At 40.7% G+C, this 72,089-nt stretch overlaps 1 protein-coding gene across 2 annotated transcripts; it reads right to left on the bottom strand.

The window, feature by feature from the left end:
- Positions 1-18,817: 18,817 nt before the first annotated feature.
- Positions 18,818-59,559, bottom strand: DUSP10 (dual specificity phosphatase 10). 2 transcript variants are annotated; one of them, XM_079106793.1, is made up of 4 exons: positions 59,400-59,559; positions 56,286-57,137; positions 24,074-24,445; positions 18,818-20,950 (listed from the first exon to the last, which is right to left on the bottom strand). In XM_079106793.1, the coding sequence occupies exons 2-4, from the start codon at positions 57,094-57,096 to the stop codon at positions 20,685-20,687; spliced, it is 1,449 nt and encodes a 482-aa protein (XP_078962919.1). In that variant the 5' UTR covers positions 57,097-57,137; positions 59,400-59,559; the 3' UTR covers positions 18,818-20,684. The 2 variants fall into 2 exon arrangements, with proteins under 2 accessions (XP_078962919.1, XP_078962920.1); XM_079106794.1 differs by lacking the exon at positions 59,400-59,559 and adding an exon at positions 59,146-59,345.
- Between the last annotated feature and the right edge of the window lie 12,530 nt (positions 59,560-72,089).

Genomic DNA, 72,089 nt, shown 5'->3' with positions numbered 1-72,089 from the left:
ATAGAAAGGTGCTTGATAGGGATTAGAATTCTAAACCTTGCCCTCACTCAGTACTTCCAGTTGTATGGTCTTGAGCATGACCCTTTACCTTGAAGGTCTCAGGAGTGAAACAGAGGTGTTCTCTAGTAATTTCTAACTCCAACTGTGCTGTAGGATCATCTACAATACCTTCCAAATGCAGGGTCTTGGTTCCAGCCAATATAACTGCATCAATACTTCTAGAAGTGGAGTCTTGAAATACATGTGATTATAAAGTAGCCCAGGGGATTCTATCTCTAATTATAGATCAGTGTTTGGAGATGGTGACCTTGGAATTAGGCTCCTCTGATTCATGATTTTCTAGGGTTCCATTAATGCAACTTCTGGATGAATTACCCCCAAAATATCTGATAAAACATCTCTTTAACAATGATGTGTCATTCTGAGGAGGACTAACAGACAAAAAAAAAAAAAAAAAAAAAAAAAAGCAAACTTCATCTTCAGGGTAATAGTACTTTAGTTTGGTAATTGAATTTACTGAACTAATATTGATTGGCAATCTACTACATGTAAAATAATGTTCCAGGTACTAAAGATAAATACGGACAAGGAAAACGGATCTTATATTTGCTGGGGGATACATACCAGTAAGTAGAGAAGCTGCTACAAAGCAAAATGATAAGACTATTTTAAAAAGCACAGGATGCAAACTGGGGATGTGGGATGGGATATGACAGAGTTCAGAAGATCTGGAAAAGCTTCCTGGAGGAAGAAACATCTAAGTTGAAATTTGAAAGACAAGGAAAACTTGAGAAGTGTTTCAACTGGAGGGAGCAATTTGGGGAACTGCAAGGAACTCCATGCCTGTATTTGGTAGGAGTTGAAGGGTATGGATAGAGCAGGAGAGGAACTGAGGAGGGAGAGCAAGAGATAAAGCTAGGTAGAAGGAAGGGGGAATTATGGACCAAATCATGAATTCTAGTATGAGTTCTCAGCAATGACCACCCATCCAGAAACCTGTCAAATCCTAATCTGGAGTCTGGTATATGTACCTGGGGACCCAGCTGAGTTTGCAAGTATGAGCCCAGCTTTTCCAAGGAGTGCTCTCTCATCTTATATCAAGTGGAATGAGAAAATACTGTTTTCTAAAGTGGTCTCTTTCCCTGAAACTTCCTTAGATTTGGAACTCTGACTAAAGCTCTAGAGAGTGTGATGGAGGGATAGGACATCTCAGCTCAGGTTTAGGCCCACAGTCAATATGTCCTGAGAGATCAGAAAGAGAAGGTCCAGGTAAGAACTGTCAATTGAGCATGCCAAAAGGATTGAGGACAAGAGAACTACCATGGCAGTGCAACACACTCCTTAAGCTACTTTGAGTTATCAGAAGATGTGTGGTCTTCAATGATCCCAAAGGCCCATGGACTGAAAACTTGATTATTGCACTGTGGTGCTATTGGGAAGTGGTGGAGCCTATAATAGGTGGGGCCCAGTGGAAGGAGTTGGGTCATTGGGAATTATGCCCCTCCTCACTCTTTCCTCTTTCTCTTTCTCTCCTTCTCTCCCTTTTCTTCCTGGCTGCCGTGAGATGAACAACTTTGCTCTACCGCATGATGTTCTGCCTCACCACAGGCTTTAAACAATGGGGACAACTTACCATGGACTGAAACCTCTGAAATTGAGTGCCAAAATAAATATTCCCTTCTTTATAAGTTGCTTATCGCAGGTATTTTATCACAGTGACTAAAAGTTAACGTAGAAGGTATGCAGATGTCTGCCTTATACAAGACTACTTTATTTTTCACTTTTTGTCATTTTATTGTGGTATAGTTTCAAAATTACAGAAAAGATACAAGTACTTCCATATACCTTTTATCCAGATTTACCATCTAGTAAAATTTTTACCATTTAAACAGTTATCATGTAATAATATAACATAACATAGTTATTTGTATGTATCATTTATATTTCATGTATAATTTTATCATTATTATATATAATACATAAGTTTGAAACATAGCTTTAATTTTGTACTTTTATAGTGTACTGTATATTATATAGAATACTTTTATATTACATAGAATAATTGTAAATATACATATTTATTTTCTGAAACATTTGAAAGTAGTTTCATAAACATGTCCCATTCCCCTTGTTTACAAATTTATTTTCTTACAATGTTCACACATAATCTCCATGCAATTATCAAAATTTAAAGCAATGAACATTGTCACAAAACTGAATCTGTAATTAAAATTTGCCAACTGTTCCCCAAATGTCCTTTATTGTACTTTTCCCCAGTAACGAATATAAGCCAAGATTATACATTGTATTTAGTTTCCTTATTTCTTTAGTTTGCTTTAATAAGAAAAAGTTTCTCAGTCTTTGTCTTTTATGACTTAGCAGAGTTGAAGCTATTATAGGAATATCATGTTGGGTGATGTGCCTCAATTTGAGAATGTTTGATCTTGTCTCATGCTTTCACTGAAGTCATACCTCTTAGTGGGTATAACACAAAAACCTTCATGCATCACATCAGGAGGCACCTGGGGAAGGAGGTTTGTCCTGTATTTTGTGAGACTAAGTCCTCTTTAAATATTCCATTAAGCATTACTAGATCCAATTTTTAAAATTTAAAATACAAACCCACAAATATAAAGGTATTCAAGAGGACAGAATATACTACATCAGGAGAAAAACCAACATCGGTTATATATTTACCATGTGTCTTGGATCTGCACACCATATTACTTCCATCATCTTAATCTTCATAGAAACTCCCTGAAGTTGATAGTATTGCCCCTAATTTAACACATGAACAAGGTCCAGAAGACCAAGTCAAAGAAACTTATAGGATTTGAAATCCTATATATCTTGCCTTAGATGAAAGCTCATAATCACCCTATTAAACAGCCGGATTTAAACTTTTGAGATAATCACATTGATAAAGGCAAATGATTTCACCATCTACCATCAGCATTTTGATCCCAATGCCGAGTGCCTCACTCCCTACTCAATACCTTTAGGTCACCTCTTACTGACTAGTTCCCATCCACAACTCTCCTTCAGAGAGAGTTTCAAAATACACACAATGATTTTTTGAATTCCAGGTTCAGCATTTTCAATTCTCTCAGCAGCTTTAGAAACATAGCTGTGGTTTCCAAACCACTGAACCATTCATCCTCTTAAATTATCCTTGGATTATGACTCTTGAAGAGAAATTCTGTAGTCGTCTCTTCTTGAACCTGGCTCCCCAAAGTGAACTGAATGGTGTTTCTCTCCTCTCCCCATGAAAATATCAGGCTCTAAATTCCAGGAACCCATGATTGCTACCCTATATGGTAGTTTGCAGACATGATTAAATGAAAACTCATGAAATGAGGAAATTATTCTGAATTATCAAATGGGCTCTAATGCTTCACCAGTGTTCTTACCTGAGACAGAAGAAGATAAGATGTACTCAGAGTTGAAGGTAACAAGGAGACAAAGGAGTTCTACAGCTACCGGATGCTGGAAGATAAAAAGAACAGGACCACCCTCCATGACTGGATCTGAGAGGTCATGTGGCCTTGATAACAAGTTGATTTTGGCTCCCAAACTGTGAGAGAATAAATTTGTATAGCTTTTAGTTATGAGGGTTTTGCTGTGTTATAGCAGATAGAGAAAACTAATACATTTCATAAACAGCTGTGGAGGTGACCTGTTGAGTTGAATGACCTACAATGAATAAATATAAAGAACTTATAGCTCTCCTCACAGGAATTTGCCCTTAACAGGCCCTTGTCCAAAAGAGTATCCTTATAACACAGCCAGGCATCACAGAATGCATCAGTTCGGTCAACCCGTGGAGGTAGTATTTTGAGAAAGTCAATTTTTAGGCAACTTTACATGACCACTGAGCCGGCCAGCCATCTGGTTGTTGTTGAAGACCCATCACAGTTGATGGAATTTGGGTGGTAAGCTAGGAGAATAGAAGTGTTGGAAGTGATAAGTTCCTTCATCTACAGTCATTCAGACATCCTCTGCCCCTTTGTTCCTTCTTTTACTCATTGATCCACTGTCCAAGCAGCCAAGGAAACCAAGATCTGCTTCCAGAGGAGAAAGTTTAGCATTGAGATTAAAGGTCTAGGTTTAGGTTAGAATGAGAGGGCTTCCAATTTGTGCTCCCAGGGCTCTCTGCGTGGCCCAACCCAATTAGGTACTGGACTTTGCAAAGGTTCCATTCACTACCCATAAAATGAGAGTAATACGTCTACCTTCCAGAAAGGTCATGAGAACCAGATGAGAGTGTCTATGCCACGAGTTTGGGGCAGCGCCTGGGCCATACTGAGCACTCAATAACTTTGAGGTATTCCTCTAGAGTTCCTTCTCTCATCTTGAAGTGGGCTGGTTTCCTCCAATAACTTTTTAGTTGATTTATCAGTCCTCTTAGGTGTCATCCCTCCAAAGCATTCATAATACATAGATGAGGCGTGAACTGTTAAATTAAAATACAGTGATTCAACGTGGGTACGCTGTGTGTATGAAACGCCATGGGAACACCGTGGCAGAGGCCAGTCCAGCTGGGCAAGGGTAAGGGAGAGGATGAGGGAAGTCTGGCAAGGTTTCCACAGACAGTGACTTGTACATCTGGCCTGGAAGGCTGTGAAGGACTAAGTCTCCTGGAAGAGAGAGCAACTATATTGTGCCCCTGAGGTCTGAGGCTATAGATCACAGGTCTAAGTTCACAGGTCTAAGTTCATTTGCATGGGTGTATTTGTTCATGAGCAAATCTACTGTCTTTGCTTTGCATCTGCATTTTTTTTTCTTTCCTGATATCAGATGCTAAGTTGAGACATTATCACATCTTCTTTTAGTAAGGCATTTGTAACTCTCCTTTTCCTCTATAATGTGAAGGATACCTCATGGGGTTGTTCTGTGAAAATAAAATTAAAAGTTTATGCACACACCATTTTAACAATGTCTAAAGCAATAGCTGCTCAACAAATTTTACTCATCTTTTTCTGTATTTGGCTCTTCTCTTTTTTCTCTACATTAGAGGCAGTTGAATAGAAAGGATAGTTAAGTATAGTTGATGGGTCTAGAACTTCAGGGAAATTTGACTTGCAATTTACTGTACCCCTTTATAGGCTAGCACATACTTGGTCAGCTTCATTAACAGTTGGGGATGGAAGGGAGTGAGGGAGAAGAGTCAGAAGGGAGAGGAGGAGGAAAAAGAGCAGTCCGTATGTTTCCTCATGGAAACCTGTGCTCCAGAAGAGGTACCTCCTTCACCATGAAGGAAATTATAAAATAGCTTCGTTATTATGGAAATAGGGTTTTCTTCTTCCTTTTCTTGCTTGTATTTTGCTCTATGTGCCTTATTTTGTTTAATTCTTATAGCTGGGCTCAGAGGTGTTCAAACAACTTGCCCAAAGTTGCAAAGATTGAAATTCCAGTCTGACCCTAGGAGTCTTCCACTGCACTATCCTAACCATAAGTAAGATACTCTGTTTCTGTAAGAATCAAGTGCCTCTCAGAAGTAGCTGAAGAAAGAGCTGATCATTGTCTCTTAGAATTGATAAAAGAGCCAGCCATTTCTTAACTACATATAAACCATCACGTGCTGAGCTTCACTTCCCTACTTGTAGGATGAGAACAAGGCCTACTCTTGCTTACCATACAAGGTTGCTGGAAGAATCTAACAGGAAATGACCTTTGTCAACTGTAAAACTAGAGACATGTAAAAATCTTTTAGTGGTGTATTCTCACTAAGGTGTAAATGACTGATATCAGATCCCACATTTAGTAGAGACAGACATGACAGAGCAAGAACTAAGAGAGAAAAGTGTTTACATAGAAAAGCAAAATACCATAAGATAGGCAGAGGACATTTGAAAGACCTGTATCTGCTATTTCATAAGTTTTGAGGATTAATCCTGCTCAGATCCAATGTGACATTTACATTTTTCCATGTCCTCTCCTATGTTTACCTAATATTCCAGAATCCATAGACTGCTCCTCATCCCCAAACACACTCACACACTTACACACATTCTCTCTCATTTTCTCTTTCTCTCTCTCTCTCTCTCTCTCTCTCTCTCTCTCTCTCTCTCTCTCTCTCCCTCTCCTCTCCATCTCTGGGGAGGAGATATTTCCCTCTCCAAATATGTACAAAACCACCAGCCCTATGCCGGCTGTGGGCTGACTGAGATCAGGGCTATTCTGGGGCAGCCCGTTTGCACGCTGATAGGGGAGGATTAATGAGACAGTCTGCTCATCCATTGCAATTAGAAACAACACTGGAACTATTCTGGGGCTATTTCTATGCAGGGAACTTGAACTGCTCATCAGCCCTCCTCACTCAGAGACCTGTGGGTAATTAGGGCCGTGTTAAATATAGGAGAATCAAACCCAGAGCAGCCCATCTGTGCTGGCGCCTTTAGCTCTGAGGATACACCGTGCCCTCAGCTAGCACTCCAAGAGCAGTAGAAAGGGGATTGAGCTGCAACCTGGAGGATTTTGGTGTTGCTTAACTCAAGCTAAAAATGCCTTGGCCTTTTAGCCCCACACGGGCTGTCAGATACAATTCAGAAGTGAAAACCACATCAGCCCCAGCAAAGTATCCTGACATTTATGGACCCTAATTAGCCAAGCCACAGGTTTGCCACCAGCCCAATAAAAGGACAATCCAGCTCAGGATGAGGCTACAGAGGGAGTGCTGCATGTCAAAAATCTTATATTTGAACAAGAACAACTAAAAAGAAAGAAAAGAAATAAGTAGATAAGGAAGACAGCCAAGTAATAAGACCACCCATGACTCCAAGGGGTTATGGGGACATTCAGTCATTATGAAGCATTTTTCTGTCCTTGTGAAGAAGTACTCCTAAGGAAGGAGCACATAACACCCTGGATTTGAAAATGCCTTGTAATCATTAAATTAATTTCTCATGATATTGCCGGGGAACTGAGAAAGCACAAGTATTATTAGCATAGCATTATAGATTTTATCATCATCTTCATGTTCTAGAAATTGAAGGGGGTTGTGTAGGGAGTAAAATTAGATGCATAGACAGAGCTTATAGTGGGTCCCAAAGAGCCATTCTGACTTCTTCTGTTGCCTGGTCTTCATGGCAATTACCTCTTTCTGAAATGCCTCCTCTGAGGCCTGCTACTCAAAATTTAGTCCTTGGATTGGCAGTTTTGGCATCCCCCCTGAAAATGTGGTAGAAATGCAGAATCTTGGGCTTCATCTACTATATCAAAACCTACCTTTTAATAAGATCCCTAGTGATCTATATGAACATTAAAGTTTGAGAAATACTCTCCAGAAGCCTCATTGCCTTGTATCTGAGAGGGAAGTAGGTAAAAGTAGACATTTTACACAAGCTCAGTGATCAGTTTGAGAACAATGTGAGGCCATCTGTTGCAATGCCCTAGCTATTTGTCATTTTCTTAAGTTTTTCTAATGCCTAATAATCAGAAAATTATATAACTTCTCAGGATCCCAGAATGGCATGTGGACCAACTGAGCTCCTCTGATATCCAGTCTGGAAGACTTTTACTGTCTACAGTTTGACCTCTGGTATTGCCCTCAGTATGTGCATTTGCGAAGTTTTGTCTATCCATCAAACTTCATAAAAGATGATGACTCAAAGGTTCTAGACTTGAAGTTTCTTTACCCTAACCGATTTAAGATAGTCAATTGTTTTTGTGGTTACTGAATGTTACACAGTTTCATCTTCCACTTATTTAGAGCTAGATGACTGTCAGCCTCAAGAAGGGGAAGTGACTTGGTATGTTCCCACAGTTGTACACTTTGTCTCCAAGGAATCCATTTTTCCCCCTCTTTTTGCAGTGCAGTGAGAGTTTTGTTCATGCTAAGCAAAGGCACTAGCAGTGAACTACATCCCCAGCCGGGAGCACATATTTTATATATCCAAGCCTTCCTGGCCCTGCCAAACCTCAGGGCAGTAGCAGGGATCATTCTATCTTAAGAATATTCAGGGGCTTTGCTTTTTTGAATCAAACTGGCTCCTACTGAGGTCAACAGCTCCAAATAGGAAAGAAAAATCTTCACTTTTTAGATATTTAGGGGACTTGCTAGCCATGAAGGTCACTTTCAGGACTGAAAACACCAAGACCCAGGGAGCAGGTACTCAGACATTGCACTCCAACTATAGAGACAGATCCAGATTCTGCATCTCTGACAAGCCATTTGGGCTACGTATTTTGATTTCTTTATATCGTCCCAACTCATGAGCTTCAAGCAATTGCAGTCACCCAGGTGACTTTCTCTCACAACTGCAAAGTGCCCAGTGGTGGTAGACACTGCACTGCCCTGGAGACACATTCTTCAGGCAATTTTATAGCCACTTAGCCTCCTCTGAAATTGATTAAAGTGGAGTGGTACAGGTAGCAGAGGAATATAGATGGTGACATCTTTGGGAGCTCTAAGGCTACATAAATTACCAAATGGACAGTTGCAATAAACTAAGAGGCTGCATTTCTCCAAATCTGGATGGTGGACACGCATCATCTTTTTAACCAACATGATCACTCAATTTCTATGGTTGTCAGAATCATCTAATGATCCTATGTCAAAAACTGCACCACCAGCTATCATAGGACATATAGAAAGGAGTTTCAGACAAGGAGTGTTAATATTGTCTCTACCTCTGTGACTCTTGAATAATTCTTTTCTTGCCCAAGGAAGTAACATAGATGCTATTTGTCAGTCTCCTTCCTATGCTGATTTGTTTCTTTAACAGATTTAAGGCACCAGGCTAGACTTTGTATTTGGTGCTGCAAGTATAGCAGTGAACAGGTAGACATGACTCTGGCCTCATGGAATCTACAGCTTGGTGAATGAGGCAGACCTTACAAAAGCGAGCAGAGAATTAATTTTATGTTTAAAATTATGACAGTGTGACAGATAAAATGTACAGGATGCTATAACCAGTTTTCAAAAAAAAAAGAAATCTGGGTTTATAGCATCTGCCAATTTCCATAGTGTAAATATTTCTGCCATAGTTGATTATAAGCTACCAACTGTTGCTAGCTCACAAAATTTCAGAACATTTAACGAGCAGCTCACTTTAGACAGTGTTAGCCAACTCTAGCACACCACTGGGTCACATAGATCACAAAAGAGACTGCACTGAATTATGGGGGTCATAGTTTTCCTGATGTAGTAAAATTTGAACTGAACTTGGCAAGATTATGTTCACTGGGGAAAGAATGAGAGCAAAATACTTTTCAAGCAAGGGAATAACTTGGGCAAAGACCCTGAGGTAAGAGGAAACATGCTGTTTGATGTAAAGAGAGAAGGTCATTATGGTGGAGCTTATTATGCCTCCAAAGCAGATGAGATAGTAACTATAGTTATTATTATCATTTCAGATGTAAGAAAACTGAGCTACAGAGAGACAGCAAATAAGCAACTTGCTTAAGGTCACTCAACAACACCGTGGTAGGGAATGGATCTGAATCTAGGAAATCTGTGTAAGGCTGTCATATTATCACAACTTTTTGCTGCCTTTCAGCTGAAACTTTAAGGAGTGAGCAAGGACCAAACCATGCAGAAGCTAGTGAAATTTGTGACTTAGTTCTAAGAGTAGTACCAACTCCATTTCTCAGGGCATCTCTCTAGGCTGGCAGTTCTTAACCCATTTGATTGAGAGAACTCTGAAAAATTTGGCAAAAGGTATATAGACTGTAATGGCTAATTTGAATTGTCAACTTATGGATTAATAGATGCCGATGATTAAGAGGCTTCTGTGTGTGTCAGTGAGGGCGTGTCTAGGAATGATTTGAATGTGGGATAGTGACCTGAAGTGGAGACCCTCCCTAAGCATGGGCACCACTGCCCAATGGGATGATTGGGCTTGGATGGAATAAAGTTGGAAGAACAAGGAAGCATATGCAAATGCAAGCTCAACTCTTCTTGAATGGGTTCTTGATTGCAGTTTCCATCATCTGAGGATATCGCCTCTTGCTTCTTCACTCTTCCAAAGCAGACTCTGCCAGTGATTCTCCAGGTAGTTTCCAAAAGCCTTGGTCTCAGACAAGGGTAACACCGTTGATACTTTTTGTTCTGGGGCTTCCACTTCTTGGACTGTGCAGCTGCTGGATCTTCCAGCTCTCCAGCTGCAGGTGGCCATTGTGGACTATCCAGCTTCTGGTTGTGTAAACCAATCTAATAAATCCCTTTTTTATAATCATACTTCCTATTGATTCTATTCCTCTACAGAACCTTGACTAATATGTAGACAAACTCCTCATAATAAGTGTGTTCAAATCCAAGCACAAATTGACATATGGTTTCTCTAGGTTCACAGAAACCTTGAAGTCTATTTGCAATCTCATTAGTCATTCAAAGGTTATAGGAAAAGAACCTGTTACAAGCAGTGGCTTCTCTTCCTGCTTGTCTTTCGCCTGTTCTGTCTCAAATGTTCCTGTGTATGTAGGTCTTGCTCTCTATCTTACTGCAATTTTCTAGCTTCTCTCACTATTCCAGGAACCAAACATTTCATCTTTTATTGGAATCCTGGAGCCACATCATTTAAAATACCTTAACCAAGTGTGCTGGGTTAGGATCAGATGTTGATTTTTATTTCAACCTGCTTCCTGACACCTTTGTCCCCTGATCCCCTAACCATTACCTGATAGCTCCTATTTTAGTGTTTTCCTTAAAGACCCACACTTTAGACATCCTTTGCAAAAAGTATTCCCTGACAATATCCATATGTCTTTCAATAATTCAATTTTCAATAAGTCTACTTGGCATGTATTGAATTTTATTTCAGAGTAAAATTCTAATACAGTTGCTCTTAACTGTTTATAAATACTTTGGGGTTTAAAAGAGATATTTAAAAAAGTGTTGTAAGACTTTTGAAAAGAAAGTACCATTGAAATGCAGAGCATTATAATTATGACAATCATTATTTTGTTGCTCTTCCACTATTACTTCCTGATATTGTCCCTTTTCCCAGTCCCAACTCTTCCATCTAAAACAAGGAGAGAAGGTTTAAGTCAAATAAAGACAGAAAAAAAAAAATAGATCTTTGTGATGTCTATTATGGCATCCTTATGAGGTAGATGGCAGATTTTTGTTTTGTTTTACCATCACACATAAATACAGTGGCTCAGAGAAATCTCACATAGCTCATGAGAATTGTTTTCTGAAATTTTGTGAGCTGAAGACTTTTTTAGATGGTGTACACATGGGATAAAAATGCTCTGATTAATCAGTAATAAGACACTACATGCAATACAAGCAAGGCACCCAGTTGGATGCTACTGGACAGACCCAATGGCCTCTTTGCCCTGCAGAAATTTACAGTCTGAACACTACTTGGGATTCTACCCCTTAAGAGTGTAGTCTTGCCATGCATTGGGTCACTGCAAGAAGTAAATGTTTATTGAATGAATAAATAAATGTTAAATGTAAGGCACAGTGCTGCCTGGCATTGGAAAAATAAATTCCCTGAGCATTCTAGCCACTCATATTCAAATTAGGAGAAGGGAAATGCCTTTCTGATGATCTTCTTGGAATAGACACATACTGAGCAAAACCAAAGAATGGATAATTGGATTCTTTGCACCTTCAGTTCTGTCTCTCTAGTTGCTTCTCCTGCTTAGAGAGCATTATTTATATGAATTATTGCTCAGTGGACCCCCAATGACTTAGTAGATTTGTGAAATTTGGTATTAATTTAAAGAAAAAAAAAACCTCTCATCTGATGGAAGTAACTTTTGTCAAGACTCTTGGTTTTGTATCATTTACATCATGGTGAAAGCTAGATGCTTCGCCCACATTAGTCCATTTAATCTTCACAACAAACATGTAAAGTAGGAAAATAAGACCCAGAGAGGTTAAATTACTTAGTTAATGTCATATAGGACTCATAACTACTGTGTTTCCACTATATAAGGAGAACCCTTTAGAAAAGAGTGTAGTGTGAGTGTGTTATCTTCTAGGATATTTCAGTTGGTGTTCATCCAGAGGAGAAATGTCCCCCACTATAGGATAAATGCCATGATTAAGGAGAAGATGATTGATTCAAGCACTCCCTCCCTACTTTGAACTTCAGATTTATCCAATCATGAGGCCAAAGGAAATATCATAATTCCATCATTTCTTAAGGTAATCATGTGTCAGATAAGCCCGAGGAGTACTCAGAAGCTTCATAATAAAAATCTCAACCTTATTCTGTCACCAAAGACAAGCAGTTTTTAGAAAATTCCCTTTGATTACATCTCCCCATTTATCCTCTTTCCACAAATACACTCTATCATGAAAGAATACTGTTATGGATGAACAAACACACAAATCCAAGGTGCTGTGTATGATCGTGTTTTCACTGCACAAAAGGAGTAGTTATAGGAAGAGAGAGAAATTGCAAAGTTAGAAGTGTTGGGTCTGAATATATACCAAGTCAATCATCAGAGAATAAATACCCTTTGGAAGCAAAGCAAGTTTAGCTCTCTCAGGGAGAAAGATGAGGGAGGAAAAGGAAGTGAAAGAATGATTTGGGATCTGGTTAGTAAGAAATAATGGCAATGAATGGAAAAAGACAAGAAACAAGAAGATGTTACAGATTTCCTACCCATGTAGGGAGACTTTGTCAATCTCTGAATGTCTATTTTCACCAGGACTAGAACTGGCTAAAGAGGCATGGGATGCCAAGGAACTCCACCAGCTGTGCAGCCTGCAGCACATGGAGTCCATCCTCTGTCTTGCTCCCTGTTACTTATCATTTGCAAGACATACTGGCCTGTCTTGAAAAAGCAGGACCTGTAATTATGTGCTTGAGAAATTTGACCACTCTGGCTGCCTCTAAGAAGACTGGAAATAGCTTGGAATTGGTGCTTCTTCCCCTACCTTATCTAACAACTAAGATAAATCAGTAAATAATAACACCACCTACCTCACCCCTTGGATTACTTGGAATTAAACTCTGAATTTTCACAAAGGTTACTTGTCAATAACTCTATCGATAACAATTGTTTATTGGCTTCTTTCCCTAAACCCTGCTTCCAACCCAATCTCCAGTACCAGTTTTACCAAAGATTACTTCATCAATTGCTTATTTTAGAATTCCTGCTAATAGTCTGCAACTGAGAAAACCAAAGACAAGGCAGAATCTATTTCCAACATCCCACAGTTGACTAACAAAGTCAAACACCCTCTAGAAGGCATAAGTATGAAAGTTCATGCTGAGTGTAACCAGGCGGGACATCCATCCTCCCCATGGTGAGAGGTCTCTCCCAATGCTAATATCAGACCTGAATGTTGGTCACTGATATTTTGGACATGATCTCATTCTTTGGATAGAACAAGTAGAGGTAGGACAGATAGGATCCACAGATAGGATCTGTGGAATTTCTTCTTCAGGAGCATTCCGGTTTCCTTTTGAAATATATCAAGCCAAAAGGAGGGAATAAAGTACAGATAATTAGCCTTGAGTTATGGAGTATAAAATGTCTCTGAAACCAACAGTTTTAAAAATTCACTACATCACTGAAGTGTGATCTGGATGAAAAAAAAAAATGGTGGGTGATGTTGTTCTTAGGAAGATGTTCCTATCAGAACAAAGAGTTGAGTCAACCATCAGGAAGTTCTACCTCTGCCCTTCTGACCTCTATCCCCATACCTCAGGGCTTGGTTTGGAGGATGGAGGAAGATAAATCCTTGAGGCCAGAGAGGAGTTGAGGTGCTAGGCTTGAATTGCTATACCATTTGAAGCAGTTTTTGGAGCAAATTAATTTTGTTATTTTCCTTACAGTCATTCCAAACCTACTCCCTCCTGTATGTTCTTTTCCTCATGTTAGTTGTAATATGCAAAGTGAACTGTGGTGGATTAAAGATGGTCACAAATTCCTTGCTACCCATTCTATTGAGGGATGGAGTTTAATTTTCCTCCCCTTGAATTTGTGCTTGCCTTAATGACTCATTTAGTACACATAATTCCATGTCATTCCAGTGATATGGAATTTCAGAGTTTATGGGACCTAGAAACCTTCAGCTATTTTTATATCTAGAGCTAGTATATTCCATGGCACTAAAAGTGTAGTCAGGGATCCTTTATAGAGCCTTTCATCCAATAAGTCAATTAAAGAATTTCTCCTGATGGACTAAGTGTTGCCGATCCAGCAAATCTAGGCATGAATGACAGCATTCCATTATCAAGTGGAAGTGTAATATATGAGATTAAGCACAAGCACATTGAATAAGTAAGTGACTCAGAGTCCCATGGTTTGCTATAATCTCTTGGAACATACATACATAGACTCATGGGAACATACATAGACTCATGGGAACATCTCAGTGGACTTGAAAAATAAATATTTGACATTTTTTAAAGAAAATTTCACATAATATCTTAGTATCATCCAAAACCAAATGGCTACACCACTGCAGTCCTACTTAAGTGTGATCCAGGAAGATAGGTGAAGGAATGTTTTTTCCCAATGGACAGAACTTTTCATTAGTGTACCTGACTATTTTGCCTGAAAGGAGAGAGAGACAGTGATATGAATCTACATTGCTTCATGGGCAGTAACTGATTGTTTGGATGGATAATCAGGGACTCAGAAGTAACATGATAGAAATTGGTCAGAGGAAAGATTGAGAAAGTAGTAGATGGACAGACTTCCTTGAATGGACATAGAATGGCCAATGTGAATGCTCACCACAGCTCAACCTCGGGATAGATACCATTTTGTGGACCTCTGTCAGATCTCTTTTTCCAGTCATTCCCTCTTTTGTTTGATTAGTTTGTAAGCAAAGTGGCTCTAGTAGCAGATGTGGAGAGTTTGAGTTCAGCAACATGAACTTACACTCACCAAGGCTAATCTGACTATAACCATTGAGAAATGGTCAGTCCAACAAAAGTGAGACCAACACTGAACCCCTGAAAAAGTACAACCCTCTGGAAGAATCAGCCCCTATCTGACAGTTGGTTAGTTACAATGGACTTTTCTTATTATAAAAGGGCAGTGGTTTATTTTCAGTCCATAGAAACTTAATCTTCATATTGTGTTTCCTACCTGCCATACTTCTGCCAAAAAAGTGCAACTGTGAATTTATAGAATTCTTACATCTTATTTATCATCATAGTATGCCATAATGCTTTACTTCTGACCAAGGAATTATTTTGCAGTAAAAAAAAGTTGGAATAGGTTCATTCATGCTCATAGAATGCATTAGTTTTACCTTGTTATCCATCATTAGAAGGTGAAATGGTTCTTTTGACAATTTCCTTAGTGTGTTAGATGGAAGAAAGTTTTTTTTCAATCAGGCTAGATAATGTCCTGAAAGATGCAGTGGATTCTCTAAACCAGCAACCAATATATGTTACTATTTCTTCATTACTCCTGGGTCCAGGAATCAAAGGGTGGAAATAAGAAGAGTTCCTCTAACTGTTAGCACTAGTGATCCACTTGCAAAATTTATTCTCTCCACTCTCAATGTTATGCTCTGCTGGTCTACAAGTCTTAGTTATCAAAGGAAAGATGCTTCTATGGGAAATGCTATAGTAACTCCATTAATCTGGAAGTTGATACTGCCTGCTGGCCACTTTGGGCTCCTCATTGATAAAAAATCAACAAATAAAGCAGAGTTTTGCTATATTGGTAGGAATGACTATGACCTTCAAAAAGAAATAGGGGGCTGGGGATGTAGCTCAGTGGTAGAGTACTTGCCTAGTACATACAAAGCCCTGGGTTCAATTCCCAGTATGGGGGAACATGGGGGTGGGGAACGAAGGAAACTGGACTACTATTAGACTATAGGACTAAGAGCTATGTTTACAATTCAAGGATATCTCTTTTACTCTCATGTCCTGTGAGAACTTTTCTTACTGTAACCAAGTAAATGGAAAATGCCCCATACAAGTCCAATTGCCAAGGCCTGGATCCTTCAAAAATGAGGATTTAGGTCACTATGACCAAGTGATATGTTTACTGAGGACAAAAGATATATGGAATGGGTAAGTGACTGAAGAAAGTTATAAATATCAGCTACAACCACAAGATATCATTGAAATTAAAATGGTAAAAGTTATATTACTTTGATATAAAATGTATTAACCAATTCTTTTTTCTCTCCTATTGTCCATCTACTATGAAATGTGATAAATGCAATTATCTTTTGTATTAGTTCCCTAGGGATGCTACATAAAGTACCACAAACTGTGTGGCTTATAACAGCAGAAATTTATTCTCATGTAGTCTGAAGGCTATCAGTTCAAAATCAAGGTGTTGGTTGGGTCAGTTCCCTTTGAGAGACTTTAAAGGTGAGTCTGTTCCACCTCTCTCCTGATTTCTGGTGGTTGCTGGTAATCATTTGTGTTCTTCAGTTTAGAGATAGGTCACTCCAACCTCTGCCTCCATTGTCACATGACATTTTGGGGGCATGTGTGTCCAAATTTCTCTCTTCTAATAGTTATTGAATTAAGCCCATCTTTTCTTAACTTGGCTACCTCTACAAAGACCCCATTTTCAAATTAGATCATATTTATAATGCCCCAGGTTTTAGCCTATCATTTGGCAGACAAAATTCAAACTTCCTTATATTTTAGGACTTCAAATGGAGACTGGATCTCAGTTAGTTGAGGATTTAACATCACCTCCAAATGAATAAAGTGACAAAATGGGCCCTATATACTGTGTGAAGGAGAGGGCGAGTGTGTTCTCATCTGTAGAAGTGACAGATGCATCTTATTAGTTGTTAGCATCATTGAGCTCATGTCTTTATTTGGATGTTACATTTGGTTAAAAAAAAAGTAGAGTTGGCAAGGGATGGACTATGGTGGTTTTATATAGTCTCACCTCCACTCCATCAAAACTCCATTTCAGAACTCCATTTCCTGGTTCACACTGGATTTGCCCTAAGGGAAATTTGATTGAGGCTGGAAGCAGAATGGAAGCAGCAGCCATTATATTTTGAAGGGAGCACCTGGAATCATTTTCACAAGCACACATTTTCGCTGGTCCCATGGCTCACTTTAGGTCAGAAGCTGTGATTGCAGCTTCTAAAGCTGCCCCTAGATCTCCATCTTCAGACTTACCAAGTCTTAGGCTACGTTCGTTTCCGTAGCAAAGGACACTAGGTTCTTCAAATAACTCACATTGAAGTTGGTTAAGGGCCGTTGTGGGCTCCAGTTTGTCTTCCTAATTCCTTATTCTCTGCTATTTCATATCCAACTTGTCTCCCCAGTGACCTTACTGACCCAGGATATTTCAGGTCATCAGAGTCAGAGGCAATCCTTTCCCTTGGATTTCACTAGATTCCATACTTGCCTGAGGTCTGCCCCTCAGAATAAACTCCATGTCTTCCAATGTTTTCACTTCTGATCAAATCCTGATACATGTGTCTTGCACCAAACATTGACAAATGTGGTCACAGAGGAGGAAATCAGAAGCTGTGGACAGCGTTGCATTCATATCTTACCAACTCCAAAAGGCTGAATGTCTTCTATAGACAAGTGTCCTTTTAGACGCTAACTTTTCTAAATGTTTTATTATTGCTTATCCTTCTGGGCACCAGTGCTTAATTTTCTACTATTCCTTTCCTACAATGCACATACACAATTATGTCTGATCAGAGCTTAAACTTGAACACCTGAAATTGAATGCTACATGTTTGGGGAGAAAATCCCACAAATATGTGCAAATGTGCCTTATTTCAAGTGCCTGTCCAAATATAAGGCAAAGGTCAACACGGATTGCTTATTCTGTCCAGCTTGCCAGAATTCTTGCCTTCCACAAGGGAGGATCTAGTTAGAGCAATTTATTAGCATGCCTAGTCCACTTTTGGAGTGTGATCCAAGTTCTAGCTCCTTACCAGCATAGCTTTTTCTTTTTTTTTTTTTATTCTAATATTCTGTTTCTTATATTTCATTGCTCTATGGAAAGTTCATCTTTCCATATATACTGCCCACATGTGAGTGCTGGGTTTTGTCTTTCTTCTTTCATACCCCTTTGTGTATGTCTTTTGTTGTCATCTTCCCCAACTTACCTCCCACACTGCCCATCTTTATTCAAAAAAGTAGCTGACATAAGCTTCCACAAAATGTGAACTGTTTATTCTGGTTAATATTCACTAATTGGAGAAGTGTCAACTACTGAAATAAATGTATACAGAGGTGATGGAGCACCTGGTCTGTCCAATTTAAGTTAATGATGTCTACTGTAAATGCTTTTAATTATTCTAGTAAATGATTAAATTCATTTGGCATAAAGTAACTCTTGCTATTCTCTGAGAATGATACATGCATTGGTCAGTGACTCTGCTTTCTCACAAAAACATGATGATTTCCTAGCTTAGTACTGAAGTTCCCAGCAACTAGTGAGGCCTAGAAACCTGTGAAGTCTGGTTTCTAGAGCAATGGTTTGGTTAATCCATATTATTTTCATGAAGTGGTAAATTCCTCTTAAAAAAACTAGACCCAAAGCAGATTAAAAGACCTGAGTCCCTTTCAGAATTCTTGGTATGCTGGTTGGCAAGATTCCTGTCTTCCCCAGGACACATTTTCTCTTAAATTTGTAAACTTCCAAAAACATAAATCATTTTCATGTAGCTTAAAAACAAACTATATTCTTTTTTTTTTTGAAAGAAAGAACTTTACACACTATGAGAAATTTAACATTTGGACTTAAGAGAGTCTGGAAAATTACTATAAATTTTAAATCATTAATTATATATCAAAAGTTTACTCAAATATGCTCCAACATCAAGAAAATAGTCTGCTAATGAATTAAGTATAAATTCTGTAACAGATTTACTTTTAACCTGATTAATACCTTATATTAAAATAATCTCAAATAGCTGTTAATTACTGTTAAATTCAAGCTCCACTTTAATAAAAGAAAAATTTAATCACTTTAAGCAGAAATCTACTAAAAATAGACATAAAAATATTTTGTTATAACATTTGTAAGCAAACGTACACAAAAATATTTACGTCAAATAGAGTCTCATAGCATCAGACATGCCAGAATCCTTCAACTCCTACTCAGACCTGGAAAATTTGTTTATTGCAAATCTTCCTTGTGGCTAAGTCCCTCTAGACATAGACTTCAATAAAACAGGAAATGTTTGGATTGTATTTTTCCCCTACCCCCACCTGTCTGTGGACTTATAACCCTGTGATATATTAACCAAGTGTTGTCATAGGTAAGTTTCACTTGCCAAACTGAGTCCACTTTGCTAAGAGCGGAGACAACAAATGTTGCAAATGCACTACCCAATGAATGCCTCCAAAGATGTCAATTGAACAAGGGGCAATGAAGGCAATGGGGACAGTGGAGACAGAAATGGCAGATTGTCACAGTTATCAAGTAGCCATTGGGAGATCACTGACTTATAACCAATGTGGCAGTGATTTGATTATCAAGGCTCAAAGGCTGAGAAGAACCCTCATATTCTTAAGGTCACCTTAACTAGGGTTTCCACAATGTAAAAGGAATTATATTTATAGATGAGGATGACAGTAGAGGATTATAGGGAAAGGAGGAGACAATAACTGGGCAGATCAACCCTGGAACTCTTGGGCTTCCTCTTAGCTTCTCTGCTTCACACCCTCATCTCCTTCTGCCTATGTAAAAACATGTGCTTTATGTCTATGTTATGTGTTCAAGCTTCCAGAGGTAAGAGAGGCTTGATCTTGAGTTGAGGTAAAAGAGCGGGCAAAAACCACACATCCCAAAATGAGTTTCATTTATATAATGAAAATAAATTTTTACACAATCAACAGAAACACACAAAGGTTTTTTTTAGCGAAAAATATTTTTAAATAAATTTTTGTCATTTTTTTTTACATTCTGATATACATATGTAACAAGGTTTATGGCACTGTAACCAGAATCAAATCAAAAACAAAAAACAAAAACAAAAACAAAAAACAAAAACAGGAAAAAGGTGGGAAGGAAAGTAATTGGTTTGTTGAATTTCTTTCTCTCTCTCCAAGCTGGCAAATTTGCACTATTTGTCTATCATTTACTTGCCAGCTCTAATGTGTTTGCACACTCAAAACACCATATTATTGCACAAGAGCCAGTGAAGGCCTATGGTATAATGGTCAGTCAGTTCCTCGCTATTTCAAAATGTCTCTTAGACCCAGAGAGGGTGAAAAGAAAGTCCAGAGCATAAACACTTTTCTCTATCTCTTTAAAGAATGTGTGAAGTGTTCCTAGACCACTCAAGTAGCCCTGCTCTTCTCTTTACACCAAGGAGCACAGCAGGGCTGGGTTTGGTTGGGTTTTTGTTTTCCATATGGATGGCCTAGGTAGCTCCCAGATCTTCATGATCCAATATCTTTTCTACTTACTTTTGGTTCTTTTTAAATGGTTTATATGGTATCTTAGGTCTATGAACCTGCACAGACTATTTAGTCATAAACTCTACAAAAAGCTTAAAAGGAAAAGGGAAAGAAACAAGTTTTACTATATTTTTATTGTTGGCTTAAAAAAAATGACCTCTTTAGCCTCCCTGCTTTGTCAGTTTGTGGGAAGTAAATCTCAATGGCATCAAAAGTTAGAGTCTTCTCACACTCATTAAAAATAAAGTCTTTAAACAAGTTTGTTTCCATTCACAAACTTTACCCCCAACGAAAAAAAGAAAAAAAAAAAAAAAAAAAAACAGGAAAAAAAAAAAAAAACCCCATCCTCCTTCCTTTTCACCCCCCAAAGGAGAGCAGCAATCCTTTCCACCCTGACCACTGTCACACAACCGTCTCCACACCCATCAGCTTTGGTGTAAGGATCCGCGGTGTCACACCATTGTTTAGGTCTTCCTCAAACTCCAGCAACTGCCCCATGAAGTTAAGGTTTGGGGAAATAATTGGTCGTTTGCCTTTGACAAATTTGTAAGCATCAGTCATGGTCATCCGTGTGTGCTTCATCAAGTAGGCAATGACGATGGTGGCAGAGCGGGACACGCCAGCCTGGCAGTGGATGAGAAGCCCCTTCCCACACTGGTGAGCTTCCTCTGAAAAGAGAGAGACAGAGGTAAAGGGAAGGAGAAAGAGAGATGGACAGAGACAGGTTAACGTGGAGCTGAACTTGACAAGGCTTCATTTCACAGAGGAAGAATGACTTTGAATGGTTTTTAAAACCAAGTGCAATATAAGAGTCAATTCTGCATGCTTAGGTCCCAACTTCCAGATCTGGCTAAAATCAATATTAGATGAGCTAGAGGCTATCTATCTACAGTTAGAGAGGAGACGGAGTAAATGAAACACTCCTAGGAACGGTATTTCACAGCAGGTCTGGAGCTGAAGCTGGACCTCCAACACAAGGGCTTATGTGTTAAGCAAGCTGCAAATCAATTAGAACATCTGTCAAACATCTTACTCCTTTTTATTATTATTATTTTTTTTGGAATCATTATTGAAAAAAAAGAAAAAGGAATGAAGGAAGGGAAGGAGGGGCAGAGAAGATGGAATAGAAGTAGGAAGTAGAAAATTATACACACATATACATAAATATATGCATATACAATTTGAGTATATATAATATAGTCCTCCTAATTAAGGACATTAGTTCCAACTGCCATGTTGTGGAATTTATCAAAACTACAGTCATTAACAATGTCCCTTCTCACCTGTGACAAAAGAAAACAATTCTTTTATTTGTGGGGGAGGGTTCTGGGGATTGAACCCAGAAGCACTTTCCCACTGAGCCACATACCCAGCCCTTTTTATTTTTTTTATTTTGAGACAGGGTCTTGCTAACTGGTCTAAGGCCTTGCTAGCTGCTGAGGCTGACTTTGAACTTGAGATCCTCCTGCCTCAACCTCCTGAGCTGCTGGGATTACAGGCATGTGCCTCCATGCCTGGCACCTTTCTTTCTTTACACTATAGAATTTCTTGGTACAGGAACTGACATTAAATGGATGAGAGTTTTTAATACTAAACTCTGATTAGAGTTAAGGAATAAAACTCAGCTAGAATGTTGTGATGGTTAGAAAGTCAATCGTAGCAAAGTTTCAAAACTTATGGTTTAGCCAGTGTCACCCTCTTTTTAAGTATTCAATCCCCCTTGCATTCATGGGGGCTGTTCCAACATGGCAAGGATCTGCAAGATGGAGGAATCCCCACTATGGCTCAGAATCTGAGTACTCAGAGCTCCAATCCTCCTGTCTGAATAATGGGAACAAAACCAGGTATCTTGCCTCAGGGAATATGGGAATATTATCACTTGATTCAGGAGTATGCTGGCACAGTTAAGCTCTAAACCTAGGCTCCACCTAGTTTGTACTAAACTCTCAGTGGTTATTATGTTAAACATCTTCTGTTTACTGAAAGCAACACTATGAGATTTCAGTTTATCTGATCACAGTGAAAATAAAATTGTGCCATGCAGGTTGTGACTCTGAATTGTCTTCAGACTAAATGCCATTTGTTACTGGTTTTGTTTGCCTTCTAAAAGAGCATGTAAACCTGAGTAATCTATAAGGAATGCGAGTACTTTGGTTGAAATCCTCTCAGGATGAGTGTATCTTACGCTACTCATTAAATGGGAAGTAGTTTCCCCAACGTCCTCTGCCTGGAATGAAGTCAGGTGGAATAGTAGTCATGACATCATATATCAACCAGGAATGAAGTCAGGTGGAATAGAGGTCAAGACATCATATATCAATATTTATCTACTAAGGGACAAATATTTCTTCTTTTCTTCTTCAGGACTCAAGGATTGGCTCAGATTTTATGAATAAAGACTCTGAAACATCTTTACACACATTTGCTGGGAATTAATTAATAGGGAATTATGAACACTGTCCCAGTGTTTTGTAGAAAGGTCTATGGCCTGGGAGTCAAGAACCCTGGATCTCTGTCCCTCCTCTGACACTAGAATTCTGAGAACTTGGAGAAGTCACTGTACTTATCTGAGGTCAGTAACCACTCTAAATTTCCTTCCAAACTGAATATCCCATGGTCCTACACTGAAGATACAGTTAGCAAAGAGCTGAGCAACATGAACAAAGATTGTCGGCTCTCCAGCAAATCCACCACGCTGTTAAACCTGAGGTCTTTTTTTTTTTTTTTTCCTGACAAAGGAACATCAAACATGATAGGACAGAGGCCAGTAACAGCTTGCTGCAATAATGAGGAAAAGTACTGGGCTACCCCTTTGTAGAGATAACAGAGTCACTTGAAAAACATTGAGTGTCTGCTATATGCTGGTGTTCTCCAAATGATCACTTGAGTCTTACAACAGTCCAACACTGCAGAAGTAACAAAATTTAATTAGGATTAGGCTGATGGTTGCTTCCTTTTAAAAAGGAGAGCCTTCTATTACTATAATTTTTCTCCTTGGGCTACGTAACCTGATCTTTCTTGCTTCAGTTGAGTTTGGGACAAACTGTCATAGGAAATCTTATATCATCTCACTAGTACTAACATTCACTCCATATTGTTATCTAGTGCTTAAGAACTGAAACAAAGCAGGAAGAAGGGAGAAACCACTTAACCCTTTCTCCTTCCTCTACAATGATGCAATGCATAAAGAGGTTCCCCATTGCATTACCAGTCTGAAAAAGTTTCTTTGGACCAACCCTTCAGCAAATGCTACCTGTGCCTCAGTCTCAGGTGAAGAGATACCAATTGCAGATTAGTTTGATTCAAGGTAAGGAAATGCAATCACCTCTCATGCTGGGTGAATAGGATATGTAGGGTGCTAGGGAGTGATGGGCATTTAAAAATTATGTATTCACTCTATATCATGTCCTACAGGGCTCTGAGGGGAGTTAGCAGATTAGGTAGCAGCAGTACCAGCTCCAATCCCCAATTCCTTACTTTCCCTCCATTCTTCTGGTTTTAAAGCATGTAAATGCTAACCACTACCATTTTTTCATTGAGAACTTGAGGGATGAGAATTTCTAGTTGAACAGATGTCAACCCAGTTATTCTTTCACGTCCATCCTGATGACTCCGATACATCTGAAGGGTTATGAATCAGGAGGACACTTTGGCTGCATTAGGTGACAACCTGAAACACCTCAGAGCAGCTGTTTTTTGGTAACATAGGAATAAACCTTGGACTTGATTTCAAAGCAGAAGCCAGAAGGAAAGGAAGGCGGAGGACAAGGACTCCTGTGGGAGATTCTTACCAATGAACTCAAAAGCCTCTTCAAAGTACTGCCGCAGGTTCTGCTTGTTGCTGTCAGTGGCCGGCAGCCGCTTGTAGTTGAAGAGGCCTTTCTCATAGTGGTAGAGGGGAAGGTGAGTGGTGACATTGATGACATAGCCGATGTTCAGCCGCTGCATGGTGTCCAGGTCCTGAGCGTCCTGCTCATTGCCAAGGAACAGGAAGGGCAGGATGGGCGTCAGCTCTGCATTCTCGATGTCAGGGGTGGTGGGGACAGACTGAGGTAGCAAGCTCGAGGCCGCAGACGCACTGCCCCCCACCTCCCGGCACTCTTGGAGCTGGAGGGAGTTGTCACAGAGGTTTTCATGGTTCTGCTTAAAACTACTAAGTCCACCTGGAACACAAATGCAGAAAGCAAGAGAGACTAAGATTTCAAAGCTGCCAGAAAAATGCCAACTTCACAGTAAGAATCAGAGTTCATTGTTGTTTATGTACATGTTTATATAAAACCAAAACCAAAAATGCAAGTCCATTTGGGGAGCTTCCAGGACCAACTTCAGAGGGTATCTCTGCATGGAGGACTCTAGAAACATGCTCCTTATACAAAGTGGGGCACATGATTCAGGAGTGAGATTCACATAGCATCAGGTAATTTCATCAGCTGCAAATGTGATCTGCCTCAAAGAGCCATGAGCCATATGCTCAGTGGCCTACATAGAACCTTGCATGTTGGGAGCAGAGGAAGGCATGGATGGCGTCCTCTGGCTGAGAACTGCTTGTAAACCACACCTTCATGCTCACCTTACTGGAAGGCCACATTTGCTCCCAATACAGCGGGTTGGTTACAACAGGGACCATGGCTCTAATCCCAATGCCACACTTTCCTGGCTCTATGACTTGAGCAAGCTCTTCTCTCTCTCTCTGTTACTCTTCTGCTAAGATAAGGGTAATAGCATTATCTCTGAGTGTGACCATGAGTCTAAGAATAAATACATGTAAAGAGTTTAGCACATTGTCAGCCACATACTATTGCTCAGCAAGTGTTAGGTGGAAGCAGCAGAGAAATGCTTGGAAAGGACAAGACAGGGCCATGTGTGCAGGGTGGGGGGTAATCCTTAGGGTCTCATTCTGATGTTCTGCCTGTATGTTCCTGACATTTGTCAGCCTTGATTCTGGTAGAAGGGAATTAGAGCAGCCTAATCCCTTGCACTTGAGTTTTGAGGGTTTTAGGTACATAAACCCATCAGGAAAACTCTAATGGATCTAATATACTTCAAACGTAAGGCCTTGCTCTGCCTCCAAAAGTTATGGGTCTACCATAAAAAGTTTAAGCTTTACCTGTTTTCCCAGTTTCTAAATGCAAACATTCCCCCACACATTTCACTTATGAAAATGTATCTTAGGAAAATCATTTAACCAAAGATATGTGAAGACATTCACTACAGCATTATCAGTCTAATGGAAAAGGGAGAGTAAACAACAAAATAAAAATTTAAAAGATGAAATTTATTTTATTCATTCCATGGATTATAATGCATTAGTTAAGTGTATGAACAAATGTTTAGTATTAAATGAAAAAAGTTAATAATATTTACCAGAAGCTGAAGGACTACAGAATGAGAGAGAGAGAGAGAGAGAGAGAGAGAGAGAGAGAGAGAGAGAGAGAGAGGGAGAGGGAGAGGGAGAAAAACACAATTGTTTTTAAGTTAAGAAATGTATGGATTATACTTTATTGTTTAAATTTTCCTTTAATATTTGTTGCATTCAAATGCACACATGGATAAACTCAAAGGATTATTATGAGGTTTAAATTACACAATATACATGTTAGGGCTATGGAATCTGAGTTGATATTACCACTAAATGAGCTCTAACATTCTGATTAGACAAAACCAGATATCCTCTTGCTTTCTCTTTGAAAAGAGGGGAAATTGGAAAACTTCTATTAGCTGAAAACCATCAGTATTCAACATTCATTCCCAGAGATGCCTTGTGTCTCTTAATAGTCCTTGGAGTCAGGCAGAAAACACAAGTATGAACAGGATATGGTTCTGTTGAAACAACAGGAAGTCTATCTGTCCACTAGGTTTCTGACCCTAACATGTGTTCTCCATTTCAAGTTTCATCTGTGGCAACCACAGCAGGAAGTCCAGACGATAGCCTAGAATAAGTATCATGTCTTTGTACAACCCATGTACACTGAGACAGTTGTGTAAGACAGAGAAATCACATTGCCATCAAGAGATGGTAACAATCCACACAAATTTCAAAGGGGTCATATAATGATCACTTTACTCATCCGAAATGAGTAAAGTCAAAACTTTGTTTTTTGAGAAGAAAAGTGAGCTATTAACTCATTCTAACTGATTTCACAATTAAACTTTGCCTTTACATAGTTATTTATTAGGCTGTGAAATTATGGATAAAGTTTGAGCCCAAAGAAAATTTTTACAGTACAAAGAAAAAAACACCAGAAAAACTTCATCAATGAATACTTTTAAAAAATAAAATAAAATAAAAACTAGCCATTGTTACTATGATAAGTTCAAAAGGAACTCTAAAGAGTTATTTTAAAATCTGCTCAGCTTTGCCTCCACAAAAATCCAAGTAGATGGTTCCACACTGATTGTATGGTGAGAGCCTAAGCATAATTCATTCTTTTCTTAAGAAAAAGGCAGTTGAGGCATTTTTCCACATACGATGAGAGGAAAGACCAACCCAAAAAAAAAAAAAATAATCTTCAAAAGAAGAAGTCTCTAAGCAGTGGGAAAAAACTTCTCTGTTCTTATTGAGCGTACTCAACTGTAATTTGTATTAAAAGCAGCTAGTTAAAAAATAAAATTAAATTAAATTAAAAAGCACGCCAGAAAACACCCCACACAGAAAAAAAACAGCATACAGCTTTTTAAAATTCTGTCTCTACACCTCCTTTCCCAATGACATCAGCTGGAGGCTCCCCACCTGCCCAGTTGCCATAGCAGTTACACAAAGACATACAATGACATCAGTTGGCATGATATCAGCTCTTTGAGTGCAAACAATACATGAAGAACTACTTTGTTTAAGGCCTTTGGTGCAACTGTGTTCTGGGGAGCCAATGATGTAATGCTAACAGGTGGCATGGCCTTCCATTTGCCTAATGGGGGAAAAAAACCCATGGGAGAGGGGGATGGAGGGAATTTGAGACAGACACACACAGAATGCTCCAAATCACAGGGTGTGCTCATGTGCAGAATTATGTGTTTTGCATGTATGTTTGAGCCATGTAAGAACTCTGTTCATGAACTATTGTAATTCAAACATAGTAGCTAGAGACAAGGACATTCTCAGTGAGGGTCTGAAGAAATAGTCTCCTGTTCATTTCCAGGCTGCTCATCAACTTAAGCGTCAGCTCTCATCAAAGGGTAACACACATCTACGCACTGCCATTAAAAACTCTCTCTGGATGGTGTTTAAAGCAAATGAACCAGTAGTAGTTTGCAGTGGCATATTTTTTTAGAGAGTAAGCTGCAGGAATTTTTTTTTTTTTTTTTTTTGCGGTGGTAAGGTGGGTGGAATTGGCAACTGGAGGGGAGGGGGATAAGTAGAACCGATATGGTTTTCTCTTCCAACTACTTTCCACCCACCCTACCCCATCAAACACCACCTGAGGCCATCCTGCCTGATTGCTTAATGAGGAACTTTAATTATGTTTGTTGTTACTATATGAGAATATTACAAAACGGTAATTAACCAACAATTGAGGTAGAGGCCGTGTGGCATGGCATAAGAGCAGCGTTAGAGGCAGATAGACCCAGGCTATAATAGTGATTCTGCTCGGTAGGAGCTATGGGACCTTCAAAGGTCTCAAATCATTTTCTCCCATTAAAGCCTCAGTTTACTGATCAAGTGGATTTCACATCACAAACCCATAGGGTTGCGATAGAAGAAGTCTATGTAAAGATTTTGGTATACAAACTGGGGTTTGATAATTAACCTCTTATTCCCCCAGTACCATCGCCCTGGTCGCCCCTGCAATTGATCTGTGCTTGTATGCAGTGATTCAGAACAGGAGCACTGAGACCAGACTGCTAGGGTCTGACGGCTAGTCAGACACTAGCTGTGAGATGCTGGGCAGGTTTTTCACCTCTCTCTTCCTCAGTTTACTCATATATACAACAGGGATAATAACAGTGCCTACCTCTTGGTACTTCGTGAGGATTAAACCCGTCAATAAATACAAAATACTTTATAACAATGCCCAGCACACAGGAAGCACTTTCTTTGAAACTTTGGGAAACTGTAATCTTAAAGATCTTTTAAAAAATAAAATAATAAAGATCTATAAAAAAATCAGCTTCATAATGATTCTAAATTATAAGGAAATTACAGAGTTTTTACTTTTAAATTGGTATTTAATAACTAAGAACAAATGCATCGTGTTAAAAGTTTGGACAATATAATTTTATCATAAAGAAAACAACAGCTCCCTATCCTTCCTAAACATATACATTCTTTACAATTTATTTGGTCTAACTTTCCCAATCAAGACTACATATCTTTGGATTCCTGATTTTTCCACAGGAGGACTAAATTTTTAAAATAAAACTGCTCTTCTTCAATCCCATCCTCCTCCCCCTAATCCCTACCAAACACTAAGCCTTCCTGTGCACACAAGAACCTGCAGTCATCAGTGAAAACATTTTTGAGACATGAGCAACCATGCTGAGGGACATTTTCAAATCTTATTTCAAAACTAGGTTCTCTGCCAAAATGAGCACAGTTAGCACATTGATGTCATTTGAATGGTAACAGCAAAGAATATCCAGCACACCTAAAGAAAAAAATACATATTAATACCACCTGCCTGTTTTGTTTTGTTTTTGTTTTTGTTTTTGTTTTCCAAAGGAAGGTCAGTACAGTGACTGTCCCAGAGAAGCAAGGGATTCTAGTTTCAGTGGGAAACCTCTTTCTGGACGCAGTGCAGTTCCCATTGCTATAGTGGCCACCGCAGCCTTAGAAACAGAAGAGACCTCTGTGATGTGATTCAGAAGCTGTGTCGTGCTCTCTGGCTGGGGAGGAGTCAACAAACCCACATCCACATGTAGAACCCATAAACAGAAAGCTCTCACATTCTAAAGATGAACAGTCCTTGTGCACACAAGCTTTTGGTTTGATGCTAAGCTGGGAAGTAGCACCTCCCAGAACTTGAAGGAAAACGTTCTCTGAAGATCGGCAAACAGAACTAGTGTCCAAAGAGAGGGTGTGTATAGTCTAAAATTGGACTTTTGTACGAGTTTGCTGCAAACATATTGATCACTCCTGTTGTGGCCTTGTTTTTCCTACTCAGTTATCAGCCTTTTAAAGTGAAGAGGTACTCTGATGATAATGGAAAAGATTACAGATTAGAGTCAGACTAGTTAGTTAAAATCTTGGTTCCTATTAGTTATTAGCTTTCTTACTTCCTTCGAATTATTGAACATCTCTGAACCTTAGTTTTTTACATGTGTAGTTCATATATAATATTCTCTATCATCTCATAGAATACAACATGGATACAACACTGCATAACATAAGTGGAAAAGATCCTGGAATAACATGGATACGAGTTTGTGGGATACATAGCACATTGGAGCAGCCTCTTAAGGTGCTACCTACATGCAGGAGGATCTTTGTGGAAGAACAAAGCATAGATAATTGTAGCTGATATAAGGTGTCCAAAGCTGAAACATTCAAAATGGGTTCAGAATAACTTCATGATTCTCAGAGTAGAATGGCACCCAACTTAACTGAACAAATATTTGGAGTAAGAGTAAGATCCATAAAGATTATTTTGACTTCTTCTTTTCTATGAAATTGTCTTCACACTCCTCAGGTACAATTGGTATTTCACAGTACCATTGATTCAATTTAACTGACATACCAATTAAATTGTCTTATGATCCTGTCCCCAGGGAACCTAGATTTCTTCCCCAAGGAGGATGAAGAAAGACTGTACTGAAGAGAGAAGAAGGGTGAAGTGGCAGAGTCATTTCAAGAGATGAAAGGTGGGGAGCAAAGAGACACATATTCCTATTGCTCAGAGAAGACAGATGTGGGGTCTGGGTCCAGCAGCTCTGCGGGTGGGGCCTATCACAGAGGAGTATTCCCATAGGCTTGCCAGTGACTGCTTTCCTCAGCCAGCATGGCCTGGTTCAATTGTGAAATGACCAGTGTGTGAAAAGACAAAAGCAAGGAGGTGCCACAAGCTCAAAACCTGTTTATCCACCCCCTCAAAAAAAAATTTAAAAACTCAGCATCTTGAATTCAGCTGAGTTCCTCTTGATTAACTGGTTTAGTGTGTACTATTGAGTCTTCTGGGAAGATGTTAGTCCCTCTCTTCCTGGCCTCTCTTCTGGGGTACATGTTATCTACAGGTAGCTTAAGAGTCAACCCAAGAAGGCAGAGACAACACAGAACGTATGTCTTGGGTTGAGAACAGCAGCACAGTCACAGAGTCACTTTTCAATCACATCTTCTAGACTAGCTTTCTCAATTACAGAATGGAGAGACTACTCCTCAAGTCTATTATAATAATTTCATGAAATCATGTGTAAACTATCCATTCTGGTCTTTTTCAGAAAGCACTGAGACCCTGTAGCTATTTGGATAATAATTGTCAGTGGAGTAGCAAAGCCAAGGAGTGCTGAAGGTGGTCAGACTCAGGAAAACTATCCTTAGAGTAGTCAAAGGAGGCTCTGCTATGGTTAGCCCGTAAAGAATGGGCAGATGGTTCAGCAAGTTGGCAAACAGGAGACCATCTGCCAGAGCAGTCTCCAGCAGGAATACAGGCAAGGGAAGGTGAGGCAAAGGCCCTGGGGTCGCCTACTGAAGATCTGCTCCTGCAATGGTAGTCTTCAACCTCGCTCTTGGGCCTAGTTTAGACTCCACAAATGCAAGAGGAAGTGGCATGCAGGTCTTGTGGTTGGCGGTCTTCTTTGGAAACCTTATATTTAGTTCTTCATGTATTAAGACCTCAGTAGAATTTGGGGGTGGGGGAGAAGATATCTAGGCTATCAAATAGCAAAAATGCATTGTGGGCAAAGTTGTTGGGATATACATATATATGTATTTTATGTATGTGTGTGTGTGTATACACATATATACACATGCATTCCTAAAAGTTTTAAAAATGGAGGTATGAAATATTACGTATATGAAATAGTTGTATAATAAAGTTACATATAATTATTATACATTGCTGTGAACACCTGAACTTATTGAAGAAAGACATACAATTTTTATGTCCACAATTTGTCTCAGGGTGACCACTCAAGAAGTTACCTTCAACAAGTCACCACATACACAGGTAGCCTTGCTCTCCAAGTAAAACTGTGCTAATGAAAACTTGTTCTTTTAAAACTATTTTGCTTTTCATGCACATCCAAATGAATAGCTTTAACAGAACCTACGTCCTTGGAGGGCAGGACCAGTTTTATTTAAGTCCCTTTGACACAGGATCCAGCCATAGTCGCATCAGGTGATTTGCTGATATATTAGCAGGAGGATCTATAAGTAAAAGGTATGGAGCTAGGGGGCAATCTCTTTATGGAAATAACTTATGAAAATTAAAAACTAAAGTAAAAAGTCATCTCTCATGCCTTCTTTAGTGACAAATGATAGGTAGAAATTACTTCCACAATGTCCCTCATAAAAATTTGTATTTTCTGATGGACAAAATACAAACAAACATAACAAACAATTTACAGATGCTCACATGAAACAGACATTATTTACATAGTTGCTGTAACTCTGTCATCAAGTTATTCTTATTTCCTTCAATTGATGCGCTATCCCTTCTACCTCAACACTTTGGTCCGCTATGAAATCCAGTTTTCTGGAAATAAGCTAATGCTTGATTATGAATGCATTTACCAAAGACTAAAAACAGTATCTTTTGCTCCTTCTTTATCTGTATATAATTAGCAGTGTGCTTTCTTCTAAAATTTTGGTTCTATATACTTCTACAACTATTTTCAGTCATTAACTTGTGGTAGGGGCTCTTGTACTAGAAGGCTTTCTCTTCGATAAAATCTTTGCATTTCCCTCAATAGAAAATATATTTTTAAAAATTCTTGCCTAAATATTTACCTCCCCCAAAGTGAACAAAGTCAGAAAAATCCAATGATTCAGGAACTATGATTTATAAAAGTTGAAAATAAAGCTTTCCTTGGAAGTCTTCCAAGATTGACTGACCCTGGAATGTTCTGTCCGTGGTTAGAGATCCTGCCCTCTGCTCTAAGGCCCTACCTTCCGAGTTCAGAAGCTGCCTCTGGGCTTCTAACTCCCTCTCTATAGAACTGGTGCCTAAAAAGACTGGGGATTAGACTTCAGCCTTCTAAAGTGACATAGTCCTTACAGAAAAAAACAGCAGTCCCTTGTCACTACCCCAAGGGAGGTACCCTTCAGCTGCCCCCTCCCCACACTTTCTACTTTAAAGCTTTCTGGAGAAACCAGTGTTTGGTAGAGCACAAGTTTAATTTGTGTGTATTTGAATAACACAGGCAGATTGTTTGAGAGGCTACTTCACAAGTATGTAAATACAGCCTGCTTCTTTAAATCTGTTACCTCATTTATTTACATTAGAACAGAAAGCACTGCCAGAAGCAACAGCTGAGGACAGTCATGTAATTTTCCACAAAGACAACAATTAAACAGCTTTGTGTTATTTTAATGAGCAGATGACTTTTATGTGAGCAGGATTCAAAGGGTAAGATCTCAGAGTTCCCAGAGCTTGCAGCCCCCTCCCGCCTGGCAGGAGCCTGCGAGACTGAGGAACAGCACCCTGTGGCCCCATCCACAGGAGCCGGGTGGTCTTTGTCTCCCAGTCTATGTCCCTCAACCTCAAAAACCCATCTAGGGAGACGGGAAGAAGATAAGAGAGTAAGATTCTACCTGGACTATTTTGGGGTGCTTGAATGGTCTATGAATCCACAGATTTGTTTTCAAAACTTGCGGATGGCTGGGTAAGAGTGGCTGCAGGGATCCCCCTCCTGCCTCAGGGAGTGAAGGCCAACCCTGCTCTGCATCGGGTTTCAGTAAGAACCACCTAAGGATGGGGGTGGGCAGAGCTGACTTCTCCTGGTCACTCCTGTCAGCGGGGCAGGGAGATGGCCTTGTGCTCTCCCTTGGGGTCTCATCTAGAGAGAAAAGGTCACAGCAGAATTTCTGGTGGGCCCACTTGTTCCTTTGACTCCCCCATCTCAGCTCCCTGAGGCCAGGCCTGCGGAGTCTTCATTTTTACCAGGAGTCCCTCCACCTCTAGATTGAGCTCCACACCCATGAGCAAAAATGACCGAGAAAGTCATCCGGTTTGCCTTTCAGGACAGGGCTTGGGATTCCGTACATGAATGGCTATCTACTGAGAAGTGTGCCTATCAAAGCACAAGCTAGGTGTGTGTGTTTTGGGGACCTGGGGGCCTGAGGAGGGACTGTCAGGTTATGGTTTCCCCAACCTTCTTTGTCCATACTTAACCGAACAATATAAGCTCACACTTTCCAGAGTTCCCAGAGAGGAAGGCAGGCCGCAGACACTGGGCTCGAGTCTGGGATTTTCTTAACAGACACCCCATCTCTCCCCATCAGTCAGGATTCAGTGGGGGAGATCTACGATAAATTAGATCTATGATAAATTAAAGAAGGCAATCATAAATTATGGCAAGGACCATGAAGCTGCCCTCCAGTTCCTGGGTGCTATGAAAGGGAACTTAATTAGACTGGGTTCGTGGAAGGCCTCTGTGCGGGGATAAGGAAGGACTGACCAGTTTGTGAATGATGTAGAGAGGAGGGAGTCACCCACATGGGGAAAGGCAGGGAACACAGAAGGCCTGTGAGAGACTCAAAGGAGCCAAACAAGGGGAAACACAATGAATGGCCAGAGTGAAACAGTAACCAGACGACATAAAGTGGGAAACTAAGACCTTTAGGAGGTGGAGGCCTTATGGGAGGAAGTTATGTCACTGGGATGTGCCCTCAAAGGGGATACTAGAATCTGTCCATTTCTTATTTCTCTTTGCTTCCTGATCACCATAGGGGGAACAGGCCTCCTCTGCCATGTTTTGGCAGACAGGCCCAAAGTAATAGGGACAAATGACCATGCACTGCAATCTCTGAAACCACAAGCCAAAATAAACCTTTTTACTTATTTCAAGTTGTTTTTCTCAGGTATTTCATCACAGGAACAGAACTAACTTGACAATTTACATATGCTCCAAAACTTGGGCAGAATTCTTATCCTTTCTTTCCCTGAGTGCATTATTTGTTTCTGCTATAAACTGATGGTATCTCCTCAAAATTCCTATGTTGAATTCCTAATCCCCAAAGTGATGATATTTGGAGGTGGGGGTCTTAAGGAAGATAGGTTTAGGTGAGGTCATGAGAATGGGTTCCCCAGGACAGATGTAGTGCCTTACAAGAAAGACAACAAAGAAAGATTTGTCTTCCCCTGCCATGTAAAGACACAGTAAGGTGACTTCAAGCCAAGAAGAGAGCTCCCATAATGACCTAACTATGCTGGAACCAAGACCTCACCATGGTGTAGAACTTTATCATCTAGAGCTCTGAGAAAACACATTTCTCTTACTTACACTTCCCAGTTCATGGTATTTTGTTTTAGAAGCCTGCCACAATTTGGATGTGGTTTGAATGTATTCAACAAAGTCTGATGTGCTAGCTGTTTGCTCCTCAATGTGGTAATGGTGAGAGGGGGTAGAACCCTGAAGAGGTGAGGCCTAGTGAGAGGTAGTTAGCTCACCAGGGTGTTGCCCACGGAAGGGATGAATGTGATTCCCTAAATATTGAATTTCTTGAGACACCAGTCAGTTCCTGTGACAGTATGTCATTATAAAGGGGCAAGCCTAGTCCCCTAATCTCTCTGGCTTCCTGTCTTGCCAGGTAACCTCTTCTGCCTATGCTCCCACAGTGATGATGCCATCTACAAAGAAGCCCTCACTAGAACTTGAACAAATGGAGCCAATCCATACTGACTCTTCAAGTGGTGAATTGAATAAACCTCTTTTCTTTATAAAATGTCTGGCCCCAAGTACTTTGTAATACAAACAAAATAAATTCATACATAGCCCAAGCAGACTAATACAGTACCACTTTTAATTTCAATTCCCAGCATAGCTTACTTTTAGAAATAATAATACCTACTTTTAAAGATCCGTACCAAAGCCTGTGGGCTGCCAGAAAATAGGCCCCTGGGAACCAATGAAAAAAGTCAAGCCAGAAAGGGTCCAAGGAGGTGCTGCCTAATGAACCAACATGACTAGAAGAGGCAAGTCTATGTAGTCTTCCAGAACTTTAGTTCCAAAAGCTGGTGACAAGCACAGAAGTCCACTTCTTTCCCAAAGACACATTATTCATCATTAGCCATAACCTCATTGTGGATCAGCTTTGGCTTAATTCCTCCCTGCAGCATCCTTCTTCACCCAAGAAAATCTTAGCTATGTATTTGCGAGGCTTCTCTATACCACATCAAAGCCCCACATTCTCCACTCACTGAGTAGCTGCATACTGGGTAATCCATCAAGATGGACTAAAGGAGGAGGAAAAATATCCATGAGATCACACTGCAAGGCTGAAGAGGGAAGAATGTTAACAGGAGCAGGGTGCTGTAAAACACAAAACCATATTTTTCCCAAGAGCTCAACCAGATACTCTGCATTATTGCTTAATTCTCTGAAGAGAGGGACAACATTCTCTGCTTTTCAGTGCAAAAGAAGTTTAAATAATCAAGTATTGCTAAACAAACAAACAGAGGAAAGCCCAGTAAAGCTATTCATTAAACCAGACCTCAGCACAAAAGGACGACTGTTGCTTAACAATCCACTCCCCCACGAGGATTGACATTTATCTTAGACCCCAAATTAAACACATCACAACTTCACAGCAAAAATATGTTTCCCAGTGGGATTTAAGTAAAGTCCAATTAAATAAATCTCTAGAAATGTCAAGAGCAAGCCTCAAGGGAGAGCATTCTTCTACTGTGAAACATTCCCATTGGAAATTGTATTCACAAAAGGTCATCTAGAAACAACCATGAAAAGAGGTGGAGGGACAAGGGACAGGACACATGACAAAGTTATGCAAGTGAATCCTGGGTTGGGTTCCATCACTAATATCAATATGGAAATGCCCAAACTCTTCATAAGCCTCTTAGCAGACTTTGAATGAACTGCATCCCCCTCCACCCATCCAAACAAAGAGTTTTTACAACTATGTAACTTTGCATGATCTGGAGGTCCAAGGGCAGTGGCTGGGGGAATTCAGGAAGTGGCAAGAGAAAGAATCAAATATCAGTATCAAAATTTGAAATGTTTTCCCAAACTAATGTTTTCAGTTCATGAAAAGGATAGCAACAACTTCCTCAAGCTACCAAGCTGAATTCTATATTTGGCAAGAATACTAAGCAATGCTGAACATTACTGATCAAACGCCAGAAAGAGAAGGCATGAGCTGTCCTTCCTTGCACACGAATCCAGCCAGCCAGCCAGCGAGCCACATCCAACAGTCAGATCATGAGGGTTAAGCTTGACCCTCTTGAAGTCAAGTAGGGTCTCTGCACACTAAGAAATACATAGACAAGGTATATCAGGTCAAAAGACAGCATGTCCCTGGCATGAGTGGACCACCTTCTGAGATTAGAGGGAAATAAACAACCAAAATGACTACTTAGTGCTGAAGAGAATCAATATGGGCTTGAAAATAAATGAAGGGCCATCCAAATCATAAGCAGTTCAGCCCTGGGACACTTAGAATGGAGAACTGACCTTGGATACACCCCATAGCCAACACTGTCATGCTTCCCAGGAACATCCCCTTGAAGCCATGCCTAACACTGCATGGGGTGACAAGGTGCCCTGAAAGCAAGGACTCAGAAGGCAGCCCTTCCTTCCTCTCTGAAGTGATAGTGGGTGCTAGCTCTGGGACACTTACTGTCACCTCTATAAAGTCAGCACTTTGGGCAATTTTTAAGTTTCTTCCACTCCCAGCATTAAGTTCAGCACAACTTAGCTCATCAGATACAGGTGAACTGATGGCAAGGAGATCAGTTGTACGCAGGTGCGTGGGGCCTGCATGATCAGCTTCCTGTTTCAGGGCTTTGCATTCCCTGATCCCTCTTCCTGGAACTCTTCTCCAGAAGTTCCTTACCAGGGTATTGTGATAAGAAATAAACATTTGCTCTCTGCGAATTCCAGGCACAGAGCTCCTAGGACCTTTGAAATCTCCAATGTGATAAGAGTGTCTTTTATATGCTAATGAGATGGCTGGTGACTGGCAGCCCCTAGAGAGCCTCAGGATGGGTCTGGTCACCAGCAAGACACAGGGTAGAGACTTTCACTCCTGCCCCCAAACTTGGGCTGTAGGAAGAGTTGACCACCTACAGCCAACAATCTAATCTAATCATGCCTAATCAAAACTCCAAAGTTTGGAAAGTTTCCCAATTGCTAAGCTTGTGGAGATGCCTGGGACATAGAAACTCTATACCCCTTCCCTATAGCTTTCCTTATACAGTTCTGCCATCTGGCTATTTATCTACATCCTTCATAATAAACAGTAACATGTAAGTAAAGCATTTCCCTGAGTCCTGTGAGCTGTCCTAGTCAATTAACCAAATCCAAGGAGGGTGTTAGAAGAACCTTGATTTATAGCAGGTTTGTCAGAAGCACTGGTCATAACCTGGAGCTTATGACTGGCATATGAATGGGGGACGTCTTGCATGACTGAGCCCTCACCCTGAGGGGGTTAGGGTGTCAGAATTGAGTGCATTTCAGGATATTCCATTGGTATTAGCTGGAGAACTATTAGTAAGTAGAGGGGGAAAAAAAAACACTACACATTCTGTGTTGTGAGGTTATTAGTCTGTTTTCTGTTACTATAACAAAATAGCCAAAGACTGGGAACTTACAAAGAAAAGAAGGTCATTAGCTCATAAGCTGAATGTTCATATAACACGATATGGGTTCTGGTGAGCGACTGCGTGGCTGTGGCACATTGTAGCAGATGGCATCACCACAAGAAGAAGAACAGATCACATGGCAAGATAGAAGTCAGGGCAAGGGCAAGGGCAAGGGCAAGGTTTGCTCTTTCTATAACAACCCTCTCTTGAGAACTGAGAATCCCAAGAGAATGACCTCAACCCCTTCCTAGAGCAGCAATTCCACCTGACCTCTCAGTAGGCCCCACCTCTTAAAGGCATACCACCACCCAACACTGTCCAAGTAGAGACAAAGTCTCCAACACATGGATCCTTGGAGGCCACACTGAAACTAATCTGCACCAGAGCAGAGTACATATTCAGAGAAAAACTGTTTCCTTTTAGACTCACATAGCTGACTCTGACTGACCTGTGACCAAATGTGTGGTCTTCTCAGAGGCTCTTCCCTGACTTTTCATTTTACAACTGCTCACCTGGTTCTCTTTCATCACATCATGAAGTTCTGAAGTTTTATGGGCCTCAGATCACTTATCACTATCTGAAATTATTTCACATTTGTTTTCTGTGGACCCCAACAAAGTCAAGATGCTGTTTGTCTTAGTATAACCATTTTGTGCACTGGCTGTCTCCACGACTTTCCAGGACGACCTTGTAAAGTTGCTTAAGCCTCTTCTACCCTAGTTTCCTTATTGCAAAACGGAGCTAACAATAGTGCCAACTATTAGATACTGCAAGAATTAAATGAGCCACTACATGGTAATTATTCACAGAAATTGTTGAGCATCTGATTTGTATAGTAAGTGCTCATTAAATATTTTTAGATTAAATGAACACTAGAATAAGATGGAAAGAACCATTAATTATGTGCTATTCAGCATTGGGCTAGGGATATGAGAGATTTTTAATACTCCTGAAGGAAAAACTCTAATAGGAAAAAGAAGAGAAGATAAAGAAACATTAGAGGAAATTTCACAAAAGGACGGGTGAAAGAAATGTTTTCAGAATACCCTGAAGATTGACCTGAATGACATCATGTAGCCGTGACTCATGCAAGCAGGTGCAGGAAGCCAGGTGAATCCACACAAGGACTTAGAAATCCTGACTTTTCCCAGGCTGGGAAGGAGGGCTGATGAGAGTCATGGAGAAGAGGCAAACTGCAGGAGTTCCAGACCTTCAATGAGACAAATGGGCACCCTGGAGAGGCTGAGATTCAACACCAATCACATGTGGTGGCCTCTAACCCTCTCTCTCCTCTCCTTGCCTCCCCCTTAGGCCATTCAATATGAATGCTGATGGGCAATGATGGAAGGGAAACATCATGAGACAGACAAGATGACACATGACTTGTCTGATGTCCACTGAACAGGGGAGGGATGCTCAGTTCAACACACAATTAAGTACTTTCTGTAAGCTGGGGACACCAAGCTCAGTACTAGGCATGTGAAACTGATGAGGATATGAGTGGCTTCCCACTTAAACATGGTCAGCAGTGACAAGATTCAGCCAGTCCTGCCAACGCTGCTTCTCCTGCCTCCTTTTGAAGGGAAACAATACAGGATCTTTTATCAGGAATTCCGGGTTCCTCTTATCCCTCTTATCAACTGTGTACTTTTGAGCAGTTAAGTTACCTAAGCTTGTGGTCATTTTAAATCACATGATCATATCACATGAGTGCTTCTTCAAATAGAGGACTTTCCTCTTTGGAATAAAGAGATTTCAGCCCTAGTTCCCTTGCAGGGCTGTAGCACTTTCTGGTGCTCTTGAAAGGTGAAAAGGAGCCTGGAAGCCTCGCCTGGAAGGAATGGCTGACATGCTGAATGTGCTCTACCCCTCCTGGGAAATGACACTTCCATTGTCACTGAGAGTGGCAGGGAGAGCCACCTGACAGTTATCTGGCTGAACTATCCCCACCCTTAAAACTGAACCCCTCTGATGAGCAAGGCTGGCCAGGTGGCGGTGTGCACAGAGCCCAAGACCAGCTTGAGTGAGAAAGAAATCAAGCCAGCATGGGTGTTCAGCCTAAAAAAAGCCTTTTTTTTTTTTTTTTTTTTTTTTGCTTCATTCTGGTTTTCATGGATGCAGGAAACTTCCCTACCAATAACTAGAGTTTTTGTCTGTCTTCTTAGAAATCTGCCTTCCAGGGTGCCCCCATAAGGTACTCATAGGAGCCAACTTTTCAGAACCTGGTGACCTAAGAGAGCTTTGCAGGACGAAGGCTGGGCCTGTGCGGGAATAGAAAAATGACAGTTAGCAGGACCACAGATGAGAGACAGTGTCTATTTTAAGCAAAGAAGGAGAAACTAAACAAAGGAAAAAAAAAAAAAAAAAAGAGGGGGTTCATGGCTAAAATTTCCAAACAAAAGTAAATAATGAAAAGGCAACATTTGATTTGAATGCCTTGTTTATAAGGTATAATCGAACATACCACAGAATGTTTCCTGACAATGTAAAAGATTGAACAACAAAGTCCAAAAACTTATTATTGTTACCCTATAGCAGTCTCCCTAAGGAACTCAATCCTAACATCAATATTTAAGAATCCCTGGTATCAAAGGGATGCCAACATGCATCTGTATCTACATCACCGCCACATCTGGGATGCCATCTGGGAGGTGGAATAGCTGAAGGGTTCTGGGCATGGAGATGCCATAGGTCTGCCAGCCTCCAGGCTGAGCCTAGTAGTCAAAAGGAGTTGATCAAAGATTGAGCCACTGTACAAGTCCAGCATGCAACTGACCACTGTCGCTAAGGACATTGGATTAGAGAGACAGGTAAGTTAGATCGCAGCACTTGGCTCCATCAACATACATCCAGTTGAAAGGCAGTCGATTCTTGCAGTGCTGACACTAGCTAACCTCAGAGCAGACAAGTTTAGGCCACAGTCCCCAACACCCCCCAGACACCAGCCACAAGCTCAGGGGTTCCCAGGCCACTCACAATTCTGACTAACTGCTTTATAAATTCTATGGTTGCCACAACCCCTGAGGTTCTAAAATTCACTAGAATGATTCACAGATTCAGGAAAGCACTATACTTATGATTGCAGTTCTATTATAATGGTTGCAAATCAGGAATAGCCAAATGAAGGCACACACAGGGAAAGGTCTAGAAGGGTCCTGAACATGGAACTTCTGTGGCCTGTCCTGTGAAATCAGGACACATCATCCTGCTGGCACATCAACGTGTTCAGCAGCTAGGAAGCTTAACTGAGCTTTGTGACCAGACTTGGTGTTAGGGTTTTATGACAGGTTAAATTGATTAATCAGTGACCTTGTAATTGAATTTAATCCTCAGTCCAGCTTCCTCTTCCAAAGAGGATGAACGAATGCAAAGCTCCAACACTCTGATCACATGGCTGGTATTTCTGATGACCAACTCTTATCCTGAGTCATCTCATTAACTCAGGTGTGATCTCAGGGGCCCTTCATGAGTAACGAGGACACTCCTATTCTTCTGGAAATTCCAAGGAATTAGAAGTTATCTCTACTAATCAAGGACAAGAGTGAAACAAATTTTATGTTATACAATTCCACAGTGATGAAGAGAATAGGCTCTAGAATCACACAGGTCGCCTGAATTTCTGCTGTGTGACTTTGGGTAATTTACCTCACCTCTCTCAGCCTGTTTTCTCATGTATAAAATGAGGGTCTAATTCTATTATCACTATATAAATATCAGCACTATTTGACAGAAATGCAATGCAAAGGTTTTCTTTCTAGTTGCTACACTCAAGAAAGTAAAAACAGGTAAAATTAAAATTTATAATATATTTAACTGAACATGTACAAAATATTACCATTGCAACATGTGATCAGTATTAAAACAATTACTAGTGACATATTTTACATTGTTTTTCTTTAACATATTCTTTGCAACCCAGTATGATTTTTACACATATAACACATCTCTGTTTGACTAGCCCTATTTAGAGTGGTCAATACTCACATGTGGCTCTTGGCGACAGCACACATAGAGATAATAATACAGTTGCTATTGCAATTAAATGAGTTACTACTGAGTACCATAACCATCCCCAAACTACAAATGTTAACTGAGTATGTGCTTGTGTATGTGCGTGTGCATGCACACACATGCAGAGGTAGACCAATGACAAAAATTTAAGACACTAGAAACCACACTGTCCTAGGAAGTCAGTCATCTCCCACAGACATCAAAGAGCACCTCTTTCCCTAGGAAAAGCAGCCCGTGAACTTGGAGGAGAGAGGCTCTCTGATGGATCATCCACAGCAAGCTCTTCTGTTACCATATTCTCCTATCTCCCCAGCACACATTTTAATACCAGCAAAATCAAGTAGCCTTGGACAGTAGCTTTCCATGGGCAAAGATACTCCAAAGAGCAAGATGCAGCCAGAGGAGGAAGTCTCCAGGAACTCTGACCAGCTGGAGTGGGGAGGAGGAAAAGCTGCAGGGGAAGAGTCTCGGCTCACTGAGTAGGGAAGCAGTGTTCCCAGCCCTCTGAGGCCACTTCTCAGAGCCCCTATCCAGTCACCCCACTCGTCCCTGGAAAAAGCTCTGCATTGCAAATCCAGAATAATGTTGCTAGTAGGAGAGAAACATGAAGGTAATTATTTAGGTAGCTTTGTAGCATCTGATTCTTGGGCCGCAAAGCATTTTCTAATTAAAAAAAAAGATAAATATTAAATATTATATTAATATATTTAATGTGAATGCTCACACTGTTCCATATTCAGCTTCTCCTGATCTTTGTCAGAGAAAGCTGCCAGACAACATCACTCCTGCATTATTTGGTTTCTTTGATTCTCACTAGAATGGAGTGGGCCTTTCTTCAAGGTAGGAATGAAGAGATTCACCTAACAGGGGCAGATGAATGCATTCTTACATGATATGCAAAATTAATTAAAATAAATTCAATCCAATTCACGTACTTGATCAAGGAAGATGTGTTAATCATCCATCAGAGAATTATCTCTCACTTAAAGAGCATTTTACCTCAATGTGGCAAAAAAGAACTAATGAGGATTTCTTTCTCTTCTGCCTATGTTTGTATGTTGTCTTCTGCTTAAAGACTCAGGAGACCAGCAGTGCACTAAAACCCCAGGGCTTAAAAAGGAGGCCACAGGGGAAACAAACACATGCTCAACATCTCACAAAAAGTCTCTTAAGCCAGCCATGGTGGAGCACCATGACTTAGTTTGAGACAGGAGCATCGAAGTTCAAGGTCAGTCTCAACAATTTGGTAAAACCCTGTCTCAAAATAAAACTAAAAAGGGCTGGGGATGGAACTCAGTGGTAATACACTCCTGGGTTCAATCTCCAGCACAGGAAAAAAAAAAATATCCAACTCTTTCTGCTTTTATTGTTCCTTTAAAGTGTTTTATCAACACTGTAAAACTAGGAGTGACTCATATTTATGAAACAAGGAACTGTTTTGGCCCTGCCAGATCATTCACTTCCACAATAACTTCTGGGTTTTCATAGCACTGAGTGGCGCCTCTAAACCTCCTCACTCTGCCCACCAAAGGAGAAGTCCAAGATTCACAGCACATATCTCAGAGTTTGAGTAGCATACAAACACAGGATTTGTACAAAGATCTGAGATCAAGGATAAAGACTTTCTGTAAAACTAACGACTTTGATAGGCAGCTGGCTCTTGTGTTTTGGCGGGGAGGGGTCTGGGGGGGGGACAAGAATGAAAAATTGAAAGTAAATTAGGGGAGTAAAAAAAAGATAAACCCAGGTTGGCTGGCAGAGAGAGCATCCAATCCACTAAATGGGAGTAGGCTGGGGGAGAAGATTCTAAACAAAGGTTTCCCTCTAGAAGTTTCTATTAATGAAAAATGTGGAAACAACCTTAATTTCCATTAACTGGCAAATTAGTTAAGTAGCATGTGGTAATAAGACAGATTATAGCATTAAAGAAGAACATCTATGACGACAATACAGGAAGCAAAAGTGCATGCAATATAAAGTGAAATGAATTTCAGTTTCTATATGAGAAACTCTGTGAAACATGCACTTATATGGGTAAAGAATGAAGAGAATATGTAAAAACGAAACTAGGTCAGTCAGGAAAGGATTAGTATTTTTTTCCTTTTAAAATTTTCTTAATATTTCAACTATGAGCATACATGAAAGGTGCTTGCTAAGATTAAATTTTATAAGACTGTTTTACATATAAACAGTATGTAATTTTTCAGTTTGGCACCAATTCAGAAAAATTTTTTAAAAACTATGTAGTCCATCTATCCACCTCACTATAAACACCAAGGTTTTTTTTTTTTTTTCAAACCTTTAAACAAAATGATCTACTAACCATCAAAAAGTTTTTTCCTATAATGCACTAGGGGTAATGTCAAATCATTTTATGAAATTGTATCTCCCAAATGTCCCTTGGGTAAAAGTGAATTGTTATTAGTAGTATTTAATTTTATAATTATAGTAAATTTTTAATAAATGTTAGCTATTATGTGTCAGTCATTGCTTAAAGCACTTGTACATATATTATCTAATTTACTCTTCCATTCATCCCAAGGAAAACATCTTATTAGTCTCCCCATTTATAGACAAGATAACTGAGTCATGGAAAAGTTAATCATTTGTCCAAGGTCATCATTATGTAAGTGCCAAAGTCGGAATTCAAACTTAGAAATCTCCTTCAGAATCTTTGCTCTTAACCTCCAAACCACACTTCCTCTGCAGGAAAACACAAATTCTTAGTAGGAAGGTTGACTACAAATGTAGGGGCATCATGGGCTTATTTAATGAGAAGTCAATTAATAAGCTCATAAGAAAGTTCTACAAAGGAACTGTGAACTGGCTAAACATGTGGGCCCATGAGACTTGCTTACTGAATACCAACTCAGACACAAACCAAAGGACTGCATGCCTTAAAAAATAATTCTGAATTGAGAGCTAAGAAGCATGAATCCTGTGAAAATCTCTGTTACCAGCTACTTACAATCTTGAGTTAATGATCAGTTTACATATCTGTAAAATGGGTGAGGCAGCCTGAATGTTTAATAAGGTCTCCAGGAAAAACATTTTTTTTAAAAATTCAACATAGAGGAGTGAATGCCTGTCTTTAAGGGACTATATCAATATTGTTTTTGAAGATCTCTGAAGTTGTCCTGGAGTCTGTATGGTTCAGAAAATTCACCTTGTTTTATTAATGTGAGAATTTATCAATTAAGTTAATATCTTGAATTTATTAAAACCTTTCTTAAAATGGATTACTTTCATTTTTAAATAAGAATGCTCCTATCTGTAGATTTTCTTCCCCACTCACTAATTCCATCATCTTGATCATTCACACCCAGCCCTCTCACCCTTCCTCTGAGGACCTGGGATGTCTGGGGTGACGTGACTTTATAGTTGGCAGCTGAGAGGACAGACACATGTGTCCAGCCATGAATATGAATTCTCAAGAGAGAATTCTGAGGAAAAAAAAAAAAAAAAAAGCTGCTTCCAACACAGGACTCCACAGCATCTGGCCTGCTATTCTTCAAAAGTGTTCTTTATGCTTATTCCCAGGGTCTGTCACTGCCTCAAACCCAGGTCCCCCAAGTTGTGTTGGTGGCCTTAGACTGCAGAAAGGAAGAACAGGGTTGATAAAGGTGAGGAAGGGAGAAACAAAAACATTAATCATTTGATAGGATCTCTGTTCACTTATCCCAGAGAATTCACTTTCCCAAAGGCTAATGAAAACCTACCAGAGATTCTTCAAATACAATCTGTACTTTATCATCTACACTAATAGAAGAGAGAATGAATACAAAGCATAGTTGATCAAACAAATACCTTTGGGCATTAGAGTCTTTGGGATAGAGTGACATGGGCCCATTACATATTCCTTCTTACTCACTGTTCCTAACTTTGGACCTCTCTTTCTTCTGATTTATTTATTTCCCACTCTGGAAAATAAGTGAATATATTAATACATGCAGAGAAAGGAAACATCATCCTTCCATCCACAGGCTCCTAGAAGAATGTATTCTAAGGTTCGAGGCATTTAAAATGGACCAAGCAAAAGTACAAACATGCTGTGCCCAGGTTCAACCATGTACCTGGTGAATGATCTTGGACAAGTGCCTGCAAGACAGACCAGGTAAGGTCCTGATTCCCCCATCCAATGCAAGCTGCTTTCTAAAAATTGTTTCCATTAATGACCAGGTTCAGGAATTGCTGACTCCTCCCCCCAGGCAACCCCCACAGTGCAATATGCCTGAATTTGACCAGTATGTGACATTCCTGCAGTGACTGTAGTGATCACCTTCACCCTCTTGTGAGCCAGCTAAGAGGGATCAATGCACATGCACAGATCACCTGGTCAAGTGCAAACCCCAACATCAGGAGCAAAACCTGACAAGATGGAATAGAAATCCTGAGATCCTGTGAGACAGTTGAATGTGCCTGCTCAAACCTGCCCTTTTTGTGCTTTGATCCTCCTAACCTCTGGAACAGTCCTGGGCTCCTAACCAGCGCACTGTCTCCCTTGCGCCTGAGGATTAAAACCATTAAAGCCTCATTTGGATGATACTGCTTGCCTCTTTGTGATTTCTATCCCAACTTCCTTCAAGAACCCTTGGATGAGTTGGCAACACAGAGGTGGTAACATCAAAAAGATGGTTGCTTTTTTGTGATTTTTATCCTGAATTGAAGGATGGCAGGGGGTCCTCATGCTAATTGGTAATGCATGAATCTCTGAGTCTCAGACATTCATATACAACTGCTGTTATAAGAGATGATGCTCACAGCAGAGTCTGGAATATAAGAAACACTCCATAAATGTCAGAAATAATCACTGTAATTTTCAAAAGTTTCTTTGATTGATTTCTTACTCCTTTAAAATCTCTGCCATGATCAAAATTTAGAGTTTCCAAAGGCTAGGATATTACTTGGGGCGAAATGATCAGAAAGCCAGCTCAAAATGATCAGAAAGACAGAGTAACAGTGGGATTTTTACTTGAGGATATTCAAGAAAATGGGGGAAGGATGATGGCATTAGATTTAACCTACCTTACGAATTAAGCATAGCTAAAGCAACTACCAAGAATGAGAAATAGCTCAGTTAATAAATAGACATGTGGCCAGCCTGAAAAGAACATGAGCTTTGAAATCGTAAGTTTCTTTCTTTTTTTTTTTTTTTTTGTTTTTTGTTTTTTAATTTTGCTGTGTTGGGGATGGAACCCAGGACCTTTCTCATTTTAAGAAAGTGCTCCCTACTGTGATACACCCCCAGACTTTTTTTCCTGCTTTGCTTTTTCATGTTTTTCTTTTTTTTTCTGGCAGTGCTGGGGACTGAAACCAGGACCTGATGCAAACTAAGCATGTACTCTATCACTGAACTACACCAGAGTCCAAAAACCAGGCTTTAATTTTTGTTCTCTTACTTGCTAATGATATGAGACAAAATATTTAAAGTAGGGATATGAAACCTCTCCTAGAAATATGTCCCGAGAACTAACTAAAACACATATACATCAGCCCAATGCCCAGCACATAGAAAGCATGCAATAGGTGTTTTTCTTCCAAACTACCTGGGAAGTAATTTTCTAATTTCCAGATGATGGGTTGGTTAGATCCAGAGTAGTTTTAAGTGTTTAAGTGATGTTCTACAACATATTAAAATATTATTCATGAGAACCATAAGATCCGCCCTTTTAAACATGGTGCTTTCATAGGAATAGAAATATAAGACCCAAGAAAAGGTCCGATCCCTTCAGGAAAGGTCCTCTTAAAAGTTTGTGTTTTGTCTTAGCATTTTGAGAGGGAAGCAGAGACACTGTAATGACTGAGGACAATAACACAGTCTTGAACCTTGGAGCCCAGACTTCAAATCTGGGAGCTTGAAGATGAGTTACTATTAACTTGACTGGTACTCTGCCCCCTTGCTGTCCTTTTCTCCTGCCTCATATTCCTCTCATTCCAATTTGTATCTTCTTCTGTCTTGCCAGTAGCAATAGCTAGTAATAGGCAGTCCAACAGCAGTGAACTTTGGGGCCATGATAGAAGAGTGTGAGATTTGTCCTTCCACAGAATAAATGTATTGGTTTTTTGTTGATTTGGTTTGGTATTGGGAATTGAACCCAAGGGTACTTAACCACTGAGCCACATCCCTAGACCTCTTTTATATTTTATTCAGAGACAGGGTCTCACTGAGCTGCTTAGGGCCTCACTAAGTTGCTGAGGTTGGCTTTGAACTCATGATCTTCCTGCCTCAGCCTCCCAAACTACTGGGATTACAGGCATGCACCACCATGCCTGGCAAATGTAAGGTTTTGAAGAACTAGACAGTGCACAGTACTGATGGCCTCCTTACCTCAGAACACAAAATAAGATCAGCCGAGCTCACATTACAGCAGGAGAGGATAAGCTCCTCAAAGGCAGGAGAAGCCTGACACCACTCCCTTGGCCAGGCAGTTTCAGCAACTACCAGAAATGGGCAACAGAGGCAATCCACCTGCAGGGGTAGGACAAGAAGGCAACACTCTGTGGAAATATAAGGAAGAGCTGGGCTTTGTTTTGTTTTCCACAAAATTGGAGAGCAGGGTGGGTGGGAATGAGCTGGCCTCCGCCATAAATAAAGCATTAAGAAATGCTGATAATTTGATGAATCCACAAACCATTTTCATCCTAGAAATGATCTTTTACTCTGCCAGAAGTAGAGCATGGGGTAATAGTCTCTATCTTGTATGAAAGTCACAGGCCTGCACAGCTCATTTCCCTGTGCAAAAGCACAGGCTCCAGGTTCCGTCTCCTATAAGAAACATAAAATATGGGCCCTATTGGGGGAAAAGGATACAGAGTTCTCGACTTTTAAGTAATAATAGCTGACACAGAAAACCTGGGTAGGGAAAGGATGCTAAGATCTTGCTCTGGGCTTGGGATAAAAACATCTAAAAATGCAAATTCTTCATCATTAGGAAATTAGATCAACTTGATATAATTAATGTGTATTTTAAAATGTTTTACAATTAAAACTTAAAATATATACTTGTTATCTTCAATTTTTTCTGAATTAATAAGATTACATACAATGAATATAGAGTATATGGTATATAGAAACGGTCAATGAAAATTTGCCAAAGAGGGATCCTCATTGTTTAGGAGAAATAACAAAGGTTTAGAGTCACAGAGACTTATGTTTTCTTCCCAGTCCTGTCCCTTAGAGTGGCACTTGCAAATATACCCCCCCACCCCCACTGATCCAAGCAGGTCAAAACCTTATGTAAGAAATACTGTTTGCCATGCTTCTTTGCTTAAGCATGTCCTTTTCATAGACAGCATGCAGGGAAAATAAACACAGGCCTTGTTCTTATCAGCAACATGCCCAAAATTAGTGGAGTTCAAATGATAAAGTTCCACTCTACTGCACCAAGGAACCTGTCCACGCTCAGCTCCACAGGCAGAGAATGCAAGTGTATTTCCTTTTCTATTAAAAACCAACAAATCATTTCTTTTCAAACCAAAACATTGGAAAGAAATTTTGTTGGCCTATAATGTACTTAGAAAAGGCTAGGCTCTTCTGTGAAAGAGAAAAGGAGAAAAAGCACAGATAAGTACTTCCCAAGAGAACAACATTTCCGGAAGATAAACTGCTCCTAAACAAGACTTGTGGCAGAGGTGGAGGGAGAACACAAGTACACACAGGATCTTCAGGGAGGAAAGAAGCTGGGAGACTGGCCTTGTCCAAATGGGCTCTCATTCTAGCACTTAGGTTGCAAAGATGGTGGTGGATTCCCAGCTGCACGCTAGTGCCTAGCACAGAGAAGACATTAAGCGACAGTTAACCAACAAATGAATGAACCTCTTCTACCTACCAGGTTGTGCAGACATCGATTGGCCTACCTATCAAAAAGTCACTGGAAGCCTGAGATACTTGGGTGCTCTGTGACGTTTTTCAGCTCTTCCTTAAATCATTTAGTTCCTCAGAAGAAGGGATTAAATCAACATTAATATTTGGCCTATATTTTTAGGATCTAGGAATAATGTAGACCGTGAGCTGATAATTTCCAAAGTCCTTAGACTTAGGTATGTTTGCTGTCAACTGAAATTTCAAAAAAAAAAAAAAAAAGTTATTGGTGTTCAAAATTATTGATTAAATAGCTTATACTTTATGCTATACATTAGATATTATTATTATTAGATAATAATACACACAAAAACATTGCTCTATATACCAGGCAAGACCTACTTTAGCACTAAGGATCAAAGCTCTAAAATTAATCATGCATGTGACCTTGGACAAGTCATAAACCTCTCTAGGCTTAATTTCCATAGCTGCATAATGAGAATTCAGGACTAGATCAATGGTTCTCAAATTGTGCTGCATGTTAGAACCACTCCCGCCGCCCCAGGGAAGTTTTAAAAATCCTGATGTGCATACAGGCTGTGCTCCAGACCAATTTAACCAGAATCTCTGCAGGTGGGAATCTTAGGTTTTAAATTCCCTCTGAGTGATACCAATGAGCAGCCTGTGGTAACAGGTAATAGCTTCTAGATTAGAGACCTTCCAAAATCCCTTCCCATTCTAAAATCAGAGAATCTCCAATGCAAAAGAGAGATGATGATGTCTCTTGGGATTAGAATTTCTATCCTTAGTATGTAGTGTATCTTTTGATGCCAACTTGGATTAAATTGCCTAGCATTACAGTATTTCTCTGCCTACACTGCTCTCCAGCAGCATGGGGACACCATACTCTTGCTGCTGCTAACAGGGTCTGAGAAAGCAGGGTCTGCTACGAGGGTCCCCACCATGCAGCCCCTGAGGGTGTGTGCACAAGGTGGCTGTGGCAGGGAGATTTTCTGCTCCTGTGATTTTGTCAGACCTCCAGGTGGGTTTGCCTGAAGAAACAAGTAAAAAAGTGTACATATTCACCACCTTTCCCTCTCCTTGCTCTTATCAATTCGCGTTTTGAAAACAGAATTAGGCAGACTGCTCTGCCTACTTAGTTTTCTTCTCCATGCTGCTTTTTCTATAATCATTACCAACCACTGCCCAGAGTTTTTTGAACTTGGCTTCCACAAGCCAGGTGGTTAAGTTAACTGATACACACTGGTAAGGAAAAGGTGTCGATATTTAATATGCTCCCACAGTCCTGTGCTGAAAATAACTTGCTGTTTTCTTCCCTCTAATGTAGGAGATTCTTAAAGGGCAGGGGTAGTGGGTTCCAGAGGCTGACTTAACTGAAAACTATCTATGTGCCAGGTCCTATGATGTTGAAATTACCCTGATCTTCCAAAAGAGAAAACCTGGGCCTCAGAGAGGCCAACCTGAGTTGTTTATGTTGGTCAGTGGAAAAGGTTGGATTTGAAGTCAGGTGTAAGAGAGCTAAACTTCACTTTGCTGAGCACATAGTGAATCAAGGGCAGATGCCGTAAGGACAGGCAGGGGTGGGGGACGGCTCACTTCTATTCTTTGTATACACATTTGAATTAGGAAGCAGGAGGGTGTGTGCAAAGCTCAAAGAGAGCACAGGCAACTTCACAGCAGTTCAGGGAAAATGTTCAGGACTCACTGAGAGAAATGAGCCAGCCATTCCCTCCTCACTCCAGCTCCTCACAACACACACCCTGCCCCTCCTTCCCTCTACCCTTTTATAGTCAGACTACAATCCTTCTTCCAAAAATAAATCGGCCTAATGAGAAGCCAGAAAAAGCAAACCCTAAAAGTTTTATACTTTCATTATTCAGTTATGGGACATTAGTTGGACAGATTTATCATCACGTTTTTATAAATTCCCCTACAAATAAATAATTCTAGGATATGCCCAAATTACTCTGGCCTCTTGACCCAACATGTTTTTGCAATTACTTGGCACTCCAACTGTATGCTACTTAAATTAGGTAACAGTCACCAAGTTATTTTTAGGCCATAGCAACACACACAGACACAGACACTCACAAACACACATACACACTCTCCTATACCTAGCTTGTTATTTGTACTCCTTTGGAAGAAGAGCCGAAATTACCTTTATACTGGCACTATCATTTCTGTTCGATCAATAGCAATAACAACATTGAGCTACACTTACCATGCACAGAGGAACTATTCTGAATACTTTACATGCATTCATTTATTTAATTCTAGCACTGCAATAAACTAACACTGCAATTGCTATTATTAACTCTTCTTTTTGTAAATGAAGAAACTAAGGAATCAAGGGCTAAAACAACTTGCCCAAGGGCACATAAAGAGAAAACCAAAACTAGTTCACGTGTACTGGATCCAAATTCTGCCTTAATTTCTCCTTCTTTTGTTGCAAAGCTAATGCATTTAGCCTTCTTTGGTGATTAATCAGAGGCTCAGAATAATAACAATAAGTTTTTGAATGCAGATCTGTTTTTATTTCACATATCTCAAAAAATCCTCAGAACATCCCTGAGAGCCAATGGAGGGGAGGGTAGCTAGTGTCAAAGGAGAGATTTGTATTCATTCCCCAAAGCAAGACAGAGATAGGAAGAATATTTTCAGAGAGTCTCTGATTTCTAAGGCCAGTCATTCATACGGTTATCATCTAACTTTATAATGTCTAGAAATGCATATTTCAGAATCCTTTTTGTTAGGGCAAAATGTGCAATCTATATTGCTCATTTCTCAGGAGTTAAAGGTATGTTTCATAGTATAAAATCTAACTTTCTAGATTATAGTTCCTAAACTATTTCCCTTGCCTTCTCTTGTTCCCCTCAAAATGCCTCTGGTACAGAGCAGGCCTGTCAAAGATTATAGCCATCAGTCAGTCTTTGTTTCATGTTAGCACAAGAAAGTACAGGCATGGACTCTGTCAAGATGAGCACCTGACATTCAAGTACTTAGTAGTGAAAAATGTCCATACTATCCTATAAAATATTCCCACTTTATTCAATTTAAAATATTAAGTTTAAACATTAAACACATTGAAATACTTTCAAATACTGCCTATACTATAAAATATTTCAACAACAACAATGAAAAGAGAAAGCAAATAGGGAAAAAAGTAATAATAGCTTAAACAGATTGACAGGTACGGTGGTATACATTATACACTTTGCTAGTTTTCTAGATGTTTGAAAATATGTTCTGATAAAAAGGCATATATCATAATGAGGAAGTGGCAGTAGAATCCCTTCCTATATAGATAAAAGACAAATGATTTTTCTGAACCCAACTTTGTTGAAAAAAGAAAAAAAGATAGCCTTATAAATATTACAGAAAAAATGGTGGCTTTATTTTATGGAAGGTCAAGAATTGTCTAACCTTCTTATTCAATTTGGCTAGAAACCATGTTAGAATTGATTAAAAATTGACTTTAGGTAAAACAGACTAATTCTTTCAAAGACTTTGCAAATCCCTAAATATTTATTCATTAGGATCATTTTCATCAGGTTGAACAGAAGCACAGATCTGATGCCATTTATTCTTCCAAGGATGAGAATAAAACATGGATTCAGACATAGGTCACAACAGGGAGGTGACTGTAAATTAGAACAGTAACTTAATCCCAGGGGCTTCCATGCCTCTGATCAGTTTCTTCCCAACCTGACACAGCATTACTAAAATGGCAACCCAGCAGCCGCTCGACTTGACAGGCAGCACCAAAAATGGAGAGCGTGGCATTGAAACAGGGGGACATAAAACCTGGTCAGGGAGGGTAGCAACCAGTGTTTACAAACACAAACCAGAGACTCAGATGGGTCAGGCATAAATTACCCAAGATTGTACTGAAATCTCTGGAAATAAACTTAAAAGACCTCCAAAGAAGTTTCTCCCTTACATTCTAACTATCCCCACTGCCACATCCTCCCTGGAAAAATCACTCCTTCCAACATGGTACCACTACTACTCTTGCTGAGATACAATCTTAGATCACAAAGGAAGGAGATTCCTAAAATAAAGCTCAAAAGAGAAGCCTCACCAGGATGGTCTCTTGGCCCACTCAAGAACCTGGGGGAAGCTGCTGACCATTCCTTTTGGGAAAGGCCCACCCCATTCTTCACCTCAATGATATTAACCTCTGGTTTACCCAGATGAAAGGACAACAGGGACATTCTAATAAGGATCCATCCCTTCCCCTTCATTCCTATCTTGGGTCCCAATTTTAGGCCATTCCATCAAACGATACCAAATGAACAAAAATAATAATAAATGGAGTATATTATAGACCCATTTGCTCCTGAACTATGTATATTCAACCAAACTTCCAGGTATTTGAAGAAAAATCCACCCCAAATTTGCAAATAATCCAACCTCTACCACCAGAGCGTCTTCCAAGTACACCGCCGCGCTGTCTCACCAACCCGAAAATGAGGAGCCCTCGCTGCAGCCACCCAGGGCGCCTGGTGGTGAGGTCAGCAGCGTGTCCTGCCCCGCCCCACTGAGGCAACCTCCCTCTCCGACACTGAGCAACAAGCCCAGGCTGCCTGAATTCTCAGCTGCATTCACAAGAAAGGGGGAGAGGAACCCCATTTCATCAGTGACCCTCAGGAGATTCATTTCCCAGTAACTGACAAGTCACCCCTCTACTCAGCAAGACCCACTGAAAAATTCAGGGCAGGATCTACAACTCCTGATCATCCCCATGTTCAAGTTCAGGATCATCTTATTTGGAGTTGCTTGGTAGTTCTCCTCTGGTCATGCTGTCACAAAAACCATGCATTTTTTTTTTTTTTAATCAAGAAATGTCTATAGAAGAAAAGAGATCAGCAAGATTATTTGTCTTTGTTCCCCAAGACAAACTATCACAAATGAGAAATTTATAGATAGTATTTTCTCATCTGAAAAAGACAAGCCAGGATCATGGTGAGAGAACAGAAGCACAGAAGAAAGGTAAACCTACAGGTTAATACTAAAAGTGAACCAAACAAGAATACAAAAATAAAATACAGAGCAACACAGAGGAAGTCTGAACATATTTGTGACTCCAAGGAAGTCTACTGAAACTACCAAATAATTCGTGGAGCTTTGTGAAACTCTCTGCATACAATTCTATGATGTTCTTCTCCAGAGCCCATGAGCCTTAAGATGTGCCTTGGTGACAGCTGAGCCCAATGAGAGAAAACTTTGAGGATAGGAGTGTTAAGTGGGTGGGGGGCTTACTAGTAAAAGAATTCAGGACCATATTTCTAAGAACAATGCTTACCAAAAAGCTGAAGGCCCCTCGTGGAAGACAAGAAGAATGGTGACAGAGCTGTCCCACAAAGATAAAATAAGTAACTTGCTCACCTAAATCCCCTGTTGCAGTTTAAATATGCAAAGTGTTCAAAGGAACCCAGCAACACTTTTGATCAACACACTTCAGGAGAGAGGCTGGAGATGTGACCCAGAAACTGTGCACCTTGGCTCAAAACACAAGGAGAGAGAAGAAAAAGGATGACTATCTCTCACTACTATCACCAAGTAGAAGATGCCAAAGAAGAATGAGGTGCAGTGTCTGAGAGCAAAGAATTGCAACTGGGCTGGACACAAGATCAGAGCTCCTCTGATAGGTGAGATAATACTGTATGGAAGGGCCTCAGAGAAGAGTGGACAACTAATTCCTCCTCTTGGGGCTCAGCTTCACTAATCTCAGAGTTATTCTACATTCAGTGTACTGGGCAAGGTACCCCCTACTCCCTCTTAAAAGGAACCATGATGCCAATTGTTATCAGGTGAAGCCAAAAAGAACATTGAGTTGGAAAGTGTTTGATAAAAATCTCTGTCCCCTTGGAGCTCTGGCAGAGGAACGGAGGTAGGTATTCGATGAACTTACACTTCCATTTTATGAATAAATCTCTGCCCTTCTTGAAGGTCATTGTATAAGCCATATAAAAGTCAAGCTGATCAAAGATGAGAAAGAGGAAGAGCCTCCCACAAAAAGAGCTGGTACCTGTAGGTTTACTTGTAGTTCATCACAGTTGCTTCCTCTGTTCCATCAACATTGGTTAGGCCTGAGAGACAGCAACTTTCCAATTAGTTATGGACTGGAACAGAAAGCCACCAGACACAGGCATGACTTGAGACACCATCTGGTGGTATAAAGCCCCTTTTTAGAAGGATGACAAAACAGTCTCAGAGAGGTGAAGTGACTTGCACAATGCAAATCAGAAGCCGAATCAAGGGTAGCACCCAGATCTTCTGACTTCCAACTCAGTGCTGCTGGATTTTTCTCACTATACCAAAATAATAAAGAAAGGACATGGAAAAGAAGACGAGAAGAAAGTCTGTTTTGGTGTTTGGTAGCCAGGGTAAGGAGAAGGCTGCTACTTCTAGGAGAAAACCCAAAGTGAACCCAGCTAACCAGGACTGTGCCTTGGGACAGAATAGGGGCATTACCTTTCAACACCAGAGGTTCTTTGCCTTCTCTCTTCAGGGACTCGAGGACTATGTGAAGCGGCTGGGAGGGCATCACTCGGCTTGGTTCATTGGTATTCTCATCATAAACTATAATCTCTTTGGAAAAGATCCTCTTGAAAGAGTCCTTGCCTTCCCTACAGGAAATCAAGTCTAGAACAGTGATCTTGCCTTGCTGCAGTCTCCGCCGGCTGATTTTATCGGCACAGTTAATATGGACAGCTCCTTGGATGTGGCTCTTGTTGTACTCCATGAAAGGCCTGCAGTCAATGATGACAGGGCCCTGGCTCGGCAGGTGACTCTTGCTGCATTTGGTCATCTTCTTCGCCAGGTCATTGGGGTAGATTATTTTGATGCTGGCTAGCTGCTTGGGGGTCCCCGACACAGGGCTGCCCACCCCACCTGATGGACTTAAAGAGCCTGAATTCTCATTGTTGTTGACCATCTGGTTAGCAGGGCAGGTGGTAGAGGTTCCAATGGCGGTGGTGGCAGTGCCAGCAGCGATGGCTTGGGTTTGGGCCTGATTGTCCTTGTCGTAGGTTGCCACAGTGCAGCAGCTGGCACTGCTGCATCCACAATTCAGGGAGCGGGCAGAGCCGCTGGATGAGGGCATATACGTCAGATTCGCAGCCTTGAGGGACACAACTGTGGTGGCGATGACAGGACGGTGGCTATTACTGCCTGGGGTGGCAGAGCCAAGATAGCTAGAGTCTAAACAAAGGTTGAGATCCTGAGGTCGGACGGGCCTAGATAGTGCCACTACTACCCTGTCGTCTAAAGGAGACGGAGGCATGAGGAGGCTGAAAACTGGCAATTCAAGAAGAACTCAAGAGTCTGTAAAGAAGGGGAAGGGGGAAAGAAAGAATAAAGTCACATGACACAAAAAGCAGTCTCATCCAATCCCTAGGAAAGGTCTTTGCATATCTTTGAGCAAAGTTGTCCTAGATGCCCTTTTACTTGCTGCTATCAAAGCTCCAAACCCATTTAGATAAATTCAAAGAGGATGCAAACCTGAAGACCCCGGCTATTTGGTTGCTGGTTGTAAGGTTAAATTAGCCTTAGTGTTGGAAATGTTAATGAACAAACTTGCCTACATCAAAGTTCAGCCTTGGAGAAGGTAAAAGCACAAAGAATTAGAAAAGCTGAAGACAGAAAGAAAGGTTCTTAAGAAGCATCTATTCTGGGTCTCATCTCCTGGGCAGAAGAATACTGCAACTGAGAAAGACCCATCTGTTCACCCTTGCATGCTTTCCGTTTAATTCCTTCACCCACTGCAAAGGCAAAGAGATGACCAAGAGCATTGGCATGGCTCACAGAAATATACAGCATCTAAATATACATCAAGCGGATGTCAACTTTCTACAAATCAGAATGAAAGTATCCCCCCAAAGTGTATCTCTTTAACTAGGAGCTATTCTTACTTTTCATTCTATTGGATCCTTTGAAAAGTACAACATAGTCATATTAAAACCCCACATGTTTCCTGTTAGCCTCTTATTAATCAATCTGCATTTCCCCCTTTCACTACAAGCTGGTGTCTCAAACTAAGTCTCAAGTCAAGGAGTCAAGCCTGAAAACCTCACCCCTAACAGATCCATCATCATTGCTCCCCTGACCACGGTGGCCTCACTCCTGCTTCTAAGAAAAGGACCCCTTGGAGTCTCCTTCCCTCTTCATCTCCCCCATTGGCACAGACTTTGTATCCTAAAGCATCTCTCACTTGAAGCAGCTGATTCGTATAAGATTTCAATCCCATACTGATAGCCTCATCTTGAAGAGAGTATGGATTCTATAAAGAGGACTCCATTGCCCCCTTCAACAGAGACAGGCTAATTGGGAAGTGTTTCTCACTGGGTCTACTTCAGAGGGTGCCTGAAAAGGGACAGTTCTTTCCTCCCTTGAGGCACAGGGTCACTGTACAACACAGCACTGCTGGCTTCTCTCTTTCTAGTAGACACGCATACAGCAAAGAAACCAAATCCCAAACCACTCACCTAAAAGAACTTTAAGAGCTGTCTGGAAAAATGTCATCTATCATCCGTCTACACACACACAACCGTCACCATTCTCTGACACACAGCCAAAGTGTCACAGGCAGAATCCACACACCCACGTACAGGAGCAATACCCACCAAGCCGGCTGGCGGGCATATCCCCATAGACTACGGTTTCTCTCACCCACCTTTGGATGGGAGCAAAGGATCCAACCACCTCCACTCCCTTCACTCCCTCCTCCCTCGAGTAGTATTTTTTTTTTTTTTTTTTTTAAGAGCGAGTACTATTCCAGAAACTGTAACTGTTTCCCAGATGGACCAAGCGGCAAAAGTCTTTGCCATTGTGTTACCTGGTAGGGTACGTCCAGGATCAGCAGTCTATTTCTTTTAAGAAGGAGGCAAAAAACGTGTTCAAAGAGATACACGCGGGGACCCCCCACCTTCACCCAAGTGCGCGGTTCCCAGCACGCACTGAGTGTACAGAGAGATCTGCATCCCTGCAGCAGAGGGTCGGGCGTGTATAGTGCCCGTGAAACCATTCAGTCTGGCCCAGGAAATCTCCTGGAGAAATACTGAGCTATCCCCTCTCCCTTGTTAGTCCCCCTTCCACCACTGGGCAAGGGCTGGAGAGAAAATTAAGTGGTTAAAGAATGCTCCTTTCCCACTCCTAGGGACACTAATCATCCCCTTTCCTGGCCACACAGCTCACTAACGAGCTCAGGGCATTTAAAACTGCCGCAAAGCATTCCAACAAACCTCATTTTTGCTTCACCCCCAATCCAAGTAGACTGCAGAGAGTAAAACGCACAGGGCAACGGGAGCCAACAGCCGGAACCTTATAACCTTACCTGCTGTGGCCCCTCCGTCAGCATCGCATCTCTATCTCTGTCTCAATCTCTGTCTCTGTCTCTGTCTCTGTCTCTGTCTCTCTGTCTCTCTGTCTCTCTCTCTCTCTCTCTCTCTCTCTCACACACACACACACACACACACACACACACACACACAAACACGCGCGCGCGCACGCACACAAACACGCACCGCCTTACAATCCTCCACCTCTACTCCTGGGCTCCGAGTAGCAACTGCGGTGACTTCCACTTACTTCATAAATAAGTGTAGCCCTCCACCATCTGGCGCTCCGCTTCAGCTACGGACTGGCACATTCAGCCCTCATTCACTTGGCTTCATTGATCTCCAGCAGCAACATAGTTACTTTCTCTTTTGCTACACTGTAAATGTAAGGTTCTGAGGGGGCAGGCCGGCCTCCGAAAGACGGCGCATTGGGCCAATAAGAATCCGGAGAAAGACGACCGCTACCTCACACAGATCCGCAGCCAATGGGCGATCGAGGGGGAGGAGCTGAAGGCGTGGCCTCGTCCCTTTAAGGAGGGTTGATCCGACGCTGCTCTGGGTCCTGTGTGTTATAACACGGGCGGTGATGTCATTGGCAACCAATCAAAAACTTAAAAGAGCCAGTCGGGGCCCGCGCGGAGCAGCTGCTCTCTATTTACATGTAAACCGAACAGGCAGGATGCAATTAACCCTTTCCCGGACTGAAGTGTCAATGGGCTGCGCTCGCCGCGCCAGCTAAAACTGGTTCTTCCTACTCTCGGGATCCTCCAACACCGACTCATTTAGAGGCAGACCATGCTGTCTTTATTTTTCCTTCTCAGGATAGAGGATCAAAAGAGTTGAACTAACTTTCTAAAAGCAAGGGAAAACGGGTAATCTCCGTCCCTAAAGGGAAAGCTGGGTTCTCCGAGTCGCTCGAGGTGACTGGAGCCCGTGATACCCGGACGGCACGGAGTCTGGAGCCGGGGCGGATGTGAGCCCACAGCCAGGGGTGTCGCTGCTCCTCCCGCCAGTCGCCCCCGGGAAGTGCGGCCCGCCCAGCCTCTCAGCTCCGGTGTCCTCGGGGCGGCCCCGCTCAGCCCCGCGACCACGCAGCGTCAGTCGGTGGCGCCTTGACCCGCAGATGTCGCTGCCCCTCCGGCTGCCCTACTGCTTTCCGGCGCTGCGGCAGCCCGTTGGCCTCCGGTTCCCTTCTTCTCACCCGGGTTACGCCGCCGCCATCCCCGGCTTGTCCCCTAGAGTTTGACTCCAAGCTCCAAGGCGACACTCCGGAGGGCTGCATGGAGGAGAAGGCTTGGGGGAAAAAAAAAAAAAAAAAAAACCAGAGGCCACCGGGTTGCGTCCTGAGCAGCAGCAACCGCACCATCCCCCAGGGCCCTGTTCCGGGACCTGTCGCGCGCGCAACACTTCCCCCAAGCCCGGCCTAGGCCCCTGCCCGCCTCTTGCTCTTCTTCCTGGTACACAGGGTCCCGGCGCTGCGTCCGCATCCCGCAGGCTACCCCTCCCGCTGCTCTGTGGCCGTCGCTGCTGCGCCTCACAAGGCACCGAGCGAGCCAAGGATCGCCAGCCTGGCGCTTTTGGAACAGCCGGTGCCGGCAGAAAAACGTCAGAGCCAAGGGTAAATAGCCAGATTGAATGGGGCTGAAGTAGCATCGAGGAGGCGACGCCGCCTCTCCCAGTTCACTGGACTTTTGTTGGCAGTGGGTTCGCAGGCCTCCGCGCATATCCCGGGAAGAATAGTGGAAGGCTGGGTAAGCTGCCCAGCGCCTACCAGGAAAATCCCAGGGAAACTGCAGAAATTGCCCTGGAATCCAAAAAGGAGTGGACAAGCCCAGATGAACTGTGAAGAGTTTACATCAAAGAATCTCCAAGAAATAAAGAGCTTCTTCTACCCTCTTCCTTCATCCCCTCTTTGCACTACGGAATATTTGATTGATTTTTTTTTTTTTTTTTTTTTCATTAATCCTATTGGAAGTGTTTGAAGGCTTACTTCAGATCCTGGGTTTAATAAATAAAGGGACGGGTACCTGTTCATGTAATTGCTTAAAGTGTAGATCTGAAATCAGAAAGTACCAAACCATAGCTGACCAACTACTCTCAGTTGAGGTGTTAAGGGAAATCCCAGGGGTTGGGGAGATAGCTCAGTTGGTAAAGTGCTTGCCTTGCATGCACAAGGCCCTGGGTTCAATCCCCAGCACCGGAAAAAAAAAAAAAAAAAGAAATCCCCTTGAGTACTTGCACGTGGATGCATGCACATACATAGTTCATCTTCCTACACACCAGGATGTCAATGTGCATTAAATGTATCTAATGTCTTAAATATGATAGGATTCTGTGTAACTCCCTCCTTACCCACATACATTCACTCCCTTAGTGACAACTGATGAGTGCTCAGGGCCCTCCATTTGCACCTTTGAAGATCAGCAGATTATGGCCAGGAAAATTGGGTTCTGGGTGATTTCCATAGGACTCAGATAAGGACTTCCTGGAGGGGTCTACCATGGATCTATTTGGAGCTGAAAAACTACAAACCTTTCCCTAAACACAATTATTGAAAAAAAAAAAAATTCACTAATTCTGAGTTTGATAATTCTAAATCTTGATTGTGACTGTCTTGTATCTGTTCAGTCAGTCCCTTTGTTCATTTATGTATCTGTAAAATAGTAGTATACCAGTACACACACACACACAAAAGGAAAAAACATTCAGGCAAGCGATAAGGGGGAAAAATGATTCTCTTTTTTTATTCAGTATCAAAAGGTATTCAGTTAAAAATCATTGTACTTTAGAAAATGGAGTGCCTCTATCTAAAGTTACTTGTAATCTATAAATCATGAATTCATTGTTAGTACCTCATTATCTAAACCCAAATAAAGTAGAAATTTATACAATTGCAGAAGAGCTCTTCTATTTCCACAAAACCCAAAAGGGGAAAGTAACTTCAAAAAGAAATATAACTTATTTAATGAGATGATTATTTGATTATAGTTTCAAACTAGCAAATTATTTATAATTTAGTTGACTAAGATGGCATCTTGAATTGTGCATTTTATATTCAAATTATAGTCATAGAAAAAAATTAAATACTTTTTTTTCCAGCCCCTACTCTTCTAAGCTGCTGCTGCTTCTTTTTCTTTTAAAAAAACAGGTGATTTTTGTTCCTGTTTTGAGTCATAAGTGAAAACACTATTTAAAATACTGTCCTTTGGTTTAAATATGTATTTTCATTCAGTCAATGGCCATGAATCTGTTCTGCATACAGAGAACCAGCGAAGTCTGAACATTCAGTTTTAGTCCCAGAGAAACAATGAAGCATCTTCATCGTATTTGGGTGTTGTTACATGATTGTACTGGATCATAACTGTAGACAACATAAGAAAAGTATAATTCCTTTCAACCTAAAATGCCACGTGTTAAAGTAAAAAAAAAAAAAATGAAGACAACTTAGGTAATGATATAATGTATGATAAGGACAGTGTTAAACAAAGGTATTAATTAAATTACTTTATGTACATTCAGATTGTTGAGTATTTGGGACAATTGCAGAACATGGAGTCTTTAAAATAATCCTCAAGGTCAAGGTAGATTCCTGGAGATTCTACAATTAAGGCAGAGCAAGCCTTGCCAATAATTTAGCAATAATAAATCCCAGGATGAAGATGATATTAAGTCAGCCAAAAGTAGGGAATGAGCTAAGGACTAGAAAAGTGAGATGTAGAGCGATTGAGGTCATTGGGCCAACACTCTCCAAGTCTAGGGAAGTGCAAGTGAGAGAGAACCCTGAGGAGGTTGCTGCCATAGTTTGCATGTGTCACTCAAAATCCACATGTTGCTTAGTCAGCAATGTGATAGTGGAGAGGTGGGGCCTTTTGAAGGGGATTAAGTCATGAGGGCAAAGCCCTCACTGGGTGGGTTTAGGGAGTGGATTCATTCCCTTTCATTCTTCCTGCCCTGTGAGAACACAGAGCTCTTCCACTTAAGAGTTCAGGGTGACAAGGCACCAACCACCTTGGAAGGACAGTTTGCCCAACTATGGCAAACCAATTTCTTTGTTCTATATAAATTACCCAGTCTCAGTTATTTGTTTATAGCAGCAGGAATGGACTTAAGACATGTGACCAATGCCAGGATAGAAATAGAAGCAGGGTCATGTGCTTTTGTCATTATCATGTTTGGGCACAGGAAGCCTACAATCCTTCTTTGCCTGAATTTATGGGCAGGGGCATTGGTGACTGGCAAAAGGCTCTGTGTCTATATTTCAGTATGGTGACCATTTACCAGGAGATTATTCAATGCTTGAAATGTGACTACTTTGAAGAGATGTGTGAGAAGTTTCATGTTGGATTTTGAAACTTCATAAAATATGTAAAATATCTTATTTTTCTATTGATAACACTTTGAATTATTTATTTTTCAGATATGTTGGGTTAAGTTAAATGTTATTAAAATTAATTCCACCCATTTAATTTTACATAGAATATGACTATTAAAAAATCTTAAGTGATTTTGGCAATTTATTTCTGTTGGACAGCACTGTGGTAGAACTTGTAATTGTTTCTTTGATTTGGGTCACTTTGATGCCAAAGGCACCAGAACCACAGAATATTGGTTCAGGATGGGACTTTAGAGCCTATCTAGGCCAGTGGTTCTTAAACTGTGTTAGGATGATCCAGGGGGAGATGGGATACCAGTGTTAGTGGGGGTAATTGGTGCCAGAACCAGAATATGCTGGTGGCGTTCTCTAGCCACATCCTTATCCCTTACCCCTCTATAATTGATATAGATAGATAGAGATATAATGTTTTAGTCATGAGATTCCAAAATAAAATATCATTTGACGAAAGGATCTTGGTTGTTCTTTTTGTTCCACTTTGGTTTTTAATCCCTCCCATTCATTTAGCTATAAGGCAATACGAAGCCCAGAGAATGGAGACAAGTCATGCTCAATCTCAGGCCTCAGACAATTCTTTTCAAAGTCTGGCCTTAGGGCTGGGGAGATAGCTCAGCTGGTAGAGTGCTTGCCTCCTAAGCACAAGACCCTGAGTTCGATCCCCAGTACTGCGCAAAAAAAGGTGACATGGGGGAATCAGTGCACTCCCTGTCTTCATTTAAGCAGGCCTTTCTAGGCAATCAGTTCTTTCTGATCCCCCATTCGTGACTTCACAAATACTTGCTGCTCTTTGTCAGAGGATTCCAGCTAGGTCCAGCTATGTGAAGCACTGGCATAAACTTATTTTCTTTATGTAAATGACAAATGAAAACTAACTTCTTGATCATAGTCTCTAGTAAAGCTCTCTTCCGTGGTGGATAGCCTATTGTTATTTATTACGTGCTGCTGCATCAAAGCCTGTTCACATTTGCCCCTCTGCCAAGCTGAGCACTCCTGTTTTATCCTTAGAAAATGTCTCCAGAACCACAGTCTCTGACTCTAAGAGTCTCCATCTGACTGTGACTGAAGTGTGTTGTGAGATATGAAGTTGAAAGGCAGGCATGCATTCTAAGCAGTCCCGAGCCCCCTCCCGTCTTGCTCCAAGTCTAATACAGGCTGAGCATCTGTAATCTGATGATCTGAAATCTCAGAAACTTCCAAAATCTGAAACTTCTGAGCATTGAAATAATGTCAAAAGCAGAGAAATTCCACACCTGACCCCATGCGATGGTTTTCCATCAAAATGCACGTACCCAAAGAGCATTGTATAAAAATTACTGTCAGGCTACGTGTAACAGGTATATATAGAACATAAATGAATTTTGTGCTTCGACTTGGGTCCTATTCCCCAAGAAATCTCAATATTTATATGCAAATACTCCAAAATCCAAAACATCTAGCCTCAAGCATTTTGGTTAAGGGATAGTTAATCCATAGTATAGAATTAATCTAATCCTCTCAGCATCTCTTAGTAGGTTCACACTATACCACTTATGTATACTGAGATTCTTTAGATGACCAAATGTGCTGTAATGTGCCCACTTACCTTTACAGATTTAGATTCTAAAGATCTAGAATTTGAAAAATGAATAATAATACACAATATTTATCAAGTATTTTGCTGTTTGCTAAGTGCTGCTGTGATTTCTATGCATTAACCCATTTAAATCTTCACATTCACATTCAAGGTCTAAGTAGATATTTTTATTATCTTTTATTTTAAAATGGGGAAACAAATATACATAGGCTAAGTAATCTGCCCAAGGTTATACTGCTAGAAAGCAGCAGAATCCACATTTGAACCCAGACAGTCTGGAACCAGAGCATCTGCTTTAAACCATTGTGTATTATTTAATTCATTCTCTTTGTGATTTTATAAACTTCTATCATATTCAGATCCCTCAGACTCCAGACAACCAAGATAATTACACTCTTTGTAACAATTTTCTGTTTTTCCTTCAGGGCTTCCCTGGGTTTTTTTTTTTGTTGTTGTTGTTGTTTGTTTGTTTTTTGTTTTTTTGTAGTTGTTTATTTCTTTTTTTTGTTTTTTGTTATTGTTGTTTCCTGTGTCTTCATGTGGTCTCACTCTCCCAAATGCATTCTCCATGTCAAAGACTGGGTCAAAACTTTCACTTTACTCTTGGAATCATCCCAAATATTGCTCTGAATTTTGTGGTGAGTTTGATTGTTATTGCAAATTGGATTGATGAATTCAAGGAAGTTCCTGTGACATTTCTATCACAAAGACCATGGGATTTTGCCATCCCATCCCTAGAATCTGGCACAGGAACTAGCACATAGTATGAGCTCAATAAAAGTTTCTGTTGAGTGAATGAAATAAATTGAGCATTTTTCTTAAACTTATCATCCTATTCCATTTGGGCTGCTAAAACAAAATATCTTAGACTGGGTGGTTTACAGGCAACAGAAATGTATTTCTCACAATTCTGGACGCTTGGAGACTACGATCAAGGTACCAAGCATGTCCAAGTTCTGCTGAAGTCATCTTCCAGGGTGTAGACTCAGGATGCTTCCTCTGCCCTTTACTGGAGAAAAGCACAAGAGGTCTCTCAGGCCTCTTCACAATAAGGGCATAAATCCCATTCACAACCCTATTTAATCACTTCACTTTGTTCTCAAGACCTAATCACTCCTAAAGGGCCCATCACCTTGGACCTTTTAGTCTCAATATGTGAATTTTGTTGGGGATACAAATATTTAGACCATAGCACACACTCTTGAATTGTTTTTTTCCATGTATATCCTGATTCATCTGATACTAGGGTTTAGCTACTGATTTGTTCTTCTTCCATAGTTGGAAGTTTAGCAACCTCTGAAGTCCCTAAATTCCATCCTATTTGAATTATTTATGTAGACCCTGATCAAATGTTCATCTCTAGAAAATCCCATTGGTTACACATAACTTTTTTTGTTTCTGTTTTTTTTTTAACCATATTCTCCCCTTTACAGTTTAACTCCAATTTATTCTTTCCCCTAACAACTATGGAAATATCTTCATCCTTCTTATTGTAATACATCTATTTATTTATTTATTTATTTATTTATTTATTTATTTATTTATGCTAGGGATCAAACTCAGGGTTTCACACTTGTTAGGCAAGCACTCTGCCACTGAGCTATATCCCCAGCCGCTAATCTATCTCCTTATAATCCAAAACATACTGGAGTTTCATATCTATTAGCAAGCATTCTTTGCAATTACGATTGTTTTTTGTACTTATGAAAATTTTTCTTGCTTTTCACTGAGTTCCAGCAGAGTGAAGCCATCTTCCTTTTTTCTTTTGGGCTAGTCAGCTTTTCATTACTGTAATAAAATACCTAAGGTAATCAACTTAAAAGGAGGGAAGGTTTACTTTGGCTCATGATTTCACAGGTTTCAGTTCATGGTTGGTTGGTCCCACTGCTTTCAGGTGTGTGGCGAGGCAGAAGTGTGTGGTAGAGCAAAGCCGCTCACCTTATAGTGGCAAGGAAGCAAAGGAGAAATAGGTAGAGGACAAATCCCCTTTGAGGGCACACCTCCAGGGATCTGACTTCCTCCCACCAGTCCTCACCTCCTAAAGGTTCCTCCACCTCCCAAGAGCATCACAGACTGGTGATCAAGCTTTCAACACATGGCCCTTGGGGGATATTCCAATCCAAATTATAACATCTTTAAATATCTTCCTTCATTTAGTGCTCAGTGGAATACAACTCCTGGCATTAATCTTCCTGATAAAAGGCTTGACCAATGTTTACTCTCTGGAATGTGACTGAGGCTGATAAACAGCTTTCTTCAGAAAGTCATTTTATCAAGGACTTGTGCTTGAAATTTGATGAGTTCTTGGTGTTCCTGGTATGCTCTGAAAGGAAAGGCCACTCCTGATTCTGGCATAAATGGGGAGCAGCAATTTGAAATGTCCTGCTTCTGGGTGCTCTGTGAAGGTGGTCTAGAACTCCTGGATGTTCCTGCCCAGGGAGAGTGTTCAGTGGGGTCCCTGGTTTTTGTAGTGAACAAGGCAGTCACTTCAGAATCACACTGGAGCCTGCAGTTCCCTTTCCAGGTGGACTTAAACATCCACGCTATGCTGAGTACTGAGCCATGTTTGTTTGCACATGCTTGGCCCTTGCTAGCCATGAGTACTGAGCCCACAGTATCACCCTGGCACACAGAAGTTGCTCAAGTTATTTCAAGTCAGGTCAGGTCAAGTCAATTCAAGTTTTTCAACAAGGAAGAGAACCATGACTAACATTTTAGTTCAAGTAGAAGTCTTAGAGAAGGAAGAATGCTAATGATGTTATAAACTTGCAGCTCACAAAAATTTAGAATGTAAAGCAGACAAATAGACTGGATCAGAAAGTGGCCAAACTGAGAGCTGGAGTTCCAGTTCATTCATCTGCTGATGTGCAGAGGAGCAGGTATGGTTGACAGCAACCTGTCACCTTTCTACAGGAACACACTAAGATGTCTAATTTACAGAGAATTCTTAGTCACCCTCAAGCTTTGGTTTCCAATTCCTCTTCTAAGGAGTTAGGAAAACCAATGCAACTCTGTGAACTGCTATTCTGAACTTTAAATTAATAATAGAAACGGGTTCAGTGAAGTGTCTTCTCTATATTCTGCACAGAATAAAAATGTCAATAGATTGAGGCTCCCATTTTAACGCAATTGCAATCCTCATGTAATACATGAGTCCTCCAGAACATGGATTAGAGAAGTTAGAGCCTTGGAGGTTGTACTCATCAAGGTCACCCACCAAGGTCACTCATTAGTATTCTAGCGATGACTGCTTCTTGTCCTTCTAGCAGTTATGACTGCTTTTCCTTAAGTTCAAATTTTCCCTCCCTGTTTTCCATCCTCCCACCATCAAAATTAAGTGAAAAGAAGGATCGAATGAAGGAAGAAAGAAAAGAGGAAAAAGGAAGACTAAGGTGACTGTTTGCTTTGACATCAGAATGGGAAAGGGTATATTTGGGCAGAGAGAAGGCAAGGAGTGAGCAAGTAGAGGAAATGTCAAATCTAGAAATTTCTAGTTTCACAAGCTAAATATTCTAGACCATGGAATAGTCACAAAAGAAGTTATTTAATGTTTTGCAACCAAAAATTGTGGTATCCAAAGCACAGTCTGGTTGTCCTGAGCAGACATTGGGCTGCTTACTTGGAATAGAACCTGGAAGGAACAGGATGTCAGTCTTGATACATTTCTAACAAGGGTGCACTGACTCAGACAGGAACTGCTGCTTTCATGCCCAGCCCAGAGGACATCAAAGATGAGAGAAGACAGACCCTGCCCACTGGAAGAGCTGAGCGGGAGGACCTTTAGGGATGTTCAAGTGCATGTTCAGGTATACTCTATTCAGACCTAGGAGAACCTCAAAGACAATTGCCTCTGATCCTATAGCATGAAAAGCAGCTTTTGCCTCCCTCCCATGAAAATGTAGACTTCTTCCTTTTTGTTTGTTTAGCCAGTGTGAACTTAAGTGGGATGACTAATATTATGTGTCAACTTGACTAGATTCCAGAGCTCAGATATGTGGTCAGACATTATTCTGGTTGTTTCTGTGAGAGGTTTTTGTGTTTTCTTTTCTTTTTTTTTTTTTTTTTTTTTGGGGGGGGGTGTGATATTACTGTTTAATTTGGTGCAGTTTGAGTAGAACAGATTGTCCCCCATAATATGGGTGGGCCTCATCCAATCAGTTGAAGGTCTGCCTAGAACAAATGATTAGTCTCCCCTTATCAGGAAAGAATTTTGCTAGGTGACCTTAGAAATTCCACAATGACATTGGCTCTTCCCTGAGTCTCCAGTCTGTTGGCCCACCCTGCAGATTTTGAACTTGCCAGCCTTCATGTTGCATGAGCCAATGTCTTGGAATAAAGCTTTCTAGATATAGATAGATACAGATACAGATATATAGACACGCATTCTATTGTTTCTTTTTTTCTGGGGAACGATGACCTAATAGATCCTCTTTCCCTTTCATGGACAGGGAAAAACAAAGCCTAAGAAGTGAGCATTGTATGAAGTGCCCTGAATTCTTGTCCTGCACTACTAAAGACATACATAATTGAGTTCATCTTCATCTTTGTGTGACTTAATTTCCAGGAGTTTAAAACTACACTAAAAGGATGAAGAGGATATATTAACGCAGGATTACTGATGCAAAGACAAATTCCCCCACATCACTGTCATTTATTAGGGGGAAAGAGAAAATTTCAGTGAGCTTTCTGACTTTGGAATTCTAAAGCAATTTGGAGATTGGAAAGATAAAAGCAAAGATATGTTTCTGAGCCTCTGATTTGTGTCCATTCAGCCTGAAGGGAGAAAGATAGGAATTTTTTTTTTCTTTCCCCCAAATGTATATTTAATCTTTATCTCAGCATCCTGATTTTTGAATCCATCAGGAGTTTCCATAGTAAGTACAGATTGCTTTCCCAATTTTATAGCATGCAGTAAAGAAAGCCATTTTAAAACCCAGTATTAATGTTGACATCTTGTGGTTATTTATTTCTTGTTACTTCTGCTTTTCCAAGTTAATCAGCACACAGTGGAATTATTGTAAAATCTCAGCATAAGAGCCTACAGAGTAAATTTCTTTAGAAGAGGTCACAGTTCACAAAAGCAAATGGGAAATAAGAATTTGCTTCATTTTTGCAGCTGCCTGATGCTCTTGGTTTCCCAGTCTCTCTATTGGCGAAGTGTAACGTGCTGAGTTATGAATGTACAACTCCTCCCACATTCTCTTTGGTTTCTGGTGAACTTGAAGTTCCCTGCCAATTATCTGGACCAGAGTTTCTCCAAATCTAAATGCACAGAGATCACTTGTGGACCTGTAGGCCAGGGTTGACACTGGAAATTCTTCATTTTCTACCATGTTTTCTGGTGATTTTGATGCAGCTGGTCCACATACTGTGGGTGGCCTATAGTAGCCATGAACCAGATATGAACAACTGAGCACTTAGATTATGACTTGTCTAAATTAGATCTAAGATAAGTTTAAAAAAAACCTCTATTTTCTGACTGACTCAATACAAATGAGCAACTTTTATCATATTTATTTGTTTGCTTATTTATGTCTGCTTCTTTCCATAAAATGTTTGCAGAAGCTGGAGAATTTATTGTCCCTTTGATTCCTGATATATTTCATGTTTCTTGAATATATTTTCTAAACCTCTTCTTAGCACTGATAAAGTGTGCAATAAGTGTTTCTTGAATCAAATTATACCTGGAATAGATTCTGAAAGTCTCCTAGTTCAAACTTCCTCATTTTGCAGAAGACAGAGTTGAATTGACTTTCCCATAATTGAACATAATTTCAATAACCGTTCCAGAAAAGAATACATTGATTGTGTCTGCTAGGTACTTGGGGAAGGAGAATTTGGGTTAAGTGGTCAGAGAAGTAAGGGGGGAACTGGGAAAAAAAGGACCTTAGAATTGGGAATCAAGAATCGGGAGTAACCCGTGTTTGAGTAATTAAGTGCCAGACCTTGTAGGAAAGTATAGTAGGTGGAAGATGGACAAAAGGCTCAAGGTGACACCTGGGAATCTCTTCCCAGCACACTGTGGAGTGGTGGGGAGGTGGCAGTGGATGTGAGGAAGCAGAGACAGAGTGACAGGACTCTTCTTTCAGGAAGTTCTGTGAGGGACAGCTGGAGAGCTCCATGAAGGAGGCGGAGCACCCAGAGGTCCTCCATCTGTTCTCTATTGTTTCAGAATGGAGGACTTGCGTGCCTTGGAGGCTGCATGGAGGAACCTGTTGAAGTGAGACTTAGGAAGTGCAAGAGAGGAAGAGGCAGTTCCCAGCATGATCTCCATTCCAGGAGAAGGAGGATGGATGGATGGGAATTTATTAGCCTTAGCAAGAGTGGGTACTTTTGCTTCTGAGGCGAAAAGGAAATGGGGAAAAACACCCCATTGTGTGGTGAGGGGAGAGAAGGAGAGTTGAGAAAGTGAAGGAGGAGGCGGGACAGTCTAGCCAGAGTGAAGGACCCCTCAGATGCTGACGGTTTACCTGTGCTTCTGGTCCCCACTCTCCTGAACTCCTAACTTTGACCTAATCCAAGTGCACCCCTTGGACCAGCTGGCCCAAATTCAGAGAAGCTGTGTCAGAACACAGATAAACATCATTATTAAACATGCTATTTCAACTACCTTTTCCCTCTCTTAGAAACATGTAGGACATTAGTTAACCTTCTGGCAGGGCTCCATATCCCAACACAGTGTGCAGAGCAGGGACTTTTGGGTGATACTGATCCATACAATTTTCACTGCCATATCAACCTCTATGCTCCATAGGTGTGTCTAACCAGCCTGCACTTATCCCTTTATCTCCTATACTTGCTGCTGCTGCTTCTCTCCTTGGTGCCCTGCCTTTTCCCTCCAGGGTACCAAGTCAGAAATATGGAGGGGAGTAGTCTATCCTATATCTTCTTCTTCACCTCCTTTGAACAGTCATTCTCTAGTAAAGCTGATATTCTCCAGTATATAGCTATCAAATCCAACCTCTTCTCCCCAT

This window comes from Sciurus vulgaris (genome assembly GCF_902686455.1).
Source record: "Sciurus vulgaris genome assembly, chromosome: 12".
Taxonomy (NCBI): Eukaryota; Metazoa; Chordata; class Mammalia; order Rodentia; family Sciuridae; genus Sciurus; species Sciurus vulgaris.
This window is presented reverse-complemented; position numbering and strand designations above follow the sequence as displayed.

Coding starts and splice junctions, on each gene's coding strand:
- DUSP10 (XM_079106793.1), bottom strand. CDS start 57,096: ATGCCTCCGTCTCCTTTAGACGACAGGGTAGTAGTGGCACTATCTAGG. Junction 24,446..56,285: donor AGAACCTCTGGTGTTGAAAG/GTAATGCCCCTA, acceptor TTTGTGTTCCAG/GTGGACTTAGTAGTTTTAAG. Junction 20,951..24,073: donor AGAGGCTTTTGAGTTCATTG/GTAAGAATCTCC, acceptor CTCTCTTTTCAG/AGGAAGCTCACCAGTGTGGG.